Source organism: Tachysurus vachellii, chromosome 8 (assembly GCF_030014155.1).
Source record: "Tachysurus vachellii isolate PV-2020 chromosome 8, HZAU_Pvac_v1, whole genome shotgun sequence".
Classification (NCBI taxonomy): domain Eukaryota; kingdom Metazoa; phylum Chordata; class Actinopteri; order Siluriformes; family Bagridae; genus Tachysurus; species Tachysurus vachellii.
In genome coordinates, this window is record NC_083467.1 from 5,666,724 (window position 1) to 5,738,812 (window position 72,089).

The 72,089-nt window shown below is 39.4% G+C and overlaps 3 protein-coding genes, 1 long non-coding RNA gene and 1 other non-coding gene across 10 annotated transcripts; 3 read left to right on the forward strand and 2 right to left on the reverse strand.

Moving 5' to 3' along the window:
* Positions 1-8,488: 8,488 nt before the first annotated feature.
* On the forward strand, positions 8,489-12,118 carry LOC132849908 (zinc-binding protein A33-like). The gene is made up of 6 exons (XM_060875925.1): positions 8,489-9,137; positions 9,445-9,540; positions 9,630-9,860; positions 9,989-10,011; positions 10,098-10,216; positions 10,780-12,118. Exons 1-6 carry the CDS (start codon positions 8,742-8,744, stop codon positions 11,322-11,324), a joined length of 1,410 nt encoding a protein of 469 aa, XP_060731908.1. The 5' UTR covers positions 8,489-8,741; the 3' UTR covers positions 11,325-12,118.
* A 1,493-nt stretch (positions 12,119-13,611) lies between these two features.
* Positions 13,612-16,061, forward strand: LOC132849912 (uncharacterized). 5 transcript variants are annotated; one of them, XR_009648941.1, is made up of 4 exons: positions 13,612-15,179; positions 15,350-15,465; positions 15,568-15,663; positions 15,752-16,061. XR_009648941.1 is itself a non-coding variant. In XM_060875929.1 (3 exons), exons 1-3 carry the CDS (start codon positions 13,866-13,868, stop codon positions 15,014-15,016), a joined length of 747 nt encoding a protein of 248 aa, XP_060731912.1. In that variant the 5' UTR covers positions 13,612-13,865; the 3' UTR covers positions 15,017-16,061. The 5 variants fall into 5 exon arrangements, 1 of the variants encoding a protein (XP_060731912.1); XR_009648940.1 differs by having other exon boundaries at positions 13,612-15,465; XR_009648939.1 differs by having other exon boundaries at positions 15,350-15,663.
* Positions 16,062-16,113: 52 nt separating this feature from the next.
* LOC132849916 (uncharacterized) lies at positions 16,114-21,779 on the reverse strand. The gene is made up of 5 exons (XR_009648942.1): positions 21,516-21,779; positions 18,553-18,683; positions 17,580-17,697; positions 16,357-16,442; positions 16,114-16,241 (listed from the first exon to the last, which is right to left on the reverse strand). It is a non-coding gene; the product is annotated as an uncharacterized LOC132849916 (long non-coding RNA).
* Positions 21,780-30,162: 8,383 nt separating this feature from the next.
* Positions 30,163-30,235, reverse strand: trnaf-gaa (transfer RNA phenylalanine (anticodon GAA)). Its single transcript has one exon. It is a non-coding gene; the product is annotated as a tRNA-Phe (tRNA).
* Positions 30,236-34,487: 4,252 nt separating this feature from the next.
* LOC132849905 (zinc-binding protein A33-like) lies at positions 34,488-39,740 on the forward strand. 2 transcript variants are annotated; one of them, XM_060875920.1, is made up of 7 exons: positions 34,505-34,521; positions 34,745-35,124; positions 36,545-36,640; positions 36,730-36,960; positions 37,089-37,111; positions 37,198-37,316; positions 38,620-39,740. In XM_060875920.1, exons 2-7 carry the CDS (start codon positions 34,894-34,896, stop codon positions 39,162-39,164), a joined length of 1,245 nt encoding a protein of 414 aa, XP_060731903.1. In that variant the 5' UTR covers positions 34,505-34,521; positions 34,745-34,893; the 3' UTR covers positions 39,165-39,740. The 2 variants fall into 2 exon arrangements, with proteins under 2 accessions (XP_060731902.1, XP_060731903.1); XM_060875919.1 differs by having other exon boundaries at positions 34,488-35,124.
* Positions 39,741-72,089: the final 32,349 nt, after the last annotated feature.

A 72,089-nucleotide genomic window follows, 5' to 3' on the forward strand; every position in this document is an offset into this window, starting at 1 on the left:
TAAGTTGAGGAGCACATTAAGAGGTGAGGCTTAATAATTTATGCATTTATTCTCATTTCTTCAATAAGCTCTTTCAGGAAAGTCACATTATTTTCATGCTATGGAGCATAATTTTACACTGATATTATAGGGAGCACCAAACCATATGTAAAATTGTTTGTTTCTATGTTCATTCTAAATTCTATATTGAAATTGAACAAATGGTTTAAATTCTAATATCTAAATCATTTTAATTATTAGATTATTTGAATCTGAACAGTGGTCAGGTGACATTTTGACAGGGTGGATGAACAGTGACCACGTTACGAGGCTGGCCTAAGCCTTACTAATGTAAAAATGTATTATTATTTATTAAATTAGCTCTATTCGGATACATGCTTAGTGTTCACTCTATTAAGTTGAATCGGCTGGTTTAAAATAAAGGATTCCAATTCTGTAATGTGTTTTGTTGTGAAAGTAGAGACAATAGTCTGATCTTGAGCGTTGCTTGGTCTAGTATTTGGGTGAAAAGGAGTAAGACCTCATCCAGGAGTACAATGTAAGTGTCTAAATATATTTAAGATATTTATGGTTTTCAGAAAACTGCATTTGACAATTTTTTATTTACAAAAACAGAAATACAGCTTAAACCCTGCTTTGTTGAATGCACTTAATTCCTAATAAACTCGGTTTGTTTACATGAGAAATGTAGTGCATTCAGACATTATGAATAATTCACACTGTATTAGTGTGAACTAGTGTCAACAATGTAAATAAAATAAATAGAACATTTCTGAAAACATCCTGTCAGTCATTAGTCAAACTGTACTTGGGTTTATTAGTGTCGGGCTGCACAGTCCACTGAAACATTATATTTTGGGGAGTTAGTGTTCACAGAGTAATAAACCTAGAAATGGTTTACTTCCTGATGTCTCTGCATTTTAAGCTCTTATAATAAACAAATATTTTTACATTTTCAGCCTTACACAAATGAACTTTATAATGGCAGACCTTCATAATTAAATATTTCATGTTTATTTTACAGTGTGGGAATGCGCAGCATTCTGTAAGAGAGATGAGCAGGAGAACATCAGCATTATCACTGATTATCATTATCGAGTACTGGTTTAGGAAATTTGGCTGGAGCCTGTGCGATGCTTCTTGGACTCACGTATGCACTAAACCTCACCTACCCCAAACTGAAGCCTTTCAGAAGCTTCTTCTTGGAACTGCATGCAAGCAGGTATACAAGTTTTCACCTAAACAACAATCACTCAAATACAAACGTATGTGTAAGAATTTGAGAGACAAATCTCAATCTCAGTTCTGTCAGGTTTTTAGTCCAGAATGTGACTATTTCCACAAAAACGTTTGTGTTTGCAGAGAGTATGCACAAAAAGTATACACAAAATGATAAAGCTTTTTTCCAATGACATAGATAAATTCAAGCAGTGTTTTACATATAGAGGTTTTTTCAGATCTTAAAACTGCTGTAAATGTTATATATGTTGTTTTACAAATTGTGTTTACCATTTTGTTATCAATGGAACATGGAATAAAAGCATGTTTAACAACAAATTTGCGTTATGTATTTATTTCATTATACATTCTTTTTTTAAATTTTAGAATTAAGTCATTTCATTAATACACGAGTAAATTGTGGTTGATTTGCTTAAACCAATAAAACACATACCACTAATAATACTAAAATCATCCTGTTTCAGGATAAATAATAATATAATAATAATAATAATAATAATAATAATAATAATAATAAGCTTCTCTTATTTTTCTATTCAAGCTTTCTAAAATGCCTTAAAATGTTTTCATACTGGTGACTTCCTGGATTAATCATAACAAACCCATGAGTGATGAGTGAAAGTCAGGATTAGCTGACATTGAAGAACAACAGTGACTTCACTGGGTTTCTACCTGTGCTGGATTCAATCATAATGATGTTTCTGCAGTAAAGGAGAATTAATCAAAACAATTCTATAATAAAGCTGAAACAATTTCTTACATACTATATGAAGAATTATTGTTCTCCTTCTACAGGCCTCATAACAAACATCATTAGCAATAATCTGCTACATGTGGAGAGCTGCTGTCTTGTCTGACTGCCATCAACCTTACTGCTTGTCCTGTCTAAAATAAACAATATCTGAAATATATATGAAAAACAAATAAACATGTTACAATATAAAGAATGGTTTATTTATTTCATGGCATGGATAACCTTCATTAGGGCCTGAGCACCGAATGGTGCAAAGCCCTATTGTTTTTCCTCGGGAGTATTATTATTTTTTTTATTTTTTTTTTTTCCCACACATTGGCCAATTGGGGTCCCTTAACATGCTCGAAAACTCTTGAAATTTGGCACACACGTCAAAGTCGCGCGACACTAGGATTGGACAAAGGTTGGAATACGGGCGTGGCAGGGGGGCTCTGTAGCGCCCCCTGTAATGAAAAAACAAACATTGGTGCACAGATCGGGCAATTATGTACGCACATGTACGAGAGTTGGTACGCATATAGATCTCATCGACCCGAACAACTTTCGCGCTCTAAACTATGAGCTCTGCCCAACAGGAAGTCGGTCATTTTGGATTGTTTTATAAATGCATGCGGTGAACTTTTAAATACTCCTCCTAGGGAATTCATGCGATTGACATCAAACGTGGTGAACATGATGCCGAGACATTGCACTTGCTAAATTGCGAAGGGATTTTTGATATCTCGAACGGTGCTGCCATGGCGAGGCGACAAAGTTATGGCGAATTCAGAGAAACAGGAAATGTCTAATATCTAAAGCAAAAAATGTCTTATTGGGATGGCACGCGGTGTGTATGTTCGGCCAAGGATTCCGATCGCATCGATGTGCTTATTGTGAATCTCGGACATAGCGCCACCAACAGGCGCCAGGAAGTGTGTCAGTCACAACAGTTGCATGTGGTGAACTTTTAAATACTCCTCCTAGGACATTCATGCGATTGACACCAAAAGTGGTCAACATGATGCCGAGACATTGCACTTGCTAAATTGCGAAGGGATTTTTGATATCTCGAACGGTGCTGCCATGGCGAGGCGACTAAGTTATGGCGAATTCAGAGAAACAGGAAATGTCTAATATCTAAAGCAAAAAATGTCTTATTGGGATGACACGCAGTGTGTATGTTCGGCCAAGGATTCCCGATCGCATCGATGTGCCTATTGTGAATCTCGGACATAGCGCCACCAACAGGCACCAGGAAGTGTGTCAGTCACAAAGGTGGATTTTTTCACAGTTGCATGCAATGGACTTTTAAATACTCCTCCTAGAGGATTCATGCGATTGACACCAAAAGTGGGCAACATGATGCTTACACGTTGTAGATGATAAATTGCGTAGGGATTTTGGATATCTTGAACGCTGTTCTCATGGCAACGTGTCAAACTTTACTTTCTTTTTCAGGCATATTTAAGGCTTTTGGCGTGCTTAGATTAACTTGAAATTTGACACATACATCACATTTGTCGGCTGTTAAGTGTGGACAAAAAGGTCAGACAAAGGTGTGTCTCTTAAGTGGCTCACTAGCGCCCCCATTTGTCTAAAATGTGGGGTTTCATTTACCTACAGTCCCCAAATGGGTCAGTAACAACATAAAATAGTCCACTGATATTTACCCACTTGATGCACTTGCCCACCGTGCATTGTTTTCTGGAAGGCACCGTATAGCGATGAACAAACGTGCGAAGGCCCGTCATCGCTGCTTGCAGCTATATTTATTTTTATTTTTTATTTATTTTTTTATTTATTTTTTTTTTCCCCACACATTGGCCAATTGGGGTCCCTTAACATGCTCGAAAACTCTTGAAATTTGGCACACACGTCAGAGTCGTGCGACACTAGGACTGGACAAAGGTTGGAATACGGGCGTGGCAGGGGGGCTCTGTAGTGCCCCCTGTAATGCAAAAACAAACATTGGTGCACAGATCGGGCAATTATGTACGCACATGTACGAGAGTTGGTACACATATAGATCTCATCGACCCGAACAACTTTCGCGCTCTAAACTACAGTTGTGTTCAAAATTATTCAACCCCCAATGCTGTAAATGGTCTTAGGGAATTTAGTGTACATTTGTAATTGTATTCAGAATGAAATCCTACAAGGACTTCTTAAAGAACCATATGCAACTAAAATGACATCAATTAGTTTTGTAATACAGTAGTAAATGTTTCTTTTGTGAATTCTTCATTGACATAATTATTCAACCCCTTAAAGACTACCACTCTGAAGAACAGAGGTTCAATGAAGTGTTTTCAATCAGGTATTGAAAACACCTGTGGATATCAGGGAGCAGCAATAAAGCCTAATAAGCACCAATTAGGCAGCTTTAAAATGACTGTGATACTCAGCTCCTTCTAGACATTTACTGGTGTGGTTACAAACATGGTGAGGTCAAGAGAATGGTCCAGGAAGACAAGAGAACAGGTGATTACTCTTCACAGGAAGGGCAATGGCTATAAGAAGATTGCAAAGATGTTAAACATACCAAGAGACACCATAGGAAGCATCATTCGCAAATTCAAGGCAAAGGGCACTGTTGAAACGCTACCTGGTCGTGGCAGAAAGAAGATGCTGACTTCGACTGCTGTGCGCTACCTGAAGCGTAGAGTGGAGAAAAGTCCCCGTGTGACTGCTGAGGAACTGAGAAAAGATTTGTCAGATGTGGGTACTGAAGTTTCTGCTCAGACAATACGGCGCACCCTGCGTAATGAAGGCCTCCATGCCAGAACTCCCAGGCGCACCCCCTTGCTGTCCCCAAAGAATAAGAAGAGTCGACTGCAGTATGCCAAAAGTCATGTGGACAAACCACAGAAGTTTTGGGATAGTGTTCTGTGGACTGATGAAACAAAATTAGAACTGTTTGGGCCCATGGATCAACGCTATGTTTGGAGGAGGAAGAACAAGGCCTATGAAGAAAAGAACACCTTGCCTACTGTGAAGCATGGCGGGGGGTCAATCATGCTTTGGGGCTGTTTTGCTTCTGCAGGTACTGGGAAGCTTCAGCGTGTGCAAGGTACCATGAATTCTCTTCAGTACCAGAAGATATTGGATGACAATGTGATGCAGTCCGTCACAAACCTGAGGCTTGGAAGACGTTGGACCTTTCAACAGGACAATGATCCCAAGCATACCTCCAAGTCCACTAGAGCATGGTTGCAGATTAAAGGCTGGAACATTTTGAAGTGGCCATCGCAGTCACCAGACTTAAATCCGATTGAGAACCTCTGGTGGGACTTAAAGAAAGCAGTTGCAGTGCGCAAGCCTAAGAATGTGACTGAACTGGAGGCTTTTGCCCATGATGAATGGGCAAAAATACCCGTAGATCGCTGCAAGACACTTGTGTCAAGCTATGCTTCACGTTTAAAAGCTGTTATAACTGTAAAAGGATGTTGTACTAAGTACTAAGATTGAATGTCACTTGGGGGTTGAATAAAACTGATAATGATGTGAGCTCAGAAAAGACATTTGTGGTTATTTCATTATAAATGTTATGTTATATTTGTCTGACCTACATGTGCCTCTTTGATTTAATTGTAAGCAGGATGACTGAATGATCATAATCAATGTCAAACCGACCAAAACAATCAATTTCAGTGGGGGTTGAATCATTTTGAACACAACTGTATGAGCTCCACCCAACAGGAAGTCGGCCATTTTGGATTGTTTTATAAATGCATGCGGTGAACTTTTAAATACTCCTCCTAGGGAATTCATGCGATTGACACCAAACGTGGTGAATATGATGCCGAGACATTGCACTTGCTAAATTGCGAAGGGATTTTTGATATCTTGAACGGTGCTGCCATGGCGAGGCGTCAAAGTTATGGCGAATTCAGAGAAACAGGAAGTGTCTAATATCTAAAGCAAAAAATGTCTTATTCGGAAGACACGCGGTGTGTATGTTCGGCCAAGGATTCCGATCGCATCGATGTGCTTATTGTGAATCTCGGACATAGCGCCACCAACAGGCGCCAGGAAGTGTGTCAGTCACAACAGTTGCATGTGGTGAACTTTTAAGTACTCCTCCTAGGGAATTCATGCGATTGACACCAAACGTGGTGAACATGATGCCGAGACATTGCACTTGCTAAATTGCGAAGGGATTTTTGATATCTCGAACGGTGCTGCCATGGCGAGGCGACAAAGTTATGGCGAATTCAGAGAAACAGGAAGTGTCTAATATCTAAAGCAAAAAATGTGTTATTGGGAAGACACACGGTGTTTATGTTCGGCCAAGGATTCCGATCACATCGATGTGCCTATTGTGAATCTCGGACATAGCGCCACCAACAGGCACCAGGAAGTGTGTCAGTCACAAAGGTGGATTTTTTCACAGTTGCATGCAATGGACTTTTAAATACTCCTCCTAGGGAATTCATGCGATTGACATCAAACATGGTGAACATGATGCCAAGACATTGCACTTGCTAAATTGCGAAGGGATTTTTGATATCTCGAACGGTACTGCCATGGCGAGGCGTCAAAGTTATGGCGAATTCAGAGAAACAGAAAGTGTCTAATATCTAAAGCAAAAAATGTCTTATTGTGATGACACGCGGTGTGTATGTTCGGCCAAGGATTCCGATCGCATCGATGTGCTTATTGTGAGTCCCTGGTATAGCACCACCAACAGGCCCCAGGAAGTGTGTCAGTCACAAAGGTGGATTTTTTGACAGCTGCATGCGGTAAACTTTTAAATACTCCTCCTAGGGGATTCATGCAATTGAGACCAGACTTGGCCACCATGACTCAGAGATATTGGAGATGCGAAATTGCGAACGGATTTTTGATATCTCAAACACTGTTGCCATGGCATCGTGTCAAACTTTACTTTTATTTCAGGCATATTTAAGGCTTTTGGCGTGCTTAGATTAACTTGGAATTTGACACATACATCACATTTGTCGGCTGTTAAGTGTGGACAAAAAGGTCAGACAAAGGTGTCTCTCTTAAGTGGCTCACTAGCGCCCCCGTTTGTCTAAAATGTAGGGTTTCATTTACCTACAGTCCCCAAATGGGTCAGTAACAACATAAAATAGTCCACTGATATTTACCCACTTGATGCACTTGCCCACCGTGCATTGTTTTCTGGAAGGCACCGTATAGCGATAAAAAAACATGCGAAGGCCCGTCATCGCTGCTTGCAGCTATATTTTTATTTAAGATTTCACTTATTTATTTATATTTTAAAATAATTCTCTTAGACAGATTCCCAAACTAGACATTGTGTCCCCATTTAGCGCTGCTTGATTTGTAAATATTAATAAGAGAAAGTCACCATTTCAAATATTGTTTCATCCAAACAATTTACAAATTAATATAAATATTGAATTTGGATTTTGTGTACTAATATTTTTAAATATTACCGGTAATCACATTCAGTGAAGATTTATTTAAATTAATAAATCAATGTTCAGCATTTTACTATTTACTTAGATTTCATAAGAAATGCTACATAAAAACGACTCCCTCTATTCTTTCAATACAATCATTTCAGTACATCACATTTCACAATGGCCTTCATGGCTAATTACAATAAAGAAATTGTTGACTAGAAATGAACTCATTATTATGATCACAAATATTACAATCAATATTTATAAATGCTAACAATTAAGACAGTGTTCTGACAAATAAAACAGATAAAACAGGACAACGTTTTCATAAAATGGTATGAAAGCTCTTCTTACTACCTCAGTGTGCACAACGAATCTGCTCTCCTTGACAATGTCTTCAGATCAGACATAGAGTTATTTACTCTAACACTGGTGATCTTTCAAACAACAAACTGAAAGACACAACCCACCCTGCACACCATTTATTTAATCTTCTACCATCTGGCAGATGCTTCAGGTCCATCACATCACACACAAACAGACTCAGGAACAGTTTCTACACCAGAAGCCAAACCTCAATATTTATTAATTTCTACTACAAATCTGTACAGAAGACACTGAATGTGCAATACCTCAATATTAGTTCAACTTAACTTTTATTGTTACTTTACTGTAAACTTTACTGTTCACATGTGCAATATGTTAAGTGCAATAACTCATCAGTTTACTACCTCAACTAAACAGTATTTTATACTATTTACAATAGAATATTTGAATGGATCCACTTATGCTAATGAAGCTCCACCACAATAACCTAGATTAAAATGAGTGACAGGAGGAGCATCCAAACACAAACAAAACCAGAACTCAGTTTTCCAAAAGGAATTTCTCACAGAGTTTGTATGTTTGTGCAAAGGCCAAACTTTAATCTTTTTTTTTGTTTTTTTTTAAAGTAAGTTGTAGATACTGTACCTTCCAGGTTATTTGTACAAATAAGTAATAAAAAATGGACTATTGCTCCTTTAAATTGTTGTTGTGCATGTGTTCCAATGTAAATAATGTCTGTAACAGATCATACTGTAACACGTCTCTGTAAAACTCCTCCTATTAAGGAAGTGTTAAGTCTGAGATAACTGCAGTCCTTCATAAACAGCCTGCAGTCTTCTGCTCTGGTGAGTTTAGGTTTGTTTTTAGTTTATGGAGAAATCTGAGTCTCATTTTCAGCACTGTGAAAGAAAGTGATTATTAACTGGACCTACAAAGTCGTCTGTTTAACTGAAAAGAAACCTGAAATTAGAGTGTTGTTACTTTTACCAAACTGAAAGTGAAACTCTGAGCATTCGGACTGGAGAGAACAACAACTGCAGTAAAATAAAATGGCTTCTAAGTTTTCAGAGGAGGATTTCTCCTGTCCTGTGTGCTGTGACATCTTCAAGGATCCTGTTGTTCTGCACTGCAGTCACAGTGTGTGTAAAGTGTGTTTGCAGCAGTTCTGGGAGACCAAAGGATCCAGAGAATGTCCTGTTTGTAGGACAAAGTCATCTATGAATGATCCTCCCACAAATCTGGTCTTAAAGAACCTGTGTGAGACTTTCTTACAGGAGAGAAGTCAGAGATCTTCAGGGTCTGAAACAGTCTGCAGTCTGCATAGTGAGAAATTAAAACTCTTCTGTCTGGATGATCAACAGCCGGTATGTTTGGTTTGTCAAACTTCAAGAAAACACACCAACCACAAATTCTGCCCCATTGATGAGGCTGTAACAGACTGTAAGGTAAATAAAATCTGAGGTTATGTGTCACTTCAGAAACATGGTGTAATAAAAATTGCAAATGCATTTGATCACTTTAGCTTCTTAGAATTTTATTTTGGTCTTGGTGCATTTTAAAAGTTCATCTGAATGCTTTATTGAAAGAAAATATAACACATCTGTCATAAAAAAAATCAAGTAAAAAAAGTAATTAAAAACACGTTTAAAATTCTACAGTTTAATCCCCTTAATAAACAGTGATCTGAGTTAACAATGTGTACAATAAGAGCTGAAACACAGAGTCTTCATGCAGTGTGTTAATTTATTTCAGGAGGAGCTCAAAACTGCACTGAAGCCCCTACAGGAGAAACTGAAGATCTTTACAGACTGTAAACTGAACTGGAGTCAGACAGCAGAACATATAAAGGTTACAATAAATTACAAGGTTTTGTTAGAATTCTATTCTCTATCATTGTAAAATCAGTTATATTTCATTTAATTTCCTCTTCACTGCAGATTCAGGCCCAACACACAGAGCATCAGATTAAGGAACAGTTTGAGAAACTTCACCAGTTTCTACGAGATGAAGAGGCAGTCAGGATCGCTGCACTGAGAGAGGAAGAGGAGCAGAAGAGTCAGATGATGAAGGAGAAGATTGAGAAGCTGAGCAGAGACATATCATCTCTTTCAGACACAATCAGAGCCATAGAAGAGGAGATGAGAGCTGAAGACGTCCTGTTCTTACAAGTGAGGATCATTTAGTCAGTATTTATAGTGTGACAAAGTAAAACTTCTTTCCATCATCAGAAACGTCACATTTCAGTGGTGTAAAAATGTAAATCATATCCACTGATATGTGCTTTGTTGTTTTCCAGAACTACAAGGACACAGTGAAAAGGTGAGTGATGTGGTTCCTGTCTCTCTGCTTCTCTGTGTTTCTGAATCCAAAGCCACAGCAACACTCACTCCTGAATGTTTTTGCAGAGCCCAGTGCACACTGCAGCATCCAGAGGAGCTTTCAGGAGCACTGATCCATGTGGCAAAACATCTGGCCAATCTGAAGTTCAGAGTCTGGGAGAAGATGCAGGACACTGTCCAATACAGTAAGAGTCTTTCTTTCTTTCTTTCTTTCTTTCTTTCTTTCTTTCTTTCTTTCTTTCTTTCTAAGCGTGTGCACATATTAAACACGAATATTTTTTCGTTTAGTAAAGAAAAAAATATTTTGTTTAGTAAAAAAAACAACAACAATAATATCTATTATTATTATTATTGTTTGTTATTATTATTATTATTATTATTATTTTGTTCATTTTGTACTCATGTAACATAAGGTAACTCTTATTTTGAAAGGCTTCTATTAGGTGTCAGACTGATCAGTGTTTGAAGTGTAAGCAGAGAAACTGAGTGAAAACATGGAGAGTTGTAGCGGCTTACAGACGTTTTAGACTTATTATAGAATTGTAATTATTATAACGATTGGTTACATTTCTAATTTAAGCAAATTATTGCAGTTATATTTGTTTATTAATGAAATTTGTATTGTTAGCTAGTTCCATGTTAATGTAATGTTATCCTAGCCCGTGTGTGTGTGTGTGTGTGTGTGTGTGTGTGTGTGTGTGTGTGTGTGTGTGTGTGCGTGTGTGTGTGTGCGTGTGTGTGTTTTCAGCACCTGTAACTCTGGACCCCAACAGTGTTCATCCTAATCTCATTGTATCTGATGATCTGACCAGTGTGAGACTCAGTGATGAGGAACAGAAACTTCCTGATAATCCAGAGAGATTTGATAAATGTGGCTGTATCCTGGGTTCTGAGGGCTTTAACTCAGGGACACACTGCTGGGATGTTGAAGTTGGAGACTGTACATGGTGGAATGTGGGTGTGATGACAGAATCTGCTCAGAGGAAGGGGGAGATAATCTCCAGAAGTGGAATCTGGTGTGTGTGGTATTATAAAGGTGAATATGTAGCAGTTTCTACACCACAGACATTGACTCCCCTCTCAGTAGAACATAAACTACAGAGAATCAGAGTGAAACTGGACTGGAACAGAGGAAAGCTGTCATTCTACAACCCTCTTACTAACACACACATACACACTTTCACACACTCATTTACTGACAAATTACTGCCATATCTAAGTGTTGGATCTAAAGAATCTCCTCTAAAGATCCTCCCACTTCAGTGCTCTGTAAGAGTGAATCAGATCAGTTAGAGCTCATATTGTTTTATTACAGGTTAAAAGATTCAGATTCTTTGTGAAAGTTTGTTGAAAGTTGAAAGCACTGAACAGTTCATTGTGAAAAGTTTGGCATTTGTAAATAACCATAAGTATGTTTTGTTACAGGAAAAGCGATTGTCTTTTATTTAGAAAATTTTGTATTGCAATGGTTGACTTCCGGACTTAAGCTACACCCCCTTTTTTTAGTTCAAGATGCGCGCGCGCCCTGGCTATTATAAGTGCAGTTTATAGTATAGCTTGGTATCCCAAAAACGGCAATAACTTTGACCGGAGCCATTGTTAATGTCTAATTCATACTTGCAGCTCCTCAAAAGAGGCAAAAGATGTTAAATAAGTTGAGATACAGTATGAGCATTTTGTCTGTTAATGTGTTCGTTTTGCACAAATGTAAGACAGCAGATTGTGAACAATGTTAGCTGATCAGTTGCATGTTTTGTTTACATCTGAGCTCTTATGTTGGTGATATGGTGAATGGATTATGGTTCATAAAGGATTAAACATCATAAAACCGTCAGTAAAAGTCTCATCCTTGTTGCATGCTACAGCGTTATTACTGTTACGGTTCAGCCCGGACATTTGGCCATGTGCTTCTGTTTATGTTCTGTATCACGTGTCTGCCCCGCCCTTGTTTACTCCTCCCCGTCTCTACACACCTGTTCCCTATGTGTTCATTGTCATGTCTATTTAACCGTGCTGCGTTGCCGATGGCAGGGCGGAATCATTGTCAGTGTGCCTCGTCCTTCGTCCTGTTGTTGTTGTTGTTGTTCCTGTTCTGTGTATTTTAGTTATTAAGCATATTTACTTGAAGCTATCCTGTATTTGGCGTCTGTCTCCCTCTCCTGGTGTGACAATTTTGACTCACTTTGTCACACACACAAAATAATGACTTGTTTAAAATGAAGAGTTAGTAAATCAAAATAAATTGATATTAATGTAAAATACCACAAAAAGTAAATAAATAAATAAACCACAGGAGGAAATTAAAATCATTAAAGTCTCTAAATGTAGAACACGATATCTTAAATAGATTATTTACATTTGTTGATGTATTTCAAATCATTTGTATTAACCTGAGACTTTAAAAGCTTGTGTCTTTACACAATAGAGTATATTACTTTAATATAAAGTATTATACTTTGTATTTGTACTTGTTAGTGCTATGTTGTTAATGTTGGGTGAAATGTTTAGCTGGCTGTGTGTGTTATGTGTTAAACTGTGCAGTGGAGGAGAATTCAAGCTCTCAGTTTCCCTCCACTTGCAGTTTATGGTTTTACAAACATCAGATAGATTTGTGCCAAATATCCAAACCTTGCGAAGGAGGAGACTCATTAATATTCATGAGTGTAACTTCCTTAGCTACTGAGCTTGTTCAAACATTAACTGGTGTGATCATTGAGAGAAACTGGGTGATGTGGAGATACTGGAGCATCCTGATGTTGGGTTGAAATAGCTGACTAAAAGTGAGAGTTAAACACAAGTGTGAAATAATTAACATGTGATGATTAACAAAGACCAAGATTTATTTTGTAACTGATTCTGAGTTCAGGTTATTCCAACAAATCAGCACCAGATTCATTAAACACATCACAAATATTTCAATCCCAACATTAATGTGTTTCAGTGTGCAGCTTTCTTTTAAAGTGAGATGTGACAATCCCAGCTGACGTCTTTTACACTTTTTCAGTGAGTACAGTGTGTGAATTGGATCGAGAGATGCTTAAGTTATGTCTGTACTAAACAGATGTCTTGCTCTTGTGTCTGCTGAACCTTTTCATTTATTACCTAAGAATCAATTAACTGCAAATAAATACCTACTTATACATTTGTGGTAGAGATTTACATTAGGAATAAATAAGTGAACAAAGAAAGCTAAACTACAAATTAAAAAGTCATTGTACATGTAACTGAGAGCAAACAGCACTTTCTTCTTCTTCTTCTTCTTCTTCTTCTTAAAAAAAGGCCAATTATCGAGCTACCTGTTAAGTAGCTTTTTAGGAGCAAAGAACAAACTTGACATGTTCCTAAAGATCTTTATAAGTTTAACTCAGTTAGAATTAGTAATAAAGTTGTACTTGATTTGAACACAGATAGGGATACTAATAAAGTTTTGTGTGAATATGTTCTAGAAGAATCTGTTTGTTTGCTGGTTGTTTTTTTGTTGTTGTTTTTAAAGAACTTTATTGCAAACAAAACAAGAACAACACAATTCAAAACAATTAAATAATAAAAAAAAAAACTTCAGGGAGGGAGGATAAAAGAAAAGCAAATAAGAACAGATAAACACACACACACGGGTGATCGAGATTACCACAGAGATCCGGGTTCGAGCCCTTCTTCAGACAGCATCTCCTGTTACAGTTGTCAAAGAAACCAAAACATTGTATTTGAAAGAAAAGCAAATCTCAGGAAATAAACTTTAGATGAAAACTAGTGGACTTCGCTCAGCACCTGTTCCTGTGGGGCTTCACTTTGTTTTTCCAAGGAGGACACCACCTCACTTTTTGCCCACAGAGGATGTCACCATCCTGCTCTGTTCTTTTTTTTATTTTCCTCAGTGCCCTGCAATATCACCCTGCACCTGTTCCTGTGGGGGACGCTACTTCACTCTCTGTGCTTTTCCATGGAGGATGCCACCTCACGTATTGTCCACGGGGAATGTTGCAGGCCTGTACCTTTTGCCTTTTTCTGTTTTTTTTTTCTGTCTCTCTGCCCTTTCTGCTCGGCTGTGGACGTCGCTTGGCCCTTTCTGCATGGCTGTGGATGTTGCTCGGCCCTTTCTGCATGGCTGTAGACATCACTCGTCCTTTCTGCACGGCTGTGGACGTCGCTCGGGCCTTTCTGGTCGGCTGTGGACATTGCTCGGCCCCCTCTGGCTACACTGTAGAATGCCTTGCGCCCCCTCTGGCTACGCCGCATTCCTCACTCCACCCACCTGCCTTGCCGCATTTCTTGCTCCTCCCTGATTTTAGCCGGGACCATCGCCTCTTTGGACCTTCGAGGGTAGTTCTGTGTTGGTGCGTCGGGAGCCTCACATTGAGGGGGGTACTGTCAGGAATGGCTGGGACTATTCCCTACTGGGATAGTAGGGGTACATTCTGGCAGTTTTTGAACCATAAGAGTAAGACTCATTTTTTGAGTAAAGTGTATGTGTACTTTAATAATTTTTTTAATATTTTCCCTCTTTTCTGCTTTTGTTAATTACCCTGATGTAATCTTTGCATGTGTCATTTCATTTTCATGCACAGCGACATAAGTGACAATGGGTTTTCTTTCATAGCTTTTATTTCTCATTTTTGTTTGTGTGTGTTTTCAGCACCTGTAACTCTGGACTCCAACACTGTTCATGTTGAACTCATTGTATCTGATGATCTGACCAGTGTGAGACTCACTGATGAGGAACAAGGCTCTTCCACACTCCCATGTATCTAACTAGTCTTCTAGCACGTTACAATCCTTTGCTCTCTCCTGATAGTGTTTGGGGCTTAGACACACTTTCCCAGTTTAAATGTAGATTAAAAACTCATCTCTTTAGTCAGGTGTACACATAATACATCCCATAATACTGGGTGCACTCTTACATCAGACTTGCACATTTTTATGAACAGCCGATATGTTAATCCCTCTCCACAGCGTCTCTCTTTCTACCCATCCCGAGGCATCCCTAAATTGTACCAGCTCCGATCGTCTTCCGTGGGATGAAGATTTTGGACCTCCAATGAGATGAGGCCGACTCTGAGGACTCTGAGAATCCTGAGGCATCTAGAGATCTTCTTCTTCTTCTTCTTCTTCTTCTTCACTAAATGATCAAATTTTAACAGCATTGTCATGGTGGGAATAATGCTGCATGGTTATTTATGCCTTATTTAATCTTTAATCACTGGATAAATTTGTTACAAAATTATGGTTAATTATTTTATACTCAGTAATTAAACATAAGAATTATATTCTCCATCATTGTAAAATCAGTTATATTTCATTTAATTTCCTCTTCACTGCAGGTTCAGGCCCAACACACAGAGCATCAGATTAAGGAGCAGTTTGAGAAACTTCACCAGTTTCTATGAGATGAAGAGGCAGTCAGGATCTGCACTGAGAGAGGAAGAGGAGCAGAAGAGTCAGATGTTTAATCCCCTTAATAAATAGTGATCTGAGTTAACAATGTGTACAATAAGAGCTGAAACACAGAGTCTCCATGCAGTGTGTTAATTTATTTCAGGATGAGCTCAAAACTGCATTGATGCCCCTACAGGAGAAACTGAAGATCTTTACAGACTGTAAACTGAACTGGAGTCAGACTGCAGAACATATAAAGGTTAGAATCAATAACATGGATTTGATAGAATTCTATTCTCCATCATTGTAAAATCAGTCAATTTCATTTAATTTCCTCTTCACTGCAGATTCAGGCCAACACACCGAGCAACAGATTAAGGAACAGTTTGAGAAATTTCACCAGTTTCTACGAGATGAAGAGGCAGTCAGGATCGCTGCACTGAGAGAGGAAGAGGAGCAGAAGAGTCAGATGATGAAGGAGAAGATTGAGAATCTGAGCAGAGACATATCATCTCTTTCAGACACAATCAGAGCCATAGAGAGTCATTTAGTCAGTATTTTTACTGTGAGAAAGTAAAATTTCTTTCCATCATCAGAAACGTCACATTTCAGTGGTGTAAAAATGTAAATCATATCCACTGATATGTGCTTTGTTGTTTTCCAGAACTACAAAGCCACAGTGAAAAGGTGAGTGATGTGGTTCCTGTCTCTCTGCTTCTCTGTGTTTCTGAATCCAAAGCCACAGCAACACTGACTCCTGAATGTTTTTGCAGAGCCCAGTGCACATTGCAGCATCCAGAGGAGCTTTCAGGAGCACTGATCCATGTGGCAAAACATCTGGCCAACACACAGAGCGTCAGATTAAGGAACAGTTTGAGAAGCTGTAAGTGGCCTTTAGTTTTCATTTGTTTGAACCGTTGTTCATGTGCAGGGTTGTGTGTGTAGGCGGAACCTGTGTTCGGGATGAGATTGATCGGAGGAATTTATCTATATCTTCACCAGTTTCTACAAGATGAAGAGGCAGTCAGGATCGCAGAACTGAGAGAGGAAGAGGAGCAGAAGAGACAGATAATTTTGAAACTGAATAAAAAAATGCTTCTCACTACAAATCTCTCAGAATTCACCCCATTCACAATGAAATGTTGAAAGGTCTTGACTGAATATGTCAACATTGTGGTGTGATTTAGAAAGATGGGCACCTGCAGCTTTAAAGGCACAAACATACTCCATTTAAATGCAAGAACAGTTGGAAATTCTTTGGTGATGCAGTTGATCTTTGCTTGAACTCCTAAATTTTCAGTTATTACACTGCATTAAATCATTGAATCATCCTGGGAAACCTAAAAGAATCAGTTATAAGCTCATTTTGTTACATCATTTTGTTACATACATTACAATATCCTTATATTAATTAAAATGATTACAAAAATACACCTAAAAATTCAATGCATTCAAAACCCATATTCTACCTGTTTAGAGCATTTTTTCATGCTTCATGTCACATGTTTAAGTAATATGTTAAGTTTTATTATAAAATTTAGATTTATGAAGTTAGAGTGAACACATTCGGAAATGTGTATTGTTGCAAAAACTCAAAACTGTTTTTAAATATTAATTAGATGTTATGACACCCAGAAGAGTCCACAGATTTACTACAGTTAGTAGAGATTATTTTAAACCAGTGAGGACTATGGATATTGATTTACTGGTATAAACAAATAACTACAACTTTTATTGTTAATGTGCCATAAATGCAATTTAAACAATTGAACCGTGCATAAAAATGGCTAAAATACGTTTACAAGATAGTTGATCTATGATTTACTGAATAGAATACATACATTGTGTATGTGACAAACTATGCTATTCCTTACAGTTAACTATAGAAATTCACACAATTATCTTTTATGATTGTATTCACTGCAGCATGAGAAACACACCAAGAATAACAGACAGGAGTATAACCTGCTGATGATTTGTCAATAGCAGGACATAAAGTAATAATGAGGGGCAAGTCAGTAAGATAGCTGTAGTATATGACACATAGGCGTCATGTGACACGCCGTAGATTTATCACACTGAAGTAAAAAATGACAAGGCAACAGTGATGGGGAAGCCCTCTGTTGGTTACTCTCATCATCAGTATGTTTTCAGAGAAGATCAGGAGGTACTTACCCTCAAGGTAGTTAGCAGTACCTTTAGTCAGCATCTGCCATGTACTATGGCTTGTGTCCAAAACAGTTGGATAAACCAGTGAAAGGATCACGTATCCCTAAAGTCATTCACAAATAGCCTAAACACAGATCATTAATCATAAGTGAAAGTAAATAAATAAATAAACCAACTTTACTAATGGTCATATTAATGAGCTATATATTTTTATTTATAAAACTATAAATGTTCAATCTGACAAAAATATCACAAAATTCCATATAATATCATAATTAATTTTGTATATTTTATTTTTTGTCCTATTAAATGAGATAAAATGTTTAGAGGGTGATTAAAGTGTCATATGTCCAATTGTCAAGGTGTCATAAAATACCACTTACATGCCTTGGTAAATAATTTAAAAAAGTATATGTTTTATTATTAAATACCATATTTTTGTAACTTTCTATTTATTTCTTTTTTGTAACTAGGGGGATCCAGAGAACACTGCATGGTGGAGTGACACATAAAGGACTAAGAATGTTTAAAGTGAAGAGACATGCTGGATAACCTGTTGTTCTGTTGTTCTCAGTAAATGTGTAATTGTCTACAAGTCATGGTGTCAGAAGTGGGATCACAAGAGAAAACTGATGCTCACATTTAATCCATGGGAAAGTTTTCTATGGGTAAATCATTCACCTTTATGTCTGAGGAATTACAATTTCATTGTAAATGTATAATTAGATTCACCTTTATGTGCTGCAGATTACAAATTAGATAGGTACTATGTACATGAACCGGCTTCATGCTTCCACCAGACAGTGCAGATACCGGGAAAACTGTGGAATGCTATATCAGAACTCTCTACAAATTTAGTGAGCTGTGAACTGTGAATTTGTTGCAAGCCGAAATGAGCACATAAGAGACAGACTTGTAGAAGGAATCAGAGTTAAGGAGCTATGTAGGAGAATGCAGCTTATGTCAGCACTTACAGTACCTTGGAAATGGCAGTACAGATGACACAGCAGGCTGAAGATGTTGTGCAGTAGATTAACCAGCAGGAGGGTCAGTCGGCAGGGGGCATTCAGGAGGTAGTCTCCAGAGAGTCATCAAAGGTGGCAAATAGGCCTTGGATGAGAAAAATGGTGGTAAGGACAGAAAAGAGGACTGGTTGTGGCTGGTGTGGTAAAAGAGGGACACAAAGACATCAGAAAATGTTCAGCTAATGTTAACATTATCAATATTGAGACGTTTGAAAAGCTTTAGCCGAGCACCCAGCTGAGTAACAATGTGTTGTGGAAGGAGACACACAGCCTACACATTGGTATGCACTCATGGTACCAGTCATGAAGCCTAATAGGGCTGTAAGAATGTTGTAAACAAACTGAATCATAACTTAAAAAGAGAAAGATGCATGATTCCCACAACACAAGAAATTTTAGCTAAATTAGCAGGAGTGAGCATCTTTACATCATTAGGTGCAGCATCGTGATTTTGGCAGATTCCATAATTTGATGATATCAGTTTATTAACATTCATCACTGCAGTGAGGAGATATTGTTTTAAAAGACTCCCATTTGGAATCAGCACAGCAAAGATGTTATAAAGAAAAATTACCAACTTTTTGGGAACATGGAAGGAGTGACAGTGTAAATGATGATGTGAAGGAAAGACAGAACCGAACATAACAATCACTTGAAAAGAGTGCTGAAAAGGATTGAAACATTTGCCCCTGAAATGGAATAAAAAGAAATTTCTATTCGGGAAAGCAAAGTTAGGTTTCCTGTGACACATAGTGGATAGGTGTCAGGGCAGACTGTGAAAAGGGTCCGATCCTGTTCTAGACAGCTGATGGATTCAGAAACGAGGTACGCCCAAATAGAGAAGGATTTTCAGTTTATGGTTGTATGAAAGTTTCAAAAGTATCTAGTAGCCACTGACACTTTCAAACTGATTACTGATCACAAGCCATTAATACTCAATCAATCAATAATAATCAACAGAAGACTTGGAGACTGTACCAGGATTCAGTCTTGTTAAAGCTGGATGATGAATCTAACAAAAATGCCCTCCTACAGTGCTGGAAGAGATCACAACTCTGAGGTTATAAAAGGTGTTTTTAATGAAAAGGAGGGATAGAAAATTAGAAATCAAAGTTGTTTCAACCAATTTTCAGTTGCTGCAATGAATGAGTTTTGGAAATGACTTTAAAGACAGTGGCAAGTCCAGACATTCAACATTAAAAGCTCAGCCTCGTATAGACTCTGATTTACCAGCAGAGACTGTTGTAATGAAATCTACCATCACTAAATGATAACATACTGTCATTGTATCAGTAATCTTAGTGTTTTTATCATGTTAAATGTGTTATGTAACTTGGCTATAATACAGAAGAATAATTAACATTTGATGTGAAGCAGTAAGAAATTGTGGCATGGTTCTAAAATAACAGAGTAATGCTATGTTTAATGCAAACAGAAACAAGTTTTGATAAGTGAGCTTTAGAGTTACATACAGATCAAGTATTGTGTTGTAAGGTTACTAGAAGAAAGGTAACACGAATGTCATTATGTTCATAAATCAATCAGAAATATAGCCTGATGTATTTGACTTAAAGGAGGAGGTGTGATGGTATTGTGTATTACTCCGCGTGTGGTATACAATTTAGCCGCTAGGGGGAACCAGAGTAATTGATGCAAGAAAATATTATTTTATTTTACATTTTAGGTAAATACATTTTACTAAATCTGTCAATAGCACTACCTGGTTTGAAGCCACAGCATGCAATATTTTTTTCTCTGCTTTTTAACAGTTTTATCAGTTACTGCAATAAATTCATAGCATATATGTTTCATACCATGAGTGCATGACTAGTTTACACTGTAGAGAGATTTCTTCTAGTGATAACATTACTGTGTTTCTGCAGAGGTTTTATCATTCAGTTCTTCTAAATAACTTTCTGAAATGACTTCAAGAGCATTTTGGAATTCTATGCCGTCTCTTTGGCTGTGTAAGTATTTCAAATATGACACAGACAGACTGCTTTTACTGTAGCACAACATATTATATCATGGAAATTACACTCATATACCAATCCCATGCTTGTGTATACATGCATAATATAGATTTGAATTATTCAAGTTGAATTTACATAAAAAGGGTGATGAAAAATTGCGCCTATATACAGTAGTTTAAGTGAATCCAAGGCATCATTTTTTTTTACACTGTAACCGTGACATTCACATAACTTAGTACTTAACAAAACAGCAAACAGAAATAAAACATTAATTAAAAAATAGAATATTTTCTCCAGGAAATTTATAGACTTTTATTAAAAATTAAGAATAGAATAAACAGAACAAATATAATATATTAAACGATTAATAATTGCATATTTTATTAAAGTTTTCTGTCCAAAATAAACAATGTTTTGCACAATTGTCTGTATGGTGTGTATATATATATATATATATATATATATATATATATATATATATATATATATATATATATATATATATGTTAACTGTGCAGAAACAATTTAGGTAATTTCATTCAATTATTACACATCAATATTATATTTTATGTTAGTTCAGCTTGATTAATTAGGCTTTTTTTATGTAAATGAGTTACATGCATAAGCTCATTTCTTTTTAACAATTAAGAATAAAATGAAAAGAACAAAAATACTAAATGAAGGATAAAAATTTGTACATAGAAATTACTGGAATTAACATATTTAGTAAAGCCATAAATTAAGTGTACTACAAAACTAGCTTGCACAAAACAGTCAGTAAACAAAAAGTGATGACTTGCACACAGAGAAGTAATATAGAGACAGGAGTGAATCATGTAGTTTTAGTTGAGCTCCACCTTATCAAAACACGTTTCATCTCGTTTACCGTGAGCAACTGTGTCTAACATTCACCATGAGATGAATTTTTGAACGTTTCTACTTACATCATATGCATCTCACCCACAGCACTTCTTCCTTGTTCTACTGCACATCATTCATATCAGCTCGTAGTAGCGCCACCGGCGCAGCCAATTACTCCATCCAAATCCAAATTACCGGATGTACATGGTGGTATGTGGGTGTGATGACAGAATCTGCTCAGAGGAAGGGGGAGATAATCTCCAGAAGTGGAATCTTGTATGTGGTTCATTATGATGGTAAATATAGAGCATTTTGTACACCACAGACATTCACTCTCCTCTCAGTAGAACAGAAACTACAGAGGATCAGAGTGAAACTGGACTGGGACAAAGGAAAGCTGTCATTCTACAACCCTCTTACTAACACACACATACACACTTTCACACACACATTTACTGACAAATTACTGCCATATCTAAGTGTTGGATCTAAAGAATCTCCTCTAAAGATCCTCCCACTTCAGTGCTCTGTAAGAGTGAATCAGATCAGTTAGAGCTCATATTGTTTTATTACAGGTTATTAATGAAATATTGCAGATTAAAAGATTCAGATTCTTTGTGAAAGTTTGTTTAAAGTTGAAAGCACTGAACAGTTCATTGTGAAAAGTTTGTGGCATTTGTAAATAACCATAAGTATATTTTGTTACAGGAAAAGCGATTGTCTTTTATTTTGAAAATTTTGTATTGCAATGGTTGACATCCGGACTTAAGCTACACCCCTTTTTTTTTAGTTTAAGATGCTGTAAGACAGCAGATTGTGAACAATGTTAGCTGATCAGTTACATGTTTTGTTTACATCTGAGCTCTTATGTTGGTGATATGGTGAATGGATTAAGGTTCATAAAGGATTAAACATCATAAAATCATCAGTAAAAGTCTCATCCTTGTTCGGGTTGCATGCTACAGCGTTATTACTGTTACGGTTCAGCCCGGACATTTGGCCATGTGCTTCTGTTTATGTTCTGTATCACGTGTCTGCCCCACCCTTGTTTACTCCTCCCCGTCTTTACACACCTGTTCCCTGTGTGTTCATTGTCATGTCTATTTAACCGTGCTGCGTTGCCAATGGCAGGGTGGAATAATCGTCAGTGTACCTCATCCTTTGTCCTGTCGTCGTCATTGTTCCTGTTCTGTGTATTTTAGTTATTAAGCATATTTATTTGAAGCTATGCTGTATTTGGGTCTGTCTTCCTCTCCCGGTGTGACAATTTTGACTCACTTTGTTACACACACAAAAATACACAAAATAATAACTTGTTTAAAATGAAGAGTTAGTAAATCAAAATAAAGTGATATTAATGTAAAATAACTACCACAAAAAGTAAATAAATAAACCACAGGAGGAAATTAAAATCATTAAAGTCTCTAAATGTAGAACATGATATCTGAAATAGATTATTTACACTTATTGATGTATTTTAAATCATTTGTAATAACTTAAGACTTTAAAAGCTTGTGTCTTTACACAATAAAGAATATTACTTTAATATAAAGTATTATACTTTGTATTTGTACTTGTTAGTGCTATGTTGTTGATGTTGGGTGAAATGTTTAGCTGGCTGTGTGTGTTATGTGTTAAACTGTGCAGTGGAGGAGAATTCAAGCTCTCAGTTTCCCTCCACCTGCAGTTTGTGGTTTTACGGTTTTAGATTTGTGACAAGTATCTAAACCTCGTGAAGGAGGAGACCAGGGGCGTCACTAGGCCCTTTTTAGGGGGGCTTTAGTCATTATTTAATGATTTATTCTGAGTGTGTGTGCCCTGTGATGGGTTGGCACTCCATCCAGGGTGTATCCTGCCTTGATGCCCAATGACGCCTGAGATAGGCACAGGCTCCCCGTGACCCGAGGTAGTTCGGATAAGCGGTAGAAGGTGAATGAATGAATGAATGATTTATTCTGATCCCTAATAAAATGTTGAAGCAGTCTGCACAGTGAGAAACCGAAGATCAACAGTGGCGGTCAACAGCCGGTGTCAGTGGCAGATTTAGGTATGAGGACTCGGGCATCCGCCCAGGGCGACTTCTTGCTGAAGAAGACCTTTGCTTCCATACTGATGTGAGCCACAGGACTGAATAAAAGAAAGAATAAAGTTGAGCTTTGACACAATTGTAGATGATTTTCAGTTTATTAACCAGGATGCATAAAACAGGAAGATCCTGTTGCTCTACTTCTAGTAATGCAAGTGATGGCACTGCACATATATAAGCACCCCTTTGTTCATATTGCAGATGATACAGCTATTTTTTTTTTTAATGAAATGGAGGTGAAAAAATTAAAGTGTCTAGGTGCTTTATCCAGAGTTTCAGGACTATTTCTCAATGTTAAAAAATGTACTCTTTTTCCTATTAAATATTTAACAGAATATAAAGGTTCCAATTAGGGATGAAGTCATATTTGGGAAGCAAACTAATCAGAGTACAATCTTCTAAAAACTTCCAACCTATTATTTAGAAAATAAAAACTAAATTTGATATGTGGCTCATGAGAGATTTATCCCTTCCATGCTCCTTCTTGATATTAACCTGGACCATCGCCTCTTTGGACCTTCGCGGGTGGTTCTGGGTTGGTGCGTCGGGAGCCTGGCCTTGAGGGGGGGGTTCACAGTAAAAAATGGGGTGTTAATATTTCAGAGTAAATTTATTTTAACCCAGATAGAGTATTTTCAACATTTTGGGGAGTAAAGTTGCTCTGTCAGGGAGTTAAAAGTGAGTGTAAAAATCTGCAGAAACGCAGTGTCAGTTTTAACTCTACAGCAGTGATGAATCCCCACCACTCTGCTGTGCTGTGAAACGTGCTCGCATTTCGGTGGAGGAAGATTCAGAAGGAGCAACACAAGGCCACTGATATTACTGGCTAAGTAACACCCTGTATTGTCCACACCACAAAGGTATTTTTTAACTTTACATCATTTTAAAAATGTGCTGATATTAGTTGAGGTCATATTACAAGTTATAGTAATCCGTATTGGTGACTGTGTTTCTTTGTGTTGAAATATTTTCACGAATGAAGTTGGGCAGAATGATTTATGCGTAAAATAACGTTAACTCGGTCACCATAACAAAAGATTTAATACAGTTAATAGATATTCTTAGCTAACGTTTATTTTAGCTTCCCAGGCAACGTTAATCTAGGTTTTTTTTATATATACTGGTAATGTTAGCATGCTTCTGATAGTAGAGCACACTGTCCCGCCGGCGGGACACCACCGCTACGGGATGAGGCTGCATCAACTTCATTGTAACTTTTAAGCATTAAATCCTCTAAATACACGGTTATATTTTATATTGTTTGAAAACTTACTCTCAGGATTTTATTAAGCCCACACACAAAGCATAATGATTTATAGCAGTCATACAATTGTAATCAAGTTGATTGTCACCTGAACTAGGCGGCGCTAGTCCAGTTGTTTACTTACATTTAAACGCTTCCCTTTCTTCACTGGGGTAATATTTTCCAAAACAAACATTTGTAATAAATCCCCAAGAGTCCAAGGAATTGGAATATGTAAGCCTTTTAATCCAAATCGCTTTGCTCGCCTCACAATAATTACTTTTCTGACCGAAAACCGTAAGCAGTAGTTCACTTCCGTCCATTCTTTCGGCTCTCACTTCTCATTGGAGGCTCACTTCTCATTCTCTTCATTCTATTCGGAACACCCTCCGTTTGTTTGGCAGTTGTTCCAGCCAGTAGCAATTTCATGATCCGGGACCCTGATATCTCTTTAGCCAATAAGGAGACGATTCCAACGAGGTGCGACAGGAGCCATCTGGAAGGTGGGGATGACGCAATTCACAGGCTGTATTGCGCAATCTTAGCGCACACACAGAGAAGGCCTGTGTTTTTTGAGCAGATTCTACTGCCTAGTGGTTCAGTTAAAGGGGTTAAAAGGTTATAGGCCTTTCAAACTCTTGTTTACTCTTGTAAACAAGGTTTATTTGGGGGCAAAAAATGGGCAAAAAACAAAAATGCACAGACATATCTGTAGAAAACAATTCATATAAAATCCATTTTTGGGCCTTTTGACTTAAATTATTTTTTTGTGAAAGCTAGGACATGTGGCTATGACCTTTAGTTGTTCATTAGCTCCTTGCATGTGTTTACAGTAGTGTTTTTTAATAATTCTACAGTAAAATTATTTGGGCAGAAATGAAATCCTCCATTCTAGCCTCTGTAACTTTGTGCCAGTAAGGCCTAGAATCACCCTGACACTTGTATCTGAAACTAGATATTGTCTTTTTTCCAATGAGACCAGGCACACCCCTGAGTGTCAAAGTATGTGGGAGCTGTACCACTTTTTAGGTGGGTATGTCATATAGGCGAAAATCATGAAAATCAGGGCTAACTTCTCTAACTTAATATTGGTCTTATAAAACTATAACTTAGATTACTGATTGCATGACGTATTTGTTTAACATGGCTAAACAATTTTATCGGGTTATTGTTCGAACTAAAATAGCTAATGAGCCGCAGTTATTTGGTAGCTAATGGGACACCGTGCCTCTTAACTTTAACTAGCCTAATTTTCTGCAGAAAATAGCCTAACGTTATATTCAACCAGCACAACTTTGTCTTCTTCAGCCACCCTTTGTAAATGCAGTGTAACATCTAAGTAATGCATTGTGCATGAGAGAAATGGATAGCTAAATCTTAGTTGAACCAGCCCTAAATTATGATTTTAAATATATATTTTGCCTGCTTTAACATGCAAAATGCTGTTGTGTGTTCAATTCGGGGAAGAGCAGAAATGCATCAAGCTGTCTGAGCTGACATTCAGTGCTTTCTTGATAGAAGGTGGGTACATTAGGTTAAAGCTATAGCCTATACATCATGCAATGACAAAGTAATACAGCTTTAACCTATTATGTTATGATATCTAGTTAGGTCAATAATAATTTATGTTGTGCTTTATATTTTTAGTTACATAAAATTGGCTGCAGATACTTGTCTTTCATGATTTAGGGAATACATGAGGCAAACTTAAATATGAACTTTGATTCTTGTGAGAAGGGAATGCATGTTTTTTATTTATTTTTTTTAAACAGCATGTCTAAAATTCAACATAGCAGAAAGCAGGCAGCCAGACATTAAGGTGTATGACCAGTCAGACACAGAAGTTGACACAGAGGTTTTTGAAGAAATAGTGAAGGAGTCACCTGGAACTCTGAGAATCAAGCTGGGCAATGGAGGACTTGGTATTCATTTAGACAATTCACAAATTAGTTTGTTTAGTTTAAAGGCCAGAATGAGAACATTTATCGTCTTAAAATACTGGTAATTTTTTTGTAATATGTTTTTTGTACCAATTTCATAATGAACAGGTGCCTCACAATCATCATCATGCTTGGGTTCATCTGATGACATCGTCATCCTGAATTTCACGATGCGTGACCCTGTTGAAGAGGAAGCCGCTGCCAAAGGAAGCTAGCCTTCAAGGCCATGCCACATAAACTACGAGGCAAAAGCGGTAAGTCCAGTCTGAATGTTTTCACCATGGGAAGTGTTCTTTAGACAAGAATTTTCCCCATTATTACATATGGTTTTACAATAACGGAAAGCACATTTTATTCCACCTATAGTTGATTGAAAAAATCTTAACATCAAAGCATGGTGGTGAACGCATTATGCAAGAGTATGGAAAAACCAAAGCCCTGACAGATGCCACCAGAAGACAGATGATTAACATACTTGCTGCTGAGATGACAGAAACACATGGGTAAGCATTAAGCATATAGCTGGGCTGTAAATAAACATTGTTATTATTTTACAAATATTAATTATGTAAATTGTGTTGTGCAATGTCATTTGAGTGTGATGTTAACTTTGAATTCATATACTAGGAAGCCAAATCTTCAGGGGCCTCATTTATAAAGCGTGCGTACGCACAAAACGGGGCTGGAAACCTACGTAGTACCTAGTAAAATCCAAATGTAATTCAAAATGTATTAAAAAAAAAAAATAATAATAATAATCAGTGCTGCCTTACAGTCACATTATCCACAACGGGAGCGCAGGAGGAGACGGCGCGACTATATGATACAGAATAGCATGAAATACCCTTTTATTAGAGAACTGCAGAACACAGTGTGAAAACGATATATTTTACTTAACGTACATATATCATAAAATGTCAAGGTCTGCAAATACAGTAATGAAGCACAATCGCTACTCATCATCGGCCCTAACTATTACGGTGTTCATTACAAAACCGTCATGAAGAAGCATGTGTTCACTATAACATTTTTGTCTTAAATTTTCGCCCACTAATTAATTCTGTGATTTTGTCAAGGTGATAACGATCAGTCTAATTGCTAGAAACATATAAATCCTCCGGACCATGATGATGACTGGCTAATAAGCCGATTTAGTTTTGCTTTGTTTCACAGAACTAATATATGCCGTCCTTTGCATGATTATGCTTGTGTGTCATTTTTGCTTGTTTGTTTATCTGCAATCGTATTGTTCTTTCCTTCAGCTATGATAAAGACACATTTCTTTCCATTAGTTGCCTGGGTTACGCAGGGTGGAGCTATCAATACAGGGGTGGGACCCATTTGGGTTAGGGGCGTGTTTGTTTTGATGATTTCAAATGTCAACATTGGCTTTCAAAAATTGGAGACCCTGCCTTTAATATGGGTAGTTGATACATCAGGTTCCCCTACACTGTGCGAGAACAGGCCGAAATTAAAATGCAATTTGCAACAATGTCTGGTTTCCCAAATGTAATCGGCACAGTTGACTGCAGTCATGTTGCTATAAGTTCGCATCTGAAAATGAATTTGCTTATGTTAATAGAAAGCATGTTCATTCTATTAATGTGCAAATCATATGTGACTCCAACATGACCCTCACAAACATTGTGGCACGCTGGCCTGGTACAACACATGATTCCTTTATCTTGACACATAGCAGTGTAGGGAACAGACTAAATGCAGGCGCAGTACGTGATGGCTGGCTTCTTGGTGAGTTTAACAATATTAAAAAGTAGAAACTGTAACAATTTTGTTTTTAATATAATTATAACAATGTTGCTTTTAATATAATTATAACCTACAGGCGACAGTGGCTACCCCCTGAGACGCTGACTCCTCACCCCATTTTTAAACCCACAGAGCGCAGAGGAAACTCATTATAACAAGGTCCACTCTCGTGCCCGCGCAGTTGTGGAGCGTGTAATGGGCGTGTAAAAATGGGCATGTACAGGGCGGGATATGGGGCTGGTTCACGTATGCACATTTTTGGCTTTTGGGCGCACGTAAACTTTTAGTAGGGATCCTACGCACAGTTTTAGAATTGAGACCCCAGGTGTGTACTCTGAGTGTATGTATGAAAACCTTAAAGCTTCATTAAGCAGTGTTTCGAAAGCGGCCATCACTATATGCCTTTGTCTTATCTTTTAACAGCTTACTGTAACTTAAAACGGGGAACCGGAATGAAACACAGGCAAGGAGGCTCTCTGCCGTGCCGTCATCAGCAAACCAGACCAAATATGAGTGTTTCATATAAACAAAACAAACAAGGATAGAGCATCAACATGACCTTAGACTGATGGCTGTGAGTGTTTCTCTGTTTATTTTTGTGTCAGCTTTCTACAGTAGTGCAGAAACCTAAGACTAAGGCAGCTATGTAAGCCTCCATCCTCGGTGAGATCATCAAATCCCAAAGAATTAGATCGTCAGAAAATCCTATGCCGGTAGAGTTGAGTCAAATCCTGGGCAGGCGTGTCATGGCTATGTTTAAGCTGGGCATTTCCATTTCCTGGGCATAAGTCCCTGCCTTATTTACATCAAAATATTATGTTATGAAGTTTTAGGGTAATAATGCATTTAAACCATTAAACCATATACAGTATATTTTTTGGTTTCAAACGGAACACAACAGCTGTCTCTTTAGTTACAGTCTCACAACAGCTGTCTCAAAGTTACTTGTATATTTGTAACCACACCATCTAGTGTCACCCATATGAGGATGGGTTCCCCTTGAGTCTGGTTCCTCTCAAGGTTTCTTCCTTTACCAATCTAAGGGAGTTTTTCCATGCCACTGTTGCCTGAGCCCTCAGACTTGCTCATTGGGGACAAATACACATACACACATACATACATACATACACACTGTGAACTGTATATATCTTGAATTTTTATTATATTAATTTATACTTCTCCTTATGTTTATCTTTTGTTTTATGTTTATGTTCTGTAAAGCTGCTTTGTGACAATGTCCATTGTAAAAAGCGCTATACAAATAAACTTGAATTGAATTGAATTGAACAGTCCAGTGTGGCTTTCTGGAAGAAAACTTTGAAGTGCTTCTCCCTTTTGTGAGGTGTAACCACTATATCTGTTGGAAAAACCACTGTGCCACAGTACCTGCATGTAAACCCAAGCTCAGGAGGGGCCTGTGTACAAAGACTGTACCATGCACACTTCCTAAAGCAAATGCGCTTAAGCAGGTCCTAAGTTAGTACACCCTTGTAAAACACCTAGACCCATGGATAGATTTGAAAATCACGGGGTCTTTAAATGTAGCTTTTTGGCACAATTCCTTTACCAAACAGGCCTCAAAAATGGTCTTGTCAGGAACACCAAGATCCAAAGGCGGAAGGGCTTTGCAAAGTTTATCGGCACTCCCTAGCCAATGATACAAACATACGCCACCTCTCTAGAAGCAAACCAATTGCCGAAACCCGGGATCGAACCAGGGACCTTTAGATCTTCAGTCTAACACTCTCCCAACTGAGCTATTTCGGCAACAGAGTGCAATGCTGTGAGCATTAGCAACGGGACGTGAATATGAGTGTGAGTTTGTTTGGGTCCGGTAACTCTTTTTCCAAAGATTCCCAAGAACAAGCCTCTTGTTTGAGGTAGGTTTACAAAATTGCTATAATAGGGAATATATAGGGAGCCTATAATAGGGAACTTAAAGGTAGTTGAAAAAAAATCTTGTAGGAATCTATCAAGATTAGGATAATCTTGATTAAAACAACCAGATTTACTCCAATTTCGGATGAATTTCTACCCTGCACATTCATCGATCCCATGCACCCAGCAATTCACCTACTGCAGGACGATTAAGGTCAATAATGCACTGTGCATTCCTCCATAACATAACACAGATCATTTCTTGAATCCTGCACACAAAACAATGTCTAAGAATGTCCATCTTGGTGAGTATTTACATAAAGTGTTTACATATTACATAAAGTTATATTTTAAACTCTATTGTTTAAAATTTTGGGGGCACGGTGGCTTAGTGGTTAGCACGTTCGCCTCACACCTTCAGGGTTGGGGGTTCAATTCCCGCCTCCGCCTTGTGTGTGTGTGGAGTTTGCATGTTCTCCCCGTGCCTCGGGGGTTTCCTCCGGGTACTCCGGTTTCCTCCCCCGGTCCAAAGACATGCATGGTAGGTTGATTGGCATCTCTGGAAAATTGTCCATAGTGTGTGATTGCGTGAGTGACTGAGTGTGTGCGCCCTGCGATGGGTTGGCACTCCGTCCAGGGTGTATCCTGCCTTGATGCCCGATGACGCCTGAGATAGTTCGGATAAGCGGTAAAAAAAAAAAAAAAAAAAAAAAAAAAAAAAGTGTGAGTGAATAAACTAATGTTATATGCGCAATTTAGGCTAACTGAGATTACCTCACGGAGCCCTGCCCCGACTCACGACAGATCCCAGATCAGTGAGCAGGAGAGCGCGCGCGGCATCTTCATCAGAGCTTGGAAGGAATAAGGTAAATGCTTTTTAAATATTACTTTTGTACATATTCAATCTACTTTATTATAAATGATTTCTGTGTTAGATACGGTTTTGATACGGCGGAGTTTACTTGATGGTAACGTATTTTGTTACTGTCATGCGGACACGGAGGCGGAAGCCGAAGTAGCAGCAAATAAAGTTTTATTTAAAACCAAACAAGGCGGAGCCAACACAAATACCTGCTGCAAAAATGAATAATCCGGTGGTGCGCTCCGAGAGCGCGGCCCACAATGTCCGGAACTGAAGAGAGGCAGTCTGTGAAATAAAGTCCACTAGCGCGTTAGGAGAAGCGCGGCACCGGGCTGGAACCGGGGGCACATAATCCGCTCGGCGTAACTCCAGAAGCGATACCGGGAGGAGAGGGAAAGTCCGTGATGCGCGCCGGAAGGGACGCGCAGCCGAGGCGAGAGCGAGGAGTCCGAGACGAACGGTTAGTAGCGGGGAAAAGCACACACAAAGACGTCCTACACAAACCTACACACATCGACAGGATCAAACGGAGACATATAATAAAGGACCGGGAGTGTGTGTGAAGTGAGTGTTTATATAGGTGGTGAAATGAGTGGGTAGATGAGAGTCAGGTGTGTGTGGTTAGTATGATGGCGAGGAGCTCCTTGTGGGCGGGGCGCGCACGGGAGACGTAGCAGGGTGCTCCCTGACAGTTACGACATCCAATTTCCCGCTCTGCTTCTACATTTTGTTTAACGTTGCTGTGAGGTTGAAACAAGCGGGAATGTCTGAGGGCAGCTCAAGCTAAATAACGTTAAGGTTTGAAACTAAACATGTTCGACTGCCATTTTATTCGTGACACACCCAGGATAATTAGGATAATTTAGGAGCAATTCTTGGATAAAATGGCTTTTGACTGACATTAATATTTTCTCTGTAATTAGTTGATGGCAGAAAGCAGTGTTCCCTTGTGTGGCAGTTTCTACAGACTGTGGTGAGACAACAGCAGTAAGAGTTCTGTCAGCATTCATTTTTGCAGACATACTGTAACTTTATTTGTTTTTTTTATTATTAATTAAACTGTGTATAGTTAATAAACTTATTATTACTGTGACCTGACTTCTTCATTGGATTCCGTGTTCTTTAACTTGTACACTGTTACATGAAATGTTTTCATATTTCACATACATATTTAATTGGAAGTAAATTTTCCTGACTGCAGTCAGTGATGCATTTACTGTGATATTTGATACATTTTCATAGAATGCAAGCGTTTTACATGCTGTTATGATGAAATCAGTTCTGTATATTAGACATATTATATATTAGATATTTATATTAGGTTTGCTATTTTAGCCTAGACATCCTTTCCAAAAATAAGAAAACATGTATTAAGAAAACGAAGGACGACATTTTATTTAAATCACCTAAATTGCTTCCACATACAGTACTTCTGTTTCCTGTGGGTGGGATTACTGAGTTAAGTATTGCTGTAGATTCATTATTTTAATCACTTAAATTTCTGACCCATTTTGGGTTAAATTCAACCCAGCAGTGTCGTCATTTTTAACTAATAGTTGGGTTAAAATCACAACCTAGCATGCTGGGTTAAACATGATAACCCAACTAGCTAACTAGCTAGATAACCCAAATTGGGTTGTTTTCAACCCAGCAGTTTTTAGAGTGCAGATACCTTCCAGGTTAATTTTACAAATAAGTAATAAAAATGGACTATTGCACCTTTAAGTTGGTGTTGTGTATGTGTTCCAATGTAAATGATGTTTGTAACAAATCATAACATGTCTCATAAATATATACACTAGATGTCGCCTTGTATACGGCAGTACATTGGAACGAATGCGTCAATTGAGCCGCCATCTTGGTACAGGGGATCCCCTCCTCTTAATGCATCAGCGTCAAAGTAGGGAAAGAAATAAAATCACCATAAATCGTCATGAATCTGATTTTCTAGTTTTTTTTGGTTTGTTCCAAAGATCAGACATGTATTTTTCATTAGGTCCAGAGAAAATTTAAGGTTTTGATATTAATATAATCTACTTTTTCACAATATAATGCATAGTGCTAGTAGGGGTAAGTTTATTACTTACATTCTTCTACCTTATAGCCTAGTGCATGTAACAATGTTACAATGGTGTGACTATACATGTTAATTTAAACATTTAAATTGTATTGGTTTATTAAATATGATACACAGCTATTTGCAGGTGGAAGCAAATCACAAATTTAAGAGGAACATAATGTAAAAGTTAGATAGTTGAGGTGCCAAAGACTGTTCAATCTTTTATTTATTCTTTTCATGCAATTCTTTTGCCACATTAAATAAGTAAAGTCACATAAACCAAAAAAAAACAAAGTTTGGCTTCGATGCTGAACTGCCAGCCTAACTGCTGACATCCTTCCAGGACTGTCAGCTGAGTTAACCATTAAAAAAAAGGGTTTAGTATCCCTGCAACTTGTCCATGACTGACGTCTCTGTTTATCACTTGGGAATCTACAAACAGATTCAGATTTTTTATTTTATACCATGTCAGCAATCAAAAGCTATTTTCATTGCAAAAATTCAATTACAAAAACACAAATATATAAATACAATAAAAACAAAACAAATATAAACAGCAAGTCATAGTATACATTTTTTTTATTTTAATTAACATACAATAAAAAAAAAAATCCAAAACCTTTTCAGGCATAATGTCATTAAATATGTCCCTAAGTGAAGTAACTTGATAAAAGAGCATTCTGCTTGTGTTAAGTCCAGGACAATCTAATAAAATATGTTTGACAGATAAGGGAATCTTACAGAACATACATAAAGTTGGGTCTTTTCACCTTTAAGCAAAAAAGCATGGGTCAATTTTTAACGTCCTTATTAAGAGCTTCGGAATCTACAAACATTGTCGGTTTTCCTAACTGTCAAAAACTAACAGGTAACTAGCATGGATTAGCTGCGGTCGTTAACCAAGGACTAAAACAATCCAACGTAACCAGAAATATAATTTCCTAACATTCAGTATCATAAAACACATTCTCACTTGTGAAATGTAATCCCTTGCTGTCTGGTTTTTAGATTTCTTTCGTTTGAACATCCAAACGCAGCACAGAAGTCTGGCATCGTCCATGCATTTAAAGTACAAGAGCACCGTATAAAGATGGCGGCGGCTTTGATGCATTTTTAGGAGCCCAAGGCGACATCTACTGTATAGATACAGTATCTACGTATGAACACGTCTCTGTAAAACTCCTCCTATTAAGGAAGTGTGGAGTCTGAGATGACTGCAGTCCTTCATAAAACAGCCTGCAGTCTTCTGCTCTGGTGAGTTTAGGTTTGTTTTCAGTTTATTGAGAAATCTGAGTCTCATTTTCAGCACTGTGAAAGAAAGTGATTATTAACTGGACCTACAAAGTCGTCTGTTTAACTGAAAAGAAACCTGAAATTAGAGTGTTGTTACTTTTACCAAAAAGAAAGTCAAACTCTGAGCATTCGGACTGGAGAGAACAACAACTGCAGTAAAATAAAATGGCTTCTAAATTTTCAGAGGAGGATTTCTCCTGTCCTGTGTGCTGTGACATCTTCAAGGATCCTGTTGTTCTGCACTGCAGTCACAGTGTGTGTAAAGTGTGTTTGCAGCAGTTCTGGGAGACCAAAGGATCCAGAGAATGTCCTGTTTGTAGGAGGAAGTCATCTATGATTGAACCTCCCATAAATCTGTCTTTAAAGAACCTGTGTGAGACTTTCTTACTGGAAAGAAGTCAGAGATCTTCATCAGGGTTTGAAACACTCTGCAGTCTGCACAGTGAGAAACTCAAACTCTTCTGTCTGGACGATCAACAGCCGGTGTGTGTGGTGTGTCAGACTTCAAGAAAACACACCAACCACAAATTCTGCCCCATTGATGAGGCAGTAACAGAATGTAAGGTAAATAAATGTACATCTGAGGTCATGTGTCACTTTAGAAGCATGGTGTAATAAAAATTGCAAATGCATTTGATCAATTTAGCTTCTCATAATTTTTTTTGGTCTTGGTGCATTTTAAAAGTTCATCTGAATGCTTAAAAATGTTTATTGAAAGAAAATATAACAAATCTGGCATTAAAAAAAAAATTCATTCTACAGTTAAATTCCCTTTCTACAGTTAAATTCCCCAGGGGAGATTCTAGGGTCAGAGCTTTAGGGGTGCTGAGCACCCAATGAGCCCCACTGCCACCACCCACCCTCTTTTCACACAAAAACAAAAAATATCATGAAGTATGCTGCTGTAACAGCCTCCATTCTTCCGTTTAAATAACTTTATCATTTTAACATTGATTCAACTCCAAAATCCAAATTTTTTTTTCTTGTTTTTTGAGACCTTTTCAGAACACCAGCTTAATTGTGAGAGTTCACACAGACAGCCCCCTGTAACAAACACAAAACCTTCTTCACTCAACTGGTTTGCCTGACTGTTAACTCCATGTGCCTCCTTTTGTATCAACAGTCATCAGCTTGGTTAGATTATATTCAGCTTTATTGTCATTGAACAAAGTAACAGGTACTTGGACAACAAAATGTAATTCATCTTCAGTATATTATTTATTTACAAATGGCCATCTATCAAATTAACTATAAACTTTAACAACAGAGACACAGGCATGCACTTTATTTGTCGCGCTGCTGTTTTTGTTTCACGCTCTAGCAGTTAATAAACACAACTGCATGCGTCTTGCGGAAGAACATTGTAAACGGCGCTACTCCTTTCCGTTTATGACTATGGATGAGTCACCCAGGTCCTGTGCTACTCCACAGCGACCCGCTGGACTAAAATAGTCAGAAAATAAACACTTATTATAAGTGTACCATGGTGATTCAGGATACTGACACCAGTACTCACTGATATGGTTTCGGAATTGGAACAACTCTAGAAGTGTGAGACACAGCTTTGGAGCAACTTAGTTGATTCACAACACTATATAACAGGTTCTCACTCTGCGTGTGTTTGGCGCTGGATGACGGTCGTGCTGAGCTGCAGGTACAGAGGAGAAGTAGAAGAATAGAAGAGGATGACACCATTTGCTAAGGGGGATGTCTTCATTTTCATCCTTAACACATACATTTTAAACCACAAACTACGGAGTATGTTTTGGACATTATTTAACCTTGTAAAAGATGAACAAAAATTTTAGAATAACAACATTTCTTACTCCAAGTTTTAGGGGTGCTGAGCTCCTTTTTAGGGGTTCTGAAGCACCCATAAAAGGGGATTAGCCTCGCCCATGCCCTTAACAAACAGTGATCTGAATTAAAGATGTGTACAATAAGAGCTGAAACAGTCTTCATGCAGTGTGTTAATTTATTTCAGGAGGAGCTCAAAACTGCACTGAAGCCCCTACAGGAGAAACTGAAGATCTTTACAGACTGTAAACTGAACTGGAGTCAGACTGCAGAACATATAAAGGTTACAATCAATAACATGGTTTTGATAGAATTCTATTCTCTATCATTGTAAAATCGGTTATATTTCATTTAATTTCCTCTTCACTGCAGATTCAGGCCCAACACACAGAGCATCAGATTAAGGAGCAGTTTGAGAAGCTTCACCAGTTTCTACGAGATGAAGAGGCAGTCAGGATCGCTGCACTGAGAGAGGAAGAGGAGCAGAAGAATCAGATGATGAAGGAGAAGATTGAGAAACTGAGCAGAGACATATCATCTCTTTCAGACACAATCAGAGCCATAGAAGAGGAGATGAGAGCTGAAGACATCCTGTTCTTACAAGTGAGGGTCATTTAGTCAGTATTTATACTGTGAGAAAGTAAAACTTCTTTCCATCATCAGAAACGTCACATTTCAGTGGTGTAAAAATGTAAATCATATCCACTGATATGTGCTTTGTTGTTTTCCAGAACTACAAGGCCACAGTGAAAAGGTGAGTGATGTGGTTCCTGTCTCTCTGCTTCTCTGTGTTTCTGAATCCAAAGCCACAGCAACACTGACTCCTGAATGTTTTTGCAGAGCCCAGTGCACACTGCAGCATCCAGAGGAGCTTTCAGGAGCACTGATCCATGTGGCAAAACATCTGGCCAACCTGAAGTTCAGAGTCTGGGAGAAGATGCAGGACACTGTCCAATACAGTAAGAGTCTTTCTTTCTTTCTTTCTTTCTTTCTTTCTTTCTTTCTTTCTTTCTTTCTTTCTTTCTTTCTTTCTTTCTTTCTTTCTTTCTTCCTTTTTGCACATATTAAACCTGAATATTATTTTCTGTTTTTTTTCCAACCGTTCTTCTGAGTTTGCTTAGTAAAACAAAACTCATAATAATAATAATAATAATAATAATAATAATAATAATACGAAAAAACAACAACAATAATAATAATAATATTATTATTATTATTATTATTATTATTATTATTATTATTATAATAATAATATTATTATTATTATTATTATTATTATTATTATTATTATTATTATGTTCATTTTGTACTCATGTAACATAAGGGAACTCTTATTTTGAAAGGCTTCTATTAGGTGTCAGACTGATCAGTGTTTGAAGTGTAAGCTACGGTGGCCGGGAAGTGCAAAACAAATTAACAAAACCGAAAACACATTAACAAAACCGAAAACACAACGACAAGTCAGACAATCCAGAAACGGTAGTGTATCGTTTTTTGAATGGAAACTTACCGATCATTGGACAAGACACTTGTCACTCAAGATATACAGGTATGGAATCTTATGTGTAATGTGTAAAGTTCTCCATTTAAATATAAGAAAATAACAGAATTAATCCACAGTAATCCATTCCATCCATCCATTCCAACTTTTCCCTGTGGCAGACTGTTGAACTTCATGTATACTTTGAGTGACAGGTGTCTTGTCCAATCACAAACTATACCAACCCGGAAGCGGTAAGTATAGTTTGTGAATGGAAACTTACCGATCATTGGACCAGACGACTGTCATTAAAGATATACATGTGAATGAAAGGTGTCTCGTCCGATGATGGTAAGTTTCCATTCACAAATTATACCAACCGCTTCCGGGGTGTCTGACTTGTTAATGTGTTTTCGGTTTTGTTAATTTGGTTTGGGTTTTGTTAATTTGGTTTGGGTTTTGTTAATTTGGTTTGGGTTTTGTTAATTTGTTTTGCACTTCCCGGCCACCGTAGTAAGCAGAGAAACTGACTGAAAACATGGAGAGTTGTAGCAGCTTACAGAAGTTTTAGAGTTATTATAGAATTTGAATTATTATAACGATTGGTTACATTTCTAATTTAAGCAAATTATTGCAGTTATTATTGCTCTAAAAATTGCAGTTCTATTTGTTTATTAATTAATTTTGTAATGTTAGCTAGTTCTATGTTAATGTAATGTTATCATAGCTTGTGTGTGTGTGTGTGTGTGTGTGTGTGTGTGTGTGTGCGTGTGTGTTTTCAGCACCTGTAACTCTGGACCCCAACACTGTTCATCCTAAACTCATTGTATCTGATGATCTGACCAGTGTGAGACTCAGTGATGAGAGACAGAAACTTCCTGATAATCCAGAGAGATTTGATAAACATTTCTGTATCCTGGGTTCTGAGGGCTTTAACTCAGGGACACACTGCTGGGATGTTGATGTTGGAGACTGTACATGGTGGTATGTTGGTTTGATGACAGAATCTGCTCAGAGGAAGGAGAACATATTCTCCAGAAGTGGAATCTGGGATGTATGGTATTATGAAGGTAAATATGGAGCATGTTCTACACCACAGAAATCCACTCCCCTCTCAGTAGAACAGAAACTACAGAGGATCAGAGTGAAACTGGACTGGGACAGAGGAAAGCTGTCATTCTCCAACCCACTCACTAACACACACATACACACTTTCACACACACATTTACTGATACATTGCTGCCATATCTGCATGTTTTTGCTAAAGAATATTCACTAAAGATCCTCCCACTTCTGTCCTCTGTAAGAGTGAATCAGATCAGTTAGAGCTCATATTGTTTTATTTCAGTTTATTAATTAAATATTGCAGATTCTTTGTGAAAGTTTGTTGAAAGTTGAAAGCACTGAACAGTTTAACGTGAAAAGTTTATTAATGTCCTGTGGCATTATTTCGATTCACTTTGTCACTTTGTTACACACACACTCACACATACACACACACACACATAAAATACACAAGAGATTTTCATTAGGAAAAAATAACTGAACAATGACAGGATGTATTTCTGTAAGTCTAGAAACCACTCAAAGTCCATAAGGTTTTCTTTTCTTCTTCTTCTTCTTCTTCTTTTTTTTAAAGCCGATTATCGAGCTACCTGATAAGTAGCTTTTTAAAAGGAAAGAACAAGTTTGACATTTCCCTGAAGATCTTTATAAGTTTAACTCAGTTAGAATTAGTAACAAAGTTGTACTTGATTTTAACCCAGATAGGAGTACTAAAAAAGTTTTGTGTGAATATGTTCTAAAAGAATCTGTTTGTTTGTTGGTTGCATACTTGACATTTGTAGTTGTTTTTAAAGAACTTTATTGCAAACAAAACAAGAACAACAAAATTCATTTACATTTACATTTACAGCATTTGGCAGACACCCTTATCCAGAGCGATGTACGTAAGTGCTTAAATCTCTAACATTGAATACATTAATGCTGGCTCACTAGGTTACATACTTAAGATACCATGAGTTTAAAACATTTGTTCAGAGTTACAATGAAAAAGGTTCAAAGGTTGTGTTTTTTTTTTTTTTTTATATATATAAATGCAAAAGATAGGGAAAGAAGTGCTAGTTGAAGTGTTTCTTGAATAAGGTGGTCTTCAACCGCCGCTTGAAAATAGCCAGTGACTCAGCTGTCCGGACCTCTAGGGGAAATTCATTCCACCACCTTGGTGCCAGTACAGAGAAGAGTCTTGTAGTATACTTGCCTCTTACCCTGAGAGATGGTGGAACCAGTCGAGCAGTGCTGGTAGATCGGAGGGTGCGGGGTGCAGTGCGAGGAGTGATGAGGACTTTGAGGTAAGAGAGAGCTGGTCCGTTTTTGGCTTTGTAGGCCAGCATCAGTGTTTTGAATCTGATGCGTGCAGCTACCGGAAGCCAGTAGAGGGATCGCAGCAGCGGGGTGGTATGCGAGAACTTTGGCAGGTTGAAAACAAGCCATGCAGCTGCATTTTGGATCATTAGCAGAGGAAGAATTGCGTTCATACAGTAGGTAGACCTGGCAGCAGTCAATTCAAAACAATTAAATTCAAAACAACTTAGTCAGGGAGAATAAAAGAAAGTAGCAAATAACAACAGATAAACAAACATCCAACCAAAAACAAACCCACAGAAAATAAATTGCAAAGGAGAGCACCAGAAGAAAAACTAAAAATCTATTTAAATAAATGTCAAATTCTCACATCCTTTGATAAAAAAAACTCAATAAATTATCTTTTTTCAAAATATATTCCAATGTCATTTTTATATATTTTTAAGTATTGTTGTGTCTTTATTAACATAAAGACTTGGACACGCGCTTTACTTACACGTGCACACGTCCCTTCCTCATTCAGTTACAGCCATATATACATACACACATCAGTAACATAGCAACTACACAGAAACTCCAGGTGTGACCTGGAATAAACCATTCACTGTATATACTACATCCCTCTTCTTAAGCTTTGAATATATAATCAGACACAAAACAAAGGCATTGTGCTGTAAATATCATCAGTGAACTTGTAAAAATTTGCTATGAACATGTGATGTAAACAGGCATCTAGCCTTCTCAATTAAGTACATATTCTTTAAACTGTGCAGGTTGTCTAATGATTCTCCCAGCTCTTGTACATTCAGAACCTGAGATGGTACAGTTGGTTATACCTTGCGATAGCTCAGTTTGTTTTGGTTCTGGGATCGTCTCATTGTACTCGTCGTTAGTGTTTATGGACCAGTCAGGCAGTAGATCGTGTTTGGCTGATCTGTCAGGTCTAAGATGACAACTGTTCCTGCGGTAAGTTGTGCCCGATGATGTAACATCATTGTATGACCATGGTTCATCTCTCATGCTGACAACTGTAGCTGGCTTCCATGTGTTTTTCATTCTCATATACACTCTCTGTCCATCCTGTAAGGGTAACAACGCCGCTACTGTTCTGTCATACCATTTCTTTTGCTGCAATTGGCGATATTGCAGTGCCACATGGACATGCTTAGGCGTTAAAGGCCTCAGAACAGCTTTGCTTGCAGGTAAAGTGGAACGTCGAACTCTACCCATTAGAATCTGAGCCGGAGAGTATTTAAGACCAGTAACAGGCCTGTTTGAGCAGCTGCCATTTCAGTACTGGCAAAGGGTATGTGTGTCAGCGTACTCCTCCGGAGCTCCAGTTTGCGGTGCGCACTTGTGACGTCATTCCCGGGTCGCCAGACTTTTATACCCGGCAGCGCTATTTAATGCTGGATTTCTGCCAGATGATCTCTCGTCCTTACGTCGCGATTTGTGTCATCTCGTCGCCTCCAGTCTGAAGTGATTGCCAGTAGTCTCGCTGCTGTCGTGTGGTTGAATTACCTTTTTTCACTTTTGTTCGCTTTTGAGAGTTGTTGCTCGTTGCTGCCTGCCTTTTTTTCCGGTTTTCGTGCTCCGGCGTTTTTCTTGCCGGTTGGAATTTATTTTAAAGCTTTGAGCGAGTTACGAACTTTTCTCTCTCCTGTCCGAGTGGATTATTTATTTTTCCCTGTTTGGATTATTATTTTTTCCGTTTGTGGGTTACTTTTTTTTCCGTTTGTGGAATCCTTTTTTTTCCTCGTGAGTAGATTACTATTGTTTCCCATGTGTGGAATACTATTGTTCTGTGTATGGATTTTTCCCGGTTAGAAACTCCGCGGATTAATTCCTGCACCTGTGAACGTGTGTCATCTCCTTTCAAATTTTTTCTGTATGAGGTTTGAGTTATGTTACCAACATATTCATTTAACTCATTAAAGATCTCCTCTTGAACATTGGCCTGCATTTGGGTCCCCCCCCTCGGCTCGACTCCTTGTCCAAATCCTCCGCTGCGCACGCGCGCCAACTCAAAGAGATAGCCTCGTCCACTAACCAGCTCATTCAGCTGGGTTATGCCTTGCTGGGCTGTTGTGATGCGTTGGGCTGTGCCTTGCTCGGCTGTTGTGGACTCTGAGCTGTTATGATGCGTTATGCCATGCCTTGCTAGGCGTGATGTTACGTTATGGATGCCTCGCTAGGCTATGTTATGCTTTGCCCTGCTAGGCAGTTATGATATGTTATGTTAGGACTCTCTGGGCTGTTATGCAGGAAATATTTACTGACAAATGGTCTAACTTCTTAACTTGACAATTGTTAAATGCTAGCCAGCAATGAAATCAAAAGCTTGATTAAATTTCTCTCCTTCTTGTAAAAAAAAAAGTTCCAAAGCTGGGAAAGGCACTGTGAAGCATCCTAACCGCTGCTTCTTCAATTATTTAATAGCTGGACTTGTCCGAGGTTTTCGCAGGAGTGTCTTGGTTGCCTACTCATTAGTTTGCCTATAATAATTTGCTTTCTGCTGTTAAAGAACCTGAAATTTGTCAATTCTTTGTTGGGAAAGGAAGTTAAGACTGGATTTCTTGTTGGGCCTTTTGGAAGGCTCCTTTCTCGGGTTATTGGATGGATTCTAGGGGGATGGCTACTCGGGGGATATTCAGGAAGGAGGCGCTTGGTTTCTCGTGTTCTGTTTGTGATTGAGCTAGCTCTGCTGCTAGCTCTCCTCCTCCTCTGCTGCTGTTAGCTCTCCTCCTCCTCTGCTGCTGTCCCTAAAGGTAGCTGAACCAGGAGTGGAATGTTAAAAAAGGTCCTGGTTGCTCCTTGAAAAATTGGGATGGCATGATCATGATGTTCTGGAGTCTTCTGCAGCCTTGAATCGTATACAGACGCTGCGCCTTCCGTTGGTTTTGGGGGGGTTTTAAATGGTCAATGGTTGCTAGTAAATGGCAAAGGAACTGCTTTCCGTGCCTGATAATAACATGTCCTCTGCTCTGTTGGTGTTTTACTAATAAGTTTGGCTAGTGAAATGCTCGCTTTAATCCTCTGCTGGCTCTTCAGTTAGCAGGAAGAGCCAGGGAGGATTGCCTGGTATGGTCTGTTTGGGGGGGGTTTTGTCTTGCTGCTTTCCCAGTTAAATGGGAGATTGTCCCCCCACGAAGCTGCTGCTGTTCCCTGACTAGCTTTCATGGAGCTCATGAAAAGGATGGGGAATTCAGAACAGAGCCATACTGCCAAATGTAAATTTTATAAGCTTGTAAATAAAAAATTTAAATATGTCAAAGAATTGTCTTTATTTTGACTTAAGTAGTCCTGACTGAAATGTTTGTAAAAAGCTGATCACAGACCATCAATGACTGGTGAGCTTCTTGATCTGAGCTACACAACTGCCATTGTAAGATCCTCTAGAGTTATTTCAGTGTCTGAGCCACACAACTGCCATTGTAAGATCTCTTCCATTTGGCAAGCAGAGACAGGTCATTTTCTTATGCTGTGCTGTGACACGTTCTAGATTGAAGAGATACACTGTTGGTGTATCCATGTCTGTAACTGATGTAAAACAGGATCTCACACGGTCTCCCTTCACTCTTTCATTCATGTAGGACACCAGCTCTTTTTTTTACCCCTGTATTGTCCTTGACAAAGCAGAGTTATGTTTATTGATCAGTTCTAACTCTGTCATTAATCTCATTTTCTGTCTTTTATAGATTGCTTTGTTCAAGCACATGAGACAGCAGTGTAAATTTCTTATTTGTACTTTTACCACATACCTTCTAAATTTTTCAAAGTGGTTCTTTTTTACTTTTGCTCCCATTAAAGTGCAAACTGTTCACAGAATTCCTGAGTCCTGCAAGAGTTTTACATTAAAGTGCCAGTATGCTGATTTACCAGAGAACATATTCACAGTAATAGTAACCAAGCAGTGGTCAGAAAACCCAGCCAGATAGATTGAACATTCCAGGATTCTGCTACTGAAATGATTAGATAATAAATTCCATCTAGTCTATTGTCGGAGACTTTGACCCACATGTACTGTCAAACAGTAGCATTCTTCATGTGTCTAAAAGGTACTTTTTTTTTTTTTTTTTTTTTTAATAAGCATTGATTCAATCTACAGTAAAATCTACTGTACACTTCCAGTCTCCTCCAATGATCCACAACTTTCATCTCCACACTGCCTTCAATCTCTTCTGAGCTCATTGATAAAGAAGCATGCTCAAGTCTAACATTTGGCACATAAATAGTTTAAATTAAATTAAATGAAAAATACCCTTTTATTTGCGTTTTTACAATTAACAAGAAAGAGGAAAAGAAACAAGGTGAAGCAATAAGATAGAGGAGGAAGACACCTGTGGAACATGGTTTATATTCCAAGCTACTCCTTAACATTTCTTCTTACGTTTATGTATGGCTGTGATATGCTTCCTTAAGCGGATGCGCTTCTGTTCACTCTGCAGGTCAAAACCCACCTATCTGCAAAAAAAAACCAAAAAAAAAAAAAAAACACCTTTTCTTTATCAGGCAAGAAATCTGTGACCAAAAGTCATCTAAAAAAACTATTTACCTCTTCCAGGGTGTACATGGTTTTATCTGCTTGAGAAGCTCCCTTAGAAACCACTTCAGGAATGTCACACAACGCCTCCTATAACGCCTCTTCCTGTGACATGTCCTAATCAACTTCCTTAAAAGTCTCTTGATTGAAGGTATAAGCAAGCATTTATGTAATTCTCTTCTAAATCTCTAGTGCTGGGGTTGGAAGGACCGGGACGTTCGTTGTGATTGACGCCATGATGAACATGATGCATCCGAAAGCAGAATGGATGTCTTCAACTTTGTATACCAAATACAAAACCAGCACTGCCAGCTTGTACAGACGGACATAAATCCCGCTTCCCGGCTAAGAGCTTCTTGCAAGAACTGCTGTTGAACTTGGGTTCTGGCTTTGTGTAACAACCAACTTGATTAAATGATATATATTGATAAATAAATTCTGTAACACTCCTAGATTTAGAGAACAATTTAAAGTCAATTCTCTTCATCAGAGTACTTAGGTCTGCGATTACCATGTGATTGAAGGATTGTGTCTTTGTGGTTGTAAACCAGCAAAGACGACTCTCTGGGCCCCTTATCATCCACAAGAGGTATGTCCTGATGTTCACTGACTAGAATTAGAGAAACAAAAATAAACATTAGAACTTGTAAAGAAGAGTGTTTGTGTGTTTGTATCATAGCTGCTACACTGTAAAATACCTCAGACTGGGAGATGGAGGTGTCTGCAGAGAGGAACTGAATGTTTCAGCAGCAGCTGATCAGCTCACCAGCATCGAGTGGCTGTGAAAATTAGAACAGGGAGATCATAAGTGCTTCTGATCATAGCAGTTTTATACTGATATCCTGTTCAGTAAAAAGAACCTAGTAAAATCCAGTGATCGGGTTTAGTAAATAAACGAAAGCTTTGGTTACCAGAAGAACAGGTGATGGGTCTTCTTGTTGTTCGTTGGGCAGTGAATGAAAATGTGGCTCAACAACCTTAAAACACGCCAATTAACATTTTTGATGACACAATGAACAATCAGCTGAATGCCAGTGAAACCCTCCTCGTAGCTGGTATAATAAGGGAATCCCTGCAAATGTCAATTAGATGAAATTCATGATCTATGACCACATTTCACAAATGTGTTCTTCTAAAAATCGTCTCTACGGTTTCGAGCCCGCAGAGCCGACTCGCTGGACCCCTTATCATTCCGGGATGTCTCTCCTGATGTCCACTGGCTAGAAATAGAGAAACAAAACTAGACATTAAAACTTGTAAAGAAGCATGTTTGTGTGTTTGTATCTCAGCTGCAGCACTGTAGAATACCTCAGACTGGGAGGACGAGGAGTCTGCAGACACGAACTGAACATCGCAGCAAGCGCTGTTCAGTTCACCAACATCGAGCGGCTATGAATTGTAGAGCACGAAGATCATAGGAGCTGCTTATCATAACAGATTCATACTAACATTTACAGTAAAAGCAACCTTGTAAAATCCAGTGATCGGCTTTAGCAAATAAAGGAAAAGTTTGTTTACCAGAATGATGGCTGAATGTTGAAAGCAGAACTGGCTCAATGACCTTCACACACACACACACACACACACACACACACACACACATACACACACTTAGACAAAAGTGGCCTACACGTTTCAAACGAAGTTAAAATGTTACTATTGACCTGATACATACCTGGAGTACAGAAGGAGTATCGAATGATTCTCTCAGCATGTCCACAGACTCTGCAATGAGTTTTATGTGAATCAGAATTACAACTTAACTACACAATATCAAACCTTCCTATGCCTAAATGCTTCAAAAACCCATTTTATTAATAATTATCTCATAAAGAAACAGACAAACTGTAGCTTTTGTAGTCAGCTTGTTTAAATTCACTGTATATGTGACCTGATTAAACTCTCTATTACCTCCTGCCCCTGTCCACCACCCAAATCTATTAAAACATCATCCTGTATAATTGTTCAAACTGACTTCAGCAAACTAACTACCTTTATACTCACTATGATGTGTAAATGAAATGATTAGTGAAGTTCTCTAGGTAGACAGCATACATCTGTAACTAAGCCCTTTAGATCTGACTAATCACTAGTCTATGTAGGATTTAGTGTAAATCCAGTAGTCAGGGTTGTGAAAAGTCACTTTTTTAATGGGCTTGAATATTATATTGTGGAAATAAACTAAATAGTCGTTTGCTAAGCTCGTCAACTCCTTTCAGGATTTTAGTATGGAATCAAAAACTACAGCTAAGATCGCTAGCAGGTTAGCTAACATTAGGCTAACGGTTATATTTCTATTATATTTACCAAGAAATTGTGTAATAATTACAAAAAGTAGACAAGTCGATATGATATGAAATCCATATTATTAGTCCAGATATTACATCGTAATTTAAAGCGATAAAAATCGGCTAAAGTCTGTAAGTTTGCTAAATGTGGAACCGCAATGCTAAGGATGATTTAGTGTAAAACAAGATAAAAAACAAGAAACTTGATAAAAGTCACTTACTACTGGGGTAAATATTTTAAAATGGACTTGTTGAGCCATTTGTAAGGATTTTATTGTGTAATTTAAACAAGTAACCAAGTTCGCTAGCACGATAACTAGCATGAGGCTAATTGTCTGCGTAGATGAGGTCGCTTGTGAGATACATAACATTAGACGGTAACACTGTAACATCAACAGGATTTATTGTAAAACCAGTGAAACATTAAAGTCACATGGTAGGACAAAGCTCCTTCTAACATGAGAAGGCTGCGTTTGATCTGGAGGAGTTCTTTCTCTCCGTAGGCTGCAGTAAATGCAGTAACCCGCACCGGCAGAGAAAGCGACGAGACCCGCAGCACAAGTGAGCTCACCTACAGTCCAGGGGTCTCATTTATAAAGCGTGCGTATGCACAAAACGGGGCTGGAAACGTATGTACGCCAGTTCCCACGCAAAGGTTGTGATCTATAAAAAACAAACTTGACGCTAGAATGTGCGCTCCTTTAAGCAAACTTTGAGATGTGCCAAAACATCTGTTGTTTTGAATGGTATACATAATATGGGTAGAATATTAAAAAGTCAAAACTGTAACAATTTTGTTTTTAATATAATTATAACAATGTTGCTTTTAATATAATTATAACAATGTTGCTTTTGGGCGTGTAAAAATGGGCATGTACATGGCGGGATATGAGGCTGGTTCACGTACGCACATCTGCGGGTGATCTGTGATTTATAAAGGGAACATTACTTGCAGGTGTGCATACGCACGGTTTTATAAATCGGAATATTTTTTGGCGTACTGTACGCCATTTTTGGCTTTTGGGCACATGTAAACTTTTAGTAGGGATCCTACGCACAGTTTTATAAATGAGACCCCAGGTATGTACTCTGAGTGTATGTATGAAAACATTAATTAGATGTATTATATTAATAATTCACATCTCTATAAACTGTGACCTATAAAAAAGCATGTTGATCACAAATCATCACTAGTTCAATCCCAAGTGCAGTTTCAATGATACGGGGAACCGGAATGAAACACAGGCAAGGAGGCTCTCAGGGATATGAAGCGGCCAGCCGTGCCGTCATCAGCAAACCAGACCAAATATGAGTGTTTCATATAAACAAAACAAACAAGGATAGAGCATCAACATGACCTTAGACTGATGGCTGTGAGTGTTTTTCTGTTTATTTTTGTGTCAGCTTTCTACAGTAGTGCAGAAACCTAAGACTAAGGCAGCTATGTAAGCCTCCATCCTCAGCGAGATCATCAAATCCCAAAGAATTAGATTGTCAGAAAATCCTATGCCCGGTAGAGTTGAGTCAAATCCTGGGCAGGCGTGTCATGGCTGTGTTTAAGCTGGGCATTTCCATTTCCTGGGCATAAGTCCCTGCCTTATTTACATGAAAATATTATGTTATAAAGTATTAGCGTAATAATGCATTTAAATCATTAAACAGTTGCACAAAGGCTGTGTATTGTGAGGAATATACAGTTCTATTCAGGAATTTATGCTGCTGTAACAGATTTATTTCACCTGAAATTTGCGAGCTGGTCTTCCATAGTGGAGTCTTTAGGAACAAAAGAGAGCATCTGTATTTCTTTCAGATTTTATACACATATACTGTATATGTTACTTTAAGATCAGAAATGAGTTTGGTTAATATCTAACATTTGCTGAGACATTTGTACTTTTTTATAAATAATACTATAAATATATTAAATATATAATTATGATTTGTTCAGCTTTTTCTAAGAGAGAGAAAGAGAGGATTAGAAACCTTATGTTACGATCCCGGAAGGTGTTCAGGGGTATGGATGGGATGCAACAACATGTAGTGATAAGGATGTATTTTCTTTGGTGTGTATTAACATACAAGTGCAAGTGACACATGACAGACCAGCGAATATTTACAATATTTACAAACACTAGTAACAAAAGACACAAAGGGGGGAAAGGGACACGAGCTGTGCCAAAACAAAGAAATTAGCAAAACAAAACCACTCTATCTTGAAAGTAACCCTCTAACCTATACTACAAAGGAACAGTAACGACGTCCTAACTAACCTACTCTACCTATCCAAACAGAACGTACAGAGGGTGGCACACGCTCCTAACCTGATGTGTCTAATACAAGAATGAGTACCTACGTGTTGCACCATGTATGTCACGTGACGTGCTTACCTGCCCACTTTCCCCAAGACACACAATGTCACACACAAAGCGAATGAACATTACCATACATGCGCAGAAACGAGCGACTAACGAACTGGGTTGCAGGAACAGTATGACATACACCGGGAAAAACAACGCAACAAACAAATCGGCACACTTTATCGAACTACGGTCAAGTTCAACCGGAACACAAATGAACTTTCTTCATGACTGACTGGTGGCGGGTTTAAATAGACAGGATCGGGCGTTGATTAGGGGAATCGACTAGTGACGTCACACAGGGTAATCCGGATTGACAGGAAAGGTGTCCAATGGCGAAGATCTGAGAAGTCAGATAGCGGGACAAAGAGAGAGCGGGAAAGAACAAAAAAAAAGCACAGAACCGACAACACAGCACGTAACACCTTACAAACCATTTGCAATTCTTATAGTATAATAAAAAGCATTTCCTGTCACTGTGGGCACCAGAGAACAGTAGTATAGAGCAAAGTCTGATACAGCAGTAGAGGTGATGATCAGATCCACTTCTTTATTATTTTCATCAACTTCAGGAGACAGACGTGGGACTGGGTTACTTGTAAGTCCATGTGGATAAATGTAAACAAGAAACTCTACAACTGAAGACAAGGTTTAGATTTTGGATATTGTCTGTACCAGTGCAGATTCTCTACAGTACCACTGATGTCTTTGTAGCTGCAGGACAGAGTAACATCATCACCTTCATCTACAACTTTATGAGTGAAAAGTGGCTTTATTGAATCTGCCATGGAGTCACCTGTAAAAGAGAAGAGAACATAATATTGTTAGCCTTTACATGATCAAGACAAAGTTGCATAACTCAGACTAATTTTTTAAAGATTAATTACTCAATACTATTTACTATTGTTTCTTCACTCACTTAGAGAAACCCAGAGGCACATCAGTATAACAGTAAACATGATGAATGGTGTTGCCAAATTATCTTTCTTTACTCTATTATGTGAACATCTTAAAGGTTCATGAAGCTCCACCTAAAACACATCAAATCTCCAAAGCTGCTGCAGATTCTTGACTTGTGTAGCTTCCTGTCATTACACTGGCTGAATATGAGATCTCAATATAGCATCAAGTCAAGAATCTTGGGTTCCAGATCGAATAATTAAAAATTTAATTTCGATTTTTATTCAAAGTTGTCAAACTTATTGTAGTTAATAGGTCAGAATACAATAAGTCGAATATCTAATAGGCCAAACTGGGAAAAAAAATATTTACAGATTAACTCATCTGAAATATGTTTATCTGAAAGATATATTCTAAATGTACAAATAGATATATCACCTACAAAACAAGTGATGTGTCCATAATAGTAATAAATAAATAAATATATATTTTTTTTACATCTTTAAAAACAAAAATTCAAATATTGGTAGTAAGATTATGCCTTGTATAATTGTTTACATCCTTGAACCTTTTTTTACAGACTTCATTATATATTATGAATCTACAAATATAACCCATAATTTTAAAACTAATACCTGTAAATAAATAAATTAAAAAACTCATGAAGTCATACCTTATAATTATTCACCTTTTAGTAAAATTTCTAGTCACAGAGTGAAAGTAGTAATAGCGTTATTCTGCCCCCTAGTGGAATAACAGAGCCACACTTTCTTGGTGTCATGATTAGATCTTCAGTATCATATTAAAGCTTGGATTGTCACTTCTGAACCAGAAGGCGAGTTGTCAAGAGACTGACAGTCTCCATTTTGTTGGAAAAACTCACTATAGTTTGTGGGCTAATTAAATGTGAAATTCTTTTTTTTAAAGCGAATACTACATTAAATAGTGAATTATCTTCCTTGTTAATTTCCCTCTCTGTGTAATTTCATTGTTGTCAGCGTTAGTCTTGACAGCTAAATTGCATTTAAATTTAGTCTAGTCTAAGCTTTTTGAGAAACCTAAATAAAACACATTGTTGTGCATGAACACACTCAATTTTAATCTGCCAGCTATAAAACCATGTATATACCACAAAAACTACAGGCACATCACAGACACACACTGTCACACACATTCACACTCTAACACAATAAGAAACTAAGATTGTGTGCTACTGATCTCTGTCTCTTCATCCATGACCCCACACATGACTCAAGCTCAGACAAAATAAAAATAATTTCACACAAAATAAACATGTATAGAAAGCAAGCACCTCTTGCTCCCCATTTACCTCAACTTTTCTATACCCAATATTTTGTTTAATAAATGTTGCTACCCCACCACCATTTTCTTTGTTTCTATCTCTTCTGATTGTAATGTATCCATGAATTAAAAAATTTAATTGAGGTTTCAGCCACGTTTCTTGAACACATATAATGTCCAGACTATTTCCTTGATTTGTGATAAATTTTCGAATTCTTTACCATTGGCAATTAAACATCTTGCATCCCATTGCATTATTGTTAACACCATTATGTACCACCACGTTTGACTGTTTTCTGTCTGACTGATTACTGTTTGTGACTTACGCCTTTCACTTATCATATCTACTGTAACATCCTCCCAGTACTTTTCTGCAGCTCTAATAATGATTTTAATTCTCTCTGTCCTGCTTTCAGTTTGGGTGGAACAATTCACCACTTCTGCTATGAATGCTGCGATTGATACTTTATCAACAATCACGTCACTCTCTTTACTTTGCTCTTTAAACACTGTTTTTTGTTGTGGTGCTGTTGTCCTTGTTTCAATTACTTTGGGTGATTGTTTTACTTTCTTTATAGCCTCAGCATATGATATTCCTTCTGCCACTCTGACATTTTGTGCATTCACTGCATTCTTCCTTACTAAACAACCTCCTTATCCGGCACTGTTCTCTCCTCCACAATTACAGCATTTGGGTAAATACCTTGCCCACATTTACCATATTCATGCTCACCTCCACACCGTGCACATCTCTGTTTTCCTTTACAAACTGCCGCTACGTGGCCAAATTTTTGGCATTTGTAACATCTTAGCAGCGGGGGAACATATGGCCTGACATTGTAGCTCATAAATATACTCTCTCAGGCAATTTGTTCTCATCAAAGTCTAACATTACTGAGAGGCTGTCAGTCTTTTCATTATTTCTAATGTACTTGAGCCGCCTGACATCCTTTACTGTTGCCCCAGATATATTTCTTATGATTTTCTCAGCTGAAACATCAGTTGGGATCCCTGCTATCACACCTCTAACCCAAGTCTTCTCTTCTGGGATTGAGCCAGAGGTGGGAGTAAGTCACACATGTGCGAGTCACAAGTAAGTCTCAAGTCTTAACCTTCAAGTCTCAAGCAAGTCCGAGTCATTTTTTCTGAGAGTCAAGTCAAGTCACTGCTTTATGTCAAGCAAGTCAGGTCAAGTCGTAGCTTGAGTCAAGCAAGTCACTGGCAAGTCATACAGATGTTTGATAATTTAACTAAATGTATATATTAAACAAAGTTAAATCTACAGTATTTATGGACTATGAGAGTTTATTTGCAACAAAATGATTGGAACACCTGGGGTGATTGGAACACGTAGGAAGATATTTTAAGGAATATTTGTAACCAAACCATTCATGAGCCCCATTCACTTCTATAGTATTCTTTTTTTCCCACTATGGAAGTGAATGGGTTACAAACATTCCTTAAAATATCCACATGTGTGTTCATCAAAACAAAGAAATTTATACAGGTTTGTAACATCATGAGGGTGAGAAAATTAAAAAAGATTTTTTTTATTTCTGGGTGAACTATCCCTTTAAATTGAATGTGTGCGTGTGCATGTGTGTGTGCGTGTGCATGCTAGACAAGAATATGGCTCTGCTTGCAACTCTGAAGTTTTTTATATTTATATTTGTTTTTTATATATATATGTGTATCCCCATAAACGATCCATACGCTTTTCACTCAAAGCCTAACACTGAAGACCAATTATAAGTGCTATTGCAAAACAACTGACATTTCCACATAAACAGTGACCAACCATTTACACTACATTGCGCTTGCAAAAAATTTTATTTGATAGAACTTTCTCATTCAATTGTGAGCGATGTGGTCGCATACTGCTGTTCTCTTCTCATCTTGCACAAAATCCCGGTACCCGAACTTAATTATTTTTGATGTAGCGCCTTCCATGTTTCGTCACGACTGTTAAGGTTAGTTAGTGCGCGCGCTCCCTCTGCTTGCCTGCTGCGTCACGTGGTTAGATTACGCTCTTGCGTGCGTTTAAAAACAGATTTAAAAACAAAATAAACAAAAAAGATAAAACAAAAACAAAAAACAAGTTTCGAGTCATTTAACTCAAGTCCGAGTCAAGTCTCAAGTCATGAATGTCAAGTCAAGTCTTTTTTTAATATTTGTCAAGCAAGTCTCAAGTCTCAAATTTGTGACTTAAGTCCGACTCGAGTCAAGTCATATGACTCGAGTCCCCCATCTCTGGATTGAGCATACTACTTTGTGTCCAATCAGTGATTTTATTCCCAGGGCCGTTTTTTGTTGTCTATCATCTTTACAGAACAATATCAGTTTGCCATCCCTCAATGTCTTAATACTTTCAATTGTTCCTAATTTTTCTTTAAGTGTTTTTGTTCATTTCAATGGGTTTATGACATTAACGGACTCAGTAGCAAACTTCAGCAATACTTTATTCTCCTCTTTCCTCCTTCTTGTCTGGTGATTTCCCTTTTCACTGTCCGTTTCTGAGATTTGTCCCCAATTTTTCTTTCTTTTCCAAGTTTCTACCAATTTCCATTTATTACTTGCATTACCTCCACTATCCTCATCAGCCATTTCATCCTCCATTTCCGGATCGCTTCCGGAAATTCCACTTCCTACCGGGGGCGGTGCTAAGATGGCGGGTTGAGCAGTCGTGTTTTCCGAGGCTCGTGATAGTTGTTCCCAAAAGTTTGACTAAAGAGAATTCCAACAGCTTATGTCAAGATGTCTGCACAAAAACTGATTAAACCTGCCAAGTTGAAATTAGACCCCAAAGGTAAGGATCAGGGGTCTCATTTATAAAACTGTGCGTAGGATCCCTACTAAAAGTCTACGTACGCCCAAAAGCCAAAAATGGCGTACACCAAAAAAAAATCCGATTTATAAAACCGTGCGTACGCACTCCTCTAAGCAATGTTCCCTTTATAAATCACAGATCACCCGCAGATGTGCGTACGTTAAATCCTGCCCTTATTTTTAACCATAAATAGTCAATGCAAATCACTACCCAGGCACGAGAGTGGACCTCGTTATAATGATTTTCCTCTGCGGGTTTAAAAATGGGTTGAGGAGCCAGCGTCTCAAGGGGGTAGCCACTGTCGCCTGCAGGTTATAATTATATTAAAAGCAACATTGTTATAATTATATTAAAAACAAAATTGTTACTGTTTCTACCTTTTAATATTGTTAAACTCACCAAGAAGCCAGCCATCACGTACTGACCGTGCATTTAGTCTGTTCCCTACACTGTTATGTGTCAAGATAAAGGAATCATGTGTTGAACCAGGCCAGCGTGCCACAATGTTTGTGAGGGTCATGTTGGAGTCACATATGATTTGCACATTAATAGAATGCACATGCTTTCTATTAACATAAGCAAATTCATTTTCAGATGTGAACTTATAGCAACACGAGCGCAGTCAATTGCGCCGATTACATTTGGGAAACCAGACATTGCTGCAAATTGCATTTTAATTTCAGCCTGTTCTCGCACAGTGTAGGGGAACCTGACGTATCGACTACCCATATTAAGTATACCATTCAAAACGACAGATATTATGGCACTCAGGGATGGCTGTGATATACCAGACCTACAGTATAGGGTGAGATGATAGATTCCAATAGAATTATTTCATATACAAAAAGGTCTTAGAGACAAAGTTGGGGATTACTTATAGTTCTTTTTATATAAATAATTTACCTGTCTGCCAATTCGCGCTGGAAACAGCCGGTTGCCAAGACCCCCAGAGTGGTGAGGACTTGGATGGCATGGTTCCGGCGTGTTGCCCTCTTTAATACTGAACCCAATTCAGCACATAGATCTAAGAGCACAGCTCTAGGGAATCTAAATCGGCTTATTAGCCAGGAAATCATCATGGTCCCTGAAAACTTGTTCTCTCCTTATTCTTCAATTGGCGTAACCCTCCAACAGTGCCAGCAGTGCCATCATGAAGCATTACATACCCGGGTCACCGGAGGATTTATATGTTTCTTGCAATTAGACTGATCGTTAACACCTTGACAAAATCACAGAATTAATTTGTGGGCGAAAATTTAAGACGAAAATGTTATAGTGAACACATGCTTCTTCATGACGGTTTTGTAATGAACACCGTAATAGTTAGGACCGATGATGAGTAGCGATTGTGCTTCATGACTGTATTTGCAGACTTTGACATTTTATGATAGCTATATGTATATTAAGGAAAATATTTCGTTTTTACACTGTTCTGCAGTTCTCTAATAAAAGGGTATTTCATGCTATTTTGTATCACATGTAGTCGCACCATCTCCTCCTGCTCTCCCGTTGTGGACAATGTTACTGTAAGGCAGCGCTGATTTCATTCATTCATTCATTCATTCATTCATTCATTCATTCATTCATCTTCTACCGCTTATCCAAACTACTCGGGTCACGGGTACTTCTACCTGTGCCTATCCTCAGGCGTCATTGGGCATCAAGGCAGGATACACCCTGGACGGAGTAGCGCTGATTATTATTATTATTTTATTTTTAATACATTTTGAATTACGTTTGGATTTTACTAGATGTATATAGCCTAAAACAATCAGCACAAATAACACTGTTGGATTTAATCTTCATGATAATGCGGATATAACTTATGAAATGGGGTGAAAATTAAAAGTCATTAATTCTTATAATCGTTCTTCTCACATGTATTTTCTACAATCTAACTTCAGTTCACGACCTCACCATCTGTGTCGCCAATTCCCTTTGTCTCCAGAATGTGCGTACGCACGTCTCAAAGTCTGCTTAAAGGTGCGCACATTTTCCCGTCAAGTTTGTTTTTTATAGATCACAACCTTTGCGCGAAAACTGGCGTACGCACGTTTCCAGCCCCGTTTTGTGCGTACGCACGCTTTATAAATGAGACCCCTGATGCCTAATATTGAAAAGAAAGCTGGAGGTTACTGTGCTAAATAAAAGAGAACGAGGGGATGGCTCCCTTCCTTCAACGCCATGTAAAACTCCGGCGGAAAAAAGAGTTAAGCCAACAGCCGAAAGAGAGAAGAATGAAATTTCTAACGAAACCATTCTGGAGGCAATTTTAAATCTGGAAAAGAGGGTGGACAAGAAGTTAGCGGATTTGAGTGAACAAGCCAAGCAAAGTAGCGCCATGATTGCAAGCTTAACGAAGGCGATTCCGTTCAACACAGTAGAGGTAAATGAGTGCAAGAAAAGAGTAAAGGACTTGGAGACACAGAATGAACATCTGCGCAAGGACAATTGTGATCTTAAGTAGAGAGTGAGGGAACAAGAAAGATACTGTATAGAATAAGGTGGTGTCTCTGTATCAAAGGCATAGAAGAGAAAAAAGATGAAGATATCAGATCACATGTCATCCAGTTACTCAGTAAAATTGCAATTGAGATGAACGCAAAAATGGACGAGGCTGTTGACATCGTCCATAGGCTGGGCAGAAGGATGGACAATAAAAACAGAAATGTCATCATGCTGTTCACTCAAAGGCGGGTGAAAGATGAAATCTGGCGTCGCACCAAAACTTCTCTTATCTGCAAGACGGAAGGAGTTTGATTCGCCGAGATGCTTACAAGGGAGGATTTGGAAGACCGACGAAACCCGTGGCCTCAAATCGATCAAGCAAGGCTGAAGTGATACGTTTCGAATTGTCAGGTAGTTGGTAACTTTTCAATGGGACACGGGATCTCTATCTAAGGCTATGGTTCACACAGAGACTGAGTTACTAGTAGTAGTTCAATTTGTGTTTTACTAGTTCTCTTCGTCTGTGTTTTTTTTGTTTTGTTTTAATGCTGATGATTAAGGACAAAATTATTTGTAGTTCACTGAATGTTCGGGGCTTAAAGGACATTGTTAAAAGAAAAGCTGTTTTTTTATTTTGTAAAGGGCAAAAGGCTAACTGTGTTTCTACAAGAGACTCATTCTTCAGATTTGGATGCTTCTTTTTGGACTAATCAATGGGGTGACGATATTTTTCAGTCATGGTTCAAATCGTTCTGGAGGAGTGGCAATATGCTTCTATAAATGTCCTGGAGAAGTCATCACTTATAAAGCTGATGAAAGCGGTCACTGGTTGATGGTGCTACTTAAAATTGATGTTCTTTTTTTATTTTAATTAATATTTATGGCTTTAACAATGCAGCCCAAAACCAAAAATTAGTTGAAGATATTTCAATGATAATTTCAGAAACCAAAGTTTTGTACCCATCTGATAATGTTTTAGTTGGAGGGGACTGGAATATGGTTCCAGATGAATGGAAAGATAGACGGCCTCCTAGACTTGACAAGCGGCCGTTCAATATAAGTGTGGACTTTTTGAAAACCTGACAAAATAATTTGAATGATGTTTGGAGATATTTAAATCCTGAAGTTGAAGGTTTTTCATGGTTTAAGCCTAATGGGGAAAGCAAGTCTAGAATTGATTATTGGATGGTCAGTGACAACATTTTAAAATATACTTCTCAATCTACAATTTCTAAAGCTCCAATAACGGATCATTGCTTTATAGATCTTGCTTTAGATTTAAAGCAATTTTTCAATTTAGAAACAAAGGTTACTGGAAGTTTATTTTGCAATAAAATCAAAGAATTAATAAGGGCTATAGAGAGAGATGATTCTTTTGATTGAAATATAAGTAAATGGTAATTTCTTAAATTTAAAATTATGGAATTTTCTATTACTTTCTCTAAGAAACTAAACAAAGAAAAAGGGAATATGAAAGGAATTTAATTTGTGAAATAAGTCGGTGTTGTAACAAACCAATTTTAAATAATTATGAAAAGGAGAAGGTCATGGAGCTTCAATGTAAATTAGATCACTTGTATCTCGAGAGGGCACAAGGTGCTTATATAAGATCCCGCCAAGTGGATTGAGGAAGGCGAAAAGAACTCTTCATATTTTAGTAATTTAGAAAAAAGCAGACAACAAAGAAATACTATAAGTAGTTTAATGATCCAAGAAGAGGAATGCAAAGATTTTAGAAGAATTGAAAAAGTAGTGTTCCAGTTCTATTCAAAACTTTATTCTTCAGATTTCTTCTCAGATGTGTCAGATCTCTTTTTTGCTAAAATTCAAAACAATATTCCATGTATTGAGAGATCGTTTAAAGTCTTATGTGATTTAGATCTTAAGATTGAAGAATTGCATTCAGTGGAGGAGAGGATGCCTTTAAATAAATCCCCAGGGACAGATGGGCTCTTTAACAATTTTTTAAAAATTTTCTGGGGAGATCTAAGAAAATTATTATTAGAATGTATTGAAAGAAAAGAACTGATAGAAAGTATGAAACAAGGCTTAATTACATTGATTCCCAAAAGTGGCAAGGATAAAAGAATTTTAGACAATTTGAGGCCTATCACTTTGCTTAACACAGATTATAATTCTTTTTTCTGGGGCTATTGCTGCGAGGCTAAAAAGGGTATTTCTACTAAAATGAGTGAAACACAAGAGTTTATGAGAGGAAGGTCAATCCATAATAATATTAGATTGGTGTTAGATCTAATTAACTATAGTGATGTGGTTCAAGACAGTTGTTATGCTAGACACAGAGGTGGAAGCCGAAGTGAAGGCAAACAGAGTTTTAATGCCATAAACACACTGGTTAGCAGAGACAAATGATATATCCGGTGGTGCGCTAGGGAGCGCGGCCCACGAAGTCCGGAAGTGAATGCAAAAGGCAGTCTGTGTCCAAATCCTAGGGAGCGCTTTAGCCGAAGCGCGAAGCTGGGCATTTACACAGGCGTGAAGTGAAAAGCACAGCCGAACCATAGATAATAACGGACGGAGGTTAGAGTGAGAGAGGGGGTTATATATGGTGGTTGATGAGGTTGAAACGCGAGTCCGATGTGTGTAATTAGTACGCCGGCGAGCCGCTCCGTGCGGGCGGGGCACGCACGGGAGAAGAGTCAGGTAGCTCCCTGACACCACCCCCTCCCCCAGGGGCGGCTCCGGACGCCCTGACCCTGCGACGAGGACAACCCCTAGCTCTGGGCGCCGGGCGGTGCGGGTGGGCAGCATGCAACTCTGCTAGCAGACCCGGGTCCAGCACGCCCTGCCATGCTACCCAAGACCGATCCTCAGCGCCGTACCCTTCCCAGTCCACCAGGTATTCGAGGCGACCCCCGCGCCATCTGGAGTCAAGAACTTCCCGCACTGCGTAGACGCCAGGCTGAGCTACGACCTCCGGCTGAACGGGCGCCACGAGGCCACCTGGAGGGCGAGAAATGGGCGAGACACACGGTTTCAGCAGGGACACGTGAAAGGTTGGGTGTATGCGGTACCTCTGTGGCAGCTCCAGCCGGTAGGACACGTCACTGATCTTCCTGGAGATCCTGAATGGCCCAATGAACCGGGGGCTGAGCTTGCGGCACGGCAGTTTCATCTTCAAGTCCTGGCGAAGCGAGTTCTGGGCATACTCCGCCCAGGGCAAGAAACGTGCCCAATCTCCCTGATCTTGGCTGCAGTAAGTTCTCAAGTACCTGTTCAGCTCCTGAATCTTGTGTTCCGCCTGGCCGTTGGACTGAGGGTGGTAACCTGAGGTCAGATTCACTGACACCCCCAGGAGCTGGAAGAAGGCACGCCAAACCCGAGATGAGAACTGGGTCCCACGGTCCGAAACTATCTCCTCCGGGAGACCGAAATTCCTGAACACATGATGAAACAGGGCCTCGGCTGTCTCGAGGGCCGTGGGCAGCCCCTTCAGAGGCACAAGTCGGCAAGGCTTTAGAGATGCAGTCCACCGCTACCAGGATACACGTGTTACCCCCTGACCGTGGCAAGTCGGTCAAGAAGTCGATCCCTAGGTGTGACCAGGGGCGCCGAGGGTCGGGGAGCGGCACCAACTTGCCGACGGGCAGGTGCGAGGTACCTTGGCCATGGCACAGGTGGAACACTCCTGGACGTAGCGGGTAACCTCTTCTGCCATCCTCGGCCACCAGTAGCGAGCCTGAAGGAGCTGGACTGTCCTCTTCTCTCGTGGGTGGCCCGTGCCCGGTCCCTCATGCACCGACTGGATTAGCCCACCACGGCAGGATGTGGGAACAAAGACCCTTCCCTCAGGGCAGCCTCCGGGGGCGGGCTCCTGGATGGAGGCAGCACGGATCTCGCTGTCCATGTCCCAGACAATCAGGCCCCACGACGATCGAAGGGGGAAGAATGGGGTCCGGATGTCTGGGTTCCTCAGGCCCGAACATACGGGACAGGGCGCGGCCTTTCCGTTAAGTGCCCCAGCTCGGTAGGTGACGTGAAATTGGAACCGAGTGAAGAAGAGGGCCCAGCGAGCCTGCCTGGCATTGAGTCTCCGGGCCTCCCACAGGTACTGGAGATTCTTGTGGTCTGTGACCACAGTAAACGGGTGCTCTGCATCCTCCAACCAGTGCCTCCACTCATCCAGGGCGAGCTTAATAGCCAGAAGCTCACGGTTGCCGATGTCGTAGTTTTGCTCTGCCGCTTGTGTGAGAAGAAAGCGCACGGGTGGAGCTGTGGTGGGGTGCCTGATCGCTGAGAGAGAGCGGCCCCCACCCCCGTCGAGGAGGCGTCCACCTCCACCACAAAGGGCCTCCGGGGGTCTGGATGACGTAACACGGGAGCGGAGCAAAAGCGCTGGCGGAGCTCCTCAAATGCCCCCTGGGCCTCCTTGGTCCACCTCAGGGTCCGCGCCTTACCCCTGAGGAGAGAAGTGAGGGGAGCGGTGATCTGGCTGTAACCCTGAATGAACCGACGGTAGAAGTAGGCGAAGCCCAAGAAGCGTTGGAGTTCCTTAATCGTCCCCGGAACGGGCCAGTTCCTCACTGCTTTTACCTTCCTGTCGTTCATCTGTATCCCCCGTGCACTGATGACGTAGCCCAGAAACTGCACCTCCTCACGGTGAAACTCACACTTGGAGAGGTTAAGGTAGAGCTGTTGGGAACGAAGTGCCCCTAGGACCTCACGGATGTGGTGATGGTGCTCCTCCAGGTTCCTTGAGTATATCAGGATGTCATCGATGTAAACCATGACGTACCTTTGTAGGAAGGGTCGGAGCACCTCGTTCATGAACCCCTGGAACACAGCTGGGGCGATAGATAGGCCGTACGGCATGACCCGGTATTCGTAGTGTCCGGAGGGCGTTATGAAGGCGGTCTTCCACTCGTCCCCCTTCCTGATGCGTACCAGGTTATACGCGCTCCGGAGATCAAGTTTAGTGAACACCCGTGCCTCCCTTAGGGCTTCCAGAGCTGCTGGGACAAGCGGGAGAGGGTAAGGGAGAGGGGAGATCTGGGCGTTAAGCTGTCGGTAATCAATGCATGGACGTAGCCCCCCGTCCTTCTTCCCCGCAAAGAAAAAGCTCGACACAGCCGGGGAGGATGACTTAGTGATATACCCCTGCCGGAGAGCCTGCTGGACATACTCCTCCATAGCCTGATGTTCTGGAGCGGAAAGGGGTAGACTCGGCCCTTTGGCAGCTTAGCCCCGGGAAGCAGGTCGATGCAGCAGTCCCCGAGCCGGTGAGGGGGGAGACGAGTAGCCGCCTTGGCACAGAACACGTCCTTGAAGGCCTGGTACTCCGTGGGGATCTCTGCTTGCTGGGATGTCGTAGCTTCCTCCACCCTGGTGGCACCTACCAGGGCATTGGGGACCCTGGATGGCAGCCGGGAGAGGCAGTGTCCCCGGCAGTGGTCACTCCATTGCAGGATATCGTAGGGGTCCCAGGAGCATGCATGGGCGTGCTGTTTCAGCCAGGGCCTACCCAGGATCACGCTGACAGTGGACTCGTCGAGCACCATGAACCTTATTTCCTCCCTATGAAACAGCCCCACGCATAGAGTCACTATGGGTGCACAGTACTTCACCCAGCCCCGACCCAGTGGGCGTCCCTGGATGGTCTGGACGGCTAAGTCCTGGGAACCCCTCTCCCGGGGGAGCTGCAAGCTGTTGAGGCAGGCTTGAGAGATGAAGTTCCCTGCCGAGCCGGAGTCCACCAGCGCATCCACAGAGAGAGAGAGAGGGAGTTAGAAGCGTCACCGGGAGTGTGGACAGAGTAGAAATGTCAGATGGAAACTCTACCGTACTCACCGCTGCCGGAGCAGGACACGTGGGGCATCTGGCGCTGGAGTGGCCAGGGCTTCCACCATACTGGCACTTGCCCGAAGCCCGGCGGCTGTTCCTCCCCCACCGGGGAAACCTCTGAGAACCCAGCTGCATGGGTTCGGCGCCAGGGGTGGACGCCAGTCCAGGCTGTTCCCCCGAGGTTGGTGACATGGGGTGGCATGCGGACAGTCGCTGAGAAAGGCCGATGGATTTCCCAATGAAGTCCTCCAACCCTGTAGCGTCATCAAACACCGCCATGGCCTGTTTAATCTCGGGGAAAAGACCCAGCCGATATACCCCCAGTAGCGCCGCCTCGTTCCAGCCACTAGATGCCGCCACGGTGCGGAAACGCAAGCTGAACGCCGTGATGTCATCCTTCCCCTGGCGCAAGCTAAGCAGCTGGTCCGCTGTGGATAGGACCCCGGAAGCGGCACTGAAAACTTCGCGAAAGTGTGCCGCGAAATGAGCGTATACGTCCATCATGGGGCTGGCAGAGTCCCATAAGGCCTGAGCCCAAGCTAGCGCTCTTCCGGACAAGAGCGAAATGAGGAACGCCACCTTGGAGCGCTCGGAAGGAAAGCGCTGAGGCTGCATCTCCATGTAGAGGTTCACCTGGAGTAGGAAGCCGCGGCACGCTGAAGCTTCTCCCGAAAAAGTTCCCGGGAGCGCCATGGGACTGCCGGTGATAGCGGGGGGTTCCGGACGAGCGGCGGTGGGGGGAAAGGCGGCTCGAAGCGCGGCGACCAGATCCTGAACCGGATCGGAGGATGTGCTGGGTCGGTTCTCCATATTCCGGTAAGAAAATCCCCTTTTTTTTTTCTTTTTTGAGGTCCGTTATTCTGTTATGCTCGACACAGAGGTGGATGCCGAAGTGAAGGCAAACAGAGTTTTAATGCCATAAACGCACTGGTTAGCAGAGACAAATGATATATCCGGTGGTGCGCTAGGGAGCGCAGCCCACGAAGTCCGGAAGTGAATGCAAACGGCAGTCTGTGTCCAAATCCTAGGGAGCGCTTTAGCCGAAGCGTGAAGCTGGGCATTTACACAGGCGTGTAGTGAAAAGCACAGCCAAACCATTGATAATAACGGACGGAGGTTAGAGTGAGAGAGGGGGTTATATGTGGTGGTTGATGAGGTTGAAACGCGAGTCCGGTTTGTGTAATTAGTACGCCGGCGAGCCGCTCCGTCCGGGCGGGGCACGCACGGGAGAAGAGTCAGGTAGCTCCCTGACAGACAGGAGGAGACTCATTAATATTCATGAGTGTATCTTCCTTAGCTACTGAGCTTGTTCAACCATTAACTGGTGTGATCATTGAGAGAAACTGTGTGATGTGGAGATACTGGAGAATCCTGATGTTGGGTCGAAATAGATGGCTAAGAGTGAGAGTTTAACACAAGTAAGAATTATTGCTAATAATAATATGATTATTGCTGAGTAAAAGTCTACAGAGTAATTTGTCAAGTCAAGTCAAGAAGATTTTATTGCCATTTTAACCATATATACAGTAGCTGTTGCAGTACACAGTGAAATGAGACAAAGTTTCTCAAGGACCCTGGTGCTACATAAAACAAAGACAGTTAGTAAGGACTAAGGACTTAAAGAAGCCACATAAAGTGCATCTGTGCAACCTGGTGCAAACAGTGCAGGGCAAGATAAAAAAGACAGTGCGGGACAAAAGACAGTGCTAACAAAGAATACAAGACAATACACAAAAGACAATACACGAGACAAAAAACAGAAACAGCACCGACCAGTGTAAATACTGTATGTTCAACAATATTGTGTGTGCAGAATTCCTGGAATGAACAAGTTTGTATTATAGCAACAGTTGCCAGATATTGTAAAGGATTGTGCAAAACAGCAAATGACTGTGAGACAGAATGACCAATGAGCAAAAACAGTGTGCAAAACAGCATGTAAACAGTTTGATGGATGTATATTGGAAGTGTTTGTATTTGGTGTAGGTCTGTGCAGTCCATACAGATGATGTGCGTGTGTATGTTGTGCTCAGTACAGTTCAGTTCAGTTATTGAGAAGTCCGATGGCTTGTTTTAAGAAACTGTTGCACAGTCTGGTCGTGAGTGCCTGAATACTTCTGTACCTTTTTCCAGACAGCAGGAGGATGAAGAGTGTGTGTGTGAGGGGTGTGTGGGGTCATCCACAATGCTGTTGGCTGTTTGCGATTGCAGCGTGTGGGTTAAATGTCCATGATATAGGAAAGAGAGACTCTAATGATCTTCTCAGCTGACCTCACTATCTGCTGAAGGGACTTGCGATCCGAGATGGTGCAGTGCCCAAACCAGAAAGTGAGGCAGCTGCTCAAAATGCTCTCAATCGTTCCTCTGTAAAAAGTAGTCATAATGGGGGGAGTGAGATGTGTCTTTCTCAGCCTTCTAAAGAAATAGAGATGCTGCTGGGCTTTCTTGGTGATGGAGCTTGGTGACGATCTCTACAGATGATCTGTCAATGTTCAGCGGAGAGTGGTTGCTCTGTGGTTGCTCTGTGCTCTGTGCTCTCCGGAAGTCAACAACCATCTCTTTGGTTAGTGGTCCACATATGAAGTGGGTCGTCCCACAAGATTGTACTTGATTTTAACCCAGATAGGGATACTAATAAAATTTTGTGTGAATTGTTCGTTTATATGTTGCATACTTTTTTTTTGTTAATGAACTTTATTTTAAACAAAACAAGAACAACACAATATAAATCATCATAGTCAGGGAGGATAAAAGGATCATTAAAGTAAAAAAACGACAGATAAACTCAAACACACACACACACACACACACACACACAGAGAGAGAGAGAGAGAGAGAGAGAGAGAGAGAGAGAGAGAGAGAGAGAGAGGAAGAAAAAGAAACTGCAAAAGATCACCAGAAGTAAAATCTAAAAAAATTATATAAATAACATAAATGTGAAATTCGAACAGCCTTTGATTTAAAACAAACAAACAAACTTAATAAAGTATCTTCTTTCAAAATATCTTCCAATATCATTTTTGAATACAAGAAAGAGGGGTATACTATTATAAAAATTATTTTATGAATAAAAAACTTAGCAATTATAAATTTATTATAAAGATTAACTTTATTATAAAATATTGATGCCCCTGTATCTTGTAGTCGTTGGGAGTTACTGGGACATTTCCCTGCTAAACCACCAGAGGGAGTTTATTCACAGCCTGTTACCTGTTTCCCATTTACCCTGATGTTCTGCCCTCTATATACCGGTCTTGTTGTATCTGTTTTTGTCAGTTGTTGTTTTCAGTTTGTACTGTATGGTCTGGCGCCGGTGTGTTTTCAGGTTCTCATGTTATAGTTATGTTTTTATTACTTATATTGTATCTAGGGGGCACGGTGGCTTAGTGGTTAGCATGTTCGCCTCACACCTCCAGGGTCGGGGTTCGATTCCCGCCTCCACCTTGTGTGTGTGGAGTTTGCATGTTCTCCCCGTGCCTCGGGGGTTTCCTCCGGGTACTCCGGTTTCCTCCCCCGGTCCAAAGACATGCATGGTAGGTTGATTGGCATCTCTGGAAAATTGTCCCTAGTGTGTGATTGCGTGAGTGAATGAGTGTGTGTGTGCCCTGCGATGGGTTGGCACTCCGTCCAGGGTGTATCCTGCCTTGATGCCCGATGACGCCTGAGATAGGCACAGGCTCCCCGTGACCTGAGGTAGTTCGGATAAGCGGTAGAAGATGAATGAATGAATATTGTATCTATTTTTGTCAGTCATTGTTTTATGTTCTTTCTGTATAGTCTGGTTTAATTAAAGAACATGACAAAGGCTACAAATACTAGGAACATGGAAACACAAAACACGGAAACAGAAACAACAACAAACAGAAGACAAAAACTTAGCAAAAAAACAGGCACAAGAAAACAGGTATATATACGGATGGCAATCATTGAAACACAAAGGGACAGGTGTGCAAAGAATGGTTTAAGAAAGGGGCGGGGCTAACACATGTGATACAAAACAAAAACAAAGGCACATGGCACAAGACAAACAGAACCTGCCAGAATGTCCCCCTGGTTTTCAGGCAGGGAATAATACCAGCCATTCCTGGCACAAAGGATTTGACAGGAGAATATTTAAGCAGCAATTTAAATGAAATCACTCATGTTCATATATTTATATTAATATATTAATAAAAAAAAAACATCCCAGTATGACATCACATGAAGTACAGTGACAGAGTTGTTAAAAAGTGCTCTACTCTTTTATTATTGTTACAGGAGACTGATAACTTCTTAGTTTAAAGTTAGAAAGTTTGATGGGGATCCTGTAAATGTGATAGTTACAAACCAACAAAAAAATTCAAACCACCTGTTTTAGAGAAACCAGAGGAGGAGATGATAACATTTCAAATAGAGTTAGGATCATTTAGCCTCAGCCAATTTATTTTAAATATATACTTCAGATTAGTAAAGTCAGGAAAATTTATGCGATAACGTTACTGTATTCATTAATAGTTTTTTATCTAATGAAACTTGTTCCTCAACACAAAATCCAATAAAATTTGGTCATTTTGTTTAAAGTAACGTGATCAACATATAAAGAGAGAACTGCATAAGTAGAGATCTTTAGCCTTAGACAGCAAAATTATGATTTTGCAGAAAAAGGAACCAAAGTCACATTTTCCCAATGCTTTTATTATAAATTAATCCCCACAGAGTCAAGTGTTTTGTGAAAAGCAATAAAACTGTCTGTCAATAAAGTCACAATAATTCAATAAATCTTAAACAATCCTAATATATTTTTTTTACTGTATGTAAATTTTACTGTTTAATCTATCATTTAAATTATAGACATCTTTAACTCATTTAGCAAAAAGTAAGGCCAAGAATTATAGTCATTATTAAAAAGATGGTGGAAGAGACTCTTTTTGTAGACTTTCTTTAAAAATGTCTGACAAGAAAGGAGATATGTCTGTGCAAACATTTTATAAATATCTGTAGTAAAACCATTATTTCCTGGTGGTTTATTATTTTTCAGGCTATTAATTGTTTGATACAGAAGTCCTAAGAGACCATGTGTTCAAGTGTCTGAACATTTACATTATCAACAAACTCTATTCTATCCTTTTCACCAAATTTACTTTCTAAAGTGTCCTGTGAGGTACACAACACTTCATTATCACCGCTCTCTGAGACTGTTTGTAGTACAGATCAGAAGTCCTTTATTGTATAATTTCTGTGATTTGTGCTTCTGCGTGAGATGAATGTTGGGTGATTGTTTGGTTTAAATCCACATCCTTTAAAGTGACACTGAATTGTTTCACTGTGTTTCAGATGATTTTGTAAATGAATGAAAAAATGTTTCTCACTACAAATCTCTCAGAATTCACACCATTCACAATGAAATGTTGAAAGCTCTTGACTGACTTTGTCAGCATTGTGGTGTGATTTCGAAAGATGGGATCTTAAAGCATCTGCAGTTTTAAAGACACAAATGCACTCCATTTATATGCAAGAACAGTTGGAAATTCTTTGCTGATTCAGCTGCTAGTGCTTCAGAAGGACATTTTTGCTTGAACTATTGAATTTTCAGTTTTTACACAACATTACGTCTGAATAATCCCGGGAAACAAAAATTAATCAATTATAACCTATGATCAACTGTGATGATAACTATAACTTTTAGCATTAATAAATGCAATTTAAACTATGGAACCATGCATAAAAATGAATAAATACATTCACAAAATAGTTTATCTATGATTTACTGAATAGAATCCATACATTGTGTATGTGACAAACTATGCTATTCCTTACAGTTAACAACAGAAATTCATATAATTATCTTTTATGATTGTAGTCACTGCAGCATGCGAAACACACCAAGAATAACAGACAGGAGTATAACCTGCTGATGATTTGGCAGGACATAAAGTAATAATGAGGGGCAAGTCAGTAAGATAGCTGTAGTATATGACACAGGCATCATGCCACGCCATAGATTTATCACACTGAAGTAAAAAAGTGACAAGGCAGCAGTGACAGGGAAGCCCTCTGTTGGTTACTCTCATCATCATTATGTTTTCAGAGAAGATCAGGAGGTACTTACCCTCTAGGTAGTTAGCCAGTACTTTAATCAGCATCTGCCATGTACTATGACTTGTGTCCAAAGGAGGTGGATAAACCAGTGCAAGGATCACGTGTTCCTAAACTCATTCACAAATAGCCTAAACACACAGATCATTAAGCAGTAAGTAAGTAGAAGTAAGTAAAAAATGAACCAACTTTACTAATGCTCATATCATTCATTCATTCATTTTCTACCGCTTATCCGAACTTCTCGGGTCACGGGGAGCCTGTGCCTATCTCAGGTGTCATCGGGCATCGAGGCAGGATACACCCTGGACGGAGTGCCAACCCATTGCAGGGCACACACATTCTCATTCACTCACACACTACGGACAATTTTCCAGAGATGCCAGTCAACCTACCATGCATGTCTTTGGACCAGGGGAGGAAACCGGAGTACCCGGAGGAAACCCCCGAGGCGAACATGCAAACTCCACACACACAAGGCGGAGGCGGGAATCGAACCCCCAACCCTGTATGGTGTGAGGCGAAACCCCCGAGGCACAGGGAGAACATGCAAACTCCACACACACAAGGCGGAGGCGGAAGCGGGAATCGAACCCCCAACCCTGGAGGTGTGAGGTGAACGTGCTAACCACTAAGCCACCCTGCCCCCCACAGCATAACAAATATATTATATTTTGTATGTTTTTTATTTTTTATTCATTAAATCAGATAAAATTGTTAGACGGTGATTAATGTGTCATATGGTCATGTTAGAACGTACCCCTCACATGTCCGGGTGAATAATAATAAAAAAAGTGTAGTTTTATTAATAAAATAACACCACAATTTGTAACTTTTTTGTAGCTAGAAGGATCCAGAGTACACTGCATGGTGGAGTGACATATAGAAGTGTAAGAATGTACAGAGTGTAGAGACATGCTGGATATGTTGTTCTATTGGTTTTCTCAGTAAAGCTTGTGACGACGGTGCGTGCACTGCTGCAAATTCATGGAGGAAAAACAGCTCTTCGCCCTCTGCATCGGTAGCCAAGAAGAGAGAGAGTGTGTAGAAGGCGGCGGTTCAGCACCTTGGCGAGCGGCGCTGAGCGTGATCTCTCAAACTTCAGGTCCATGGTCAGCGCCGCTGGGAACGAGAGTGAGGCGGAGCGGCAGAAACTCCCGCCAAAAAGCATTAGCCATTCAGGAGCGCCGCTGGAGCATTCACCATCCAGGAGGAGAGCACAGCAGAAAGCTAGACTCAGCGGCTAGAGCGAGGTAAGGGGGCGTGTATGATGGAACTAATTTACTTTATCTCTTTGATATTCTTTTTCAGAAACCTCCAATTGATCCAAAACTCCAGGCTGAGCCTACTCTACGCTCCTGGAGAGAACTGCTTCACCTCGCTTCTGCCGTCCACCCTCCTGCTGCCTAGGCTTGGAGCCTGGATTTCTGCCCAAGCGACCCTATAACCCCTTAAAGGAAGGAACTAGTTGGTTTTCACTTTATCACTGGTTTTCTGCTGGAATCATGTATATAAATATATATGTGAAATATAGCTATAAATATAATTATTGTCTCTGTGTAATTGCTTACAATACATGGTGTCAGAAGTCAGATCACTTAGATAAGAAGATAAATAGGTACAGATTAAAACGCTAATATATGCTATGGATATCGATAATGAGAACATTTTCGAATCATTTACCATTACGGCTGAGGAAAGTGCTGCAAATTTCAAATTAGATAAGTTCTTTTTGCCGAAAAAGAATATGTACAAGAACATGCACGTGAATGGGCTTCATGCTTCCACCAGAAAGTGCAGAAGCCTGGGGTAAATGTGGAATGCTACATCAAAACACTACAAATTTTGTGAGAACTGTGAATTTGTTGCAAGCCGAAATGAGCACATAAAGGACGGACTTGTAGAAGGAAACAGAGATCAGGAGCTTTCTAGGAGAATGCAGCTTATGACAGCACTTACTTGTAAATGGCAGTGCAAATGACATGGCATGTTGAAGATGATGTGCAGTAGATTATCCAGCAGGAGGGTCAGTCAGCAGGGGGCATACAGGAGGTAGGCTCCAGACTGTCATCACGGCGGCAAGGAAAAATATATGTTGTTGAAATGACAATAAAAGCCTACTTGACTTGACCATCATGAAGCCTAATAGGCCTGTAAGAATGTTCTATTAAACAAACTTAATGGTAATGTAAAAAGATACATTATTCCCACAACACAAGAAATTTTAGCTAAATTAGCAGGAGCAAACATCTTTACATCCTAAGTTGCAGCATCAGGATTTTGGCAGATTCTGTTGATATTAGTTTATTAACATTCATCACCTCAGTGGGACATTATTGTTTTAAGAGACTCCTATTTGGAATCAGCACCAAAGATCTTCTAAAGAATGAACAAGCTTCTAGGGGACATGGAAGGAGTGACAATGTAAATGACGGTGTGATTGTTTAAGAGAAAAACCGAACCGAAAACGACAATCATTTGAAAAGAGTGAGAAATTTCTATTTAGGGAAGCATAGTGGATAGGTGTCAGGGGACACTCTGAAAAGGTACAGTACATGCAATAAGTGATGTGCAAGAGCCAAACAATGTACATGAGTTGATTGTAAGGCCTCATGAACCATATGGGTACATACGTTGCTGACCTGGTAATATAAGGAGTTTTATTTGTCCAAGCTCAAGAAAGGAAGTGTGTGGAGAAGGAGTACACTGTATGGTGAAGTTGCAAATAGAAGTAGGAATGTTCATGAGACATGCTTGATGGAGTGTTATTCATTTGGTTTTCTCATTAAAGCTGTAACGATATGTAATGATGTGTATAAAAGCCTACAAGACATAATCTAGTAAGTGTTGCACACCTAGTGAACATTAATGACAACCAAAGTTTATCAGTTATAATTACAATTGCTGACAGTTAAATAAAAATATACAGTAGAGCAGTTAAGTTTGTATGTCCTGTATTTTACACTGGGGAAGTGAGAACCTGGACATCTCCATGTCAAAACCAACAACAAAGCCATAAAGTATCCATGTGGTGTTTCACTGTGTCATTTCTAGGTTTATAAACAGGTCTGACCTCAACACCTTGGAGGTACCTGTGTTACAGCTTGTGACTAGGGTCGCATTAAATCATGGGTTACATGGGCTAAAGCCCAGGGGCCTGCACTGGGGAGAGGCCTACTAAATGCACAATTTTTTTCTATTTAATTTTTTTATTAAACATTTGTTTAAACTTTAAACTATTTTTAAATTATTTTTAGGTTTGCAGATTATTATCTGCATTTAAGTAATTTAATAAAAATATATAAATAAAATAAAAATATATAAATACTTCAATTCTTCAATTAG

Coding starts and splice junctions, on each gene's coding strand:
- LOC132849905 (XM_060875919.1), top strand. CDS start 34,726: ATGGCTTCTAAATTTTCAGAGGAGGATTTCTCCTGTCCTGTGTGCTGT. Junction 35,125..36,544: donor AGGCAGTAACAGAATGTAAG/GTAAATAAATGT, acceptor AATTTATTTCAG/GAGGAGCTCAAAACTGCACT. Junction 37,317..38,619: donor GCAGGACACTGTCCAATACA/GTAAGAGTCTTT, acceptor GTGTGTTTTCAG/CACCTGTAACTCTGGACCCC.
- LOC132849908 (XM_060875925.1), top strand. CDS start 8,742: ATGGCTTCTAAGTTTTCAGAGGAGGATTTCTCCTGTCCTGTGTGCTGT. Junction 9,138..9,444: donor AGGCTGTAACAGACTGTAAG/GTAAATAAAATC, acceptor AATTTATTTCAG/GAGGAGCTCAAAACTGCACT. Junction 10,012..10,097: donor TACAAGGACACAGTGAAAAG/GTGAGTGATGTG, acceptor ATGTTTTTGCAG/AGCCCAGTGCACACTGCAGC.
- LOC132849912 (XM_060875929.1), top strand. CDS start 13,866: ATGTCACCATCCTGCTCTGTTCTTTTTTTTATTTTCCTCAGTGCCCTG. Junction 14,470..14,664: donor GCAGTTTTTGAACCATAAGA/GTAAGACTCATT, acceptor GTGTGTTTTCAG/CACCTGTAACTCTGGACTCC. Junction 14,773..14,981: donor AGGCTCTTCCACACTCCCAT/GTATCTAACTAG, acceptor CCCTCTCCACAG/CGTCTCTCTTTCTACCCATC.